General features: G+C 38.1%; 4 protein-coding genes across 9 annotated transcripts in view; 2 read left to right on the top strand and 2 right to left on the bottom strand.

Moving 5' to 3' along the window:
* Positions 1-12,001, bottom strand: part of arhgap9 (Rho GTPase activating protein 9) — a 42,950-nt gene extending 30,949 nt beyond the window's left edge. For all 3 annotated transcript variants that reach the window (XM_089134536.1, XM_089134537.1, XM_089134538.1), the window contains exon 1: positions 11,944-12,001. The gene's annotated coding sequence lies outside the window, so the exon portion shown is untranslated. The remainder of the gene's footprint in view (positions 1-11,943) is intronic.
* A 930-nt stretch (positions 12,002-12,931) lies between these two features.
* On the top strand, positions 12,932-35,891 carry mars1 (methionyl-tRNA synthetase 1). Of its 2 annotated transcripts, XM_039689737.2 has the most exons (22): positions 12,932-13,154; positions 13,637-13,727; positions 14,268-14,346; positions 14,906-15,037; positions 16,478-16,553; positions 16,712-16,866; positions 18,059-18,165; positions 18,237-18,353; positions 19,690-19,893; positions 20,772-20,973; positions 24,113-24,187; positions 24,983-25,153; positions 26,768-26,863; positions 27,260-27,377; positions 27,925-28,138; positions 30,467-30,598; positions 32,706-32,810; positions 33,033-33,228; positions 33,560-33,631; positions 34,308-34,334; positions 34,786-34,890; positions 35,726-35,891. In XM_039689737.2, exons 1-22 carry the CDS (start codon positions 13,052-13,054, stop codon positions 35,873-35,875), a joined length of 2,727 nt encoding a protein of 908 aa, XP_039545671.2. In that variant the 5' UTR covers positions 12,932-13,051; the 3' UTR covers positions 35,876-35,891. The 2 variants fall into 2 exon arrangements, with proteins under 2 accessions (XP_039545671.2, XP_039545672.2); XM_039689738.2 differs by lacking the exon at positions 34,308-34,334 and having other exon boundaries at positions 12,933-13,154.
* Positions 35,892-37,904: 2,013 nt separating this feature from the next.
* On the bottom strand, positions 37,905-40,946 carry ddit3 (DNA damage inducible transcript 3). Of its 3 annotated transcripts, none has more exons than XM_089134534.1 (5): positions 40,807-40,946; positions 39,441-39,507; positions 39,119-39,275; positions 38,863-39,018; positions 37,905-38,787 (listed from the first exon to the last, which is right to left on the bottom strand). In XM_089134534.1, exons 3-5 carry the CDS (start codon positions 39,158-39,160, stop codon positions 38,188-38,190), a joined length of 798 nt encoding a protein of 265 aa, XP_088990660.1. In that variant the 5' UTR covers positions 39,161-39,275; positions 39,441-39,507; positions 40,807-40,946; the 3' UTR covers positions 37,905-38,187. The 3 variants fall into 3 exon arrangements, with proteins under 3 accessions (XP_088990660.1, XP_088990661.1, XP_039545674.2); XM_089134535.1 differs by having other exon boundaries at positions 39,119-39,192; XM_039689740.2 differs by lacking the exon at positions 39,119-39,275 and having other exon boundaries at positions 38,863-39,066.
* A 3,294-nt stretch (positions 40,947-44,240) lies between these two features.
* mbd6 (methyl-CpG binding domain protein 6) lies at positions 44,241-64,135 on the top strand. The gene is made up of 13 exons (XM_039689734.2): positions 44,241-44,655; positions 45,741-45,911; positions 47,235-47,374; positions 49,597-49,699; positions 51,323-51,491; positions 52,859-54,499; positions 55,941-56,701; positions 58,084-58,222; positions 61,004-61,125; positions 61,227-61,838; positions 62,810-62,859; positions 62,943-63,006; positions 63,561-64,135. Exons 3-13 carry the CDS (start codon positions 47,259-47,261, stop codon positions 63,618-63,620), a joined length of 3,837 nt encoding a protein of 1,278 aa, XP_039545668.2. The 5' UTR covers positions 44,241-44,655; positions 45,741-45,911; positions 47,235-47,258; the 3' UTR covers positions 63,621-64,135.
* Positions 64,136-72,089: the final 7,954 nt, after the last annotated feature.

The raw sequence follows: 72,089 nt of genomic DNA, 5'->3' as shown, positions 1-72,089 counted from the left end.
CCATTTAATCCATGTCCCAAACAGACAATTATAATGTTCTCGTAATAATTTTATGTAGCCTATATTGCTCTCAACTTAATAATTACTCATATAAATATTGGAGATTCGCCGATATAAAATTTTTGCCCGATAACCGATAATTTTTTACATTTGAAAGCCGATAACCGATATATATATATATATATATATATACAACTTTAATATATCAGACAAATCTTTATCGGATAACATTAAAAAATAACATTTATCGGCCGATACCGATATGGTGGCCGATATGTTTTGTGCATTCCTATTTTTAACACTTTTTAAATACTGGCGCAATTTCACTTCCTTCCTGCAAACAAAACTTCTACTTCATTAAATAGAGTCTGAAAGAGTGCAAAAATAATAATAATCCTAAAATAAGTGAAAAAATAGAGTGCGCTGTCACTAAAGTTACTTATATAATGGCAATAATCACATGACGTTTATGATTACTTATTTGGCGGGTGCTTTTATTAGAGATGCACCGATATGAAACTTTTGGCCGATAACGATAATTCTTTATATTCAAATGCCGATAACCGATACATAGCGAGATAAATCTAAATCCAATTTTTTTATAATTTTTGAGAGCCTTATTACAAAAACAAAAGTCTCACCATTTAATCCATGTCCCAAACAGACAATTATAATGTTCTTGTAATAATTTTATGTAGCCTATATTGCTCTCAACTTAATAATTACTCATATAAATATTGGAGATTCACCGATATGAAAATTTTGGCCGATAACCGATAATTATTTACATTTGAAAGCCGATAACCGATATATATACAGTTTTAATATATCAGACAAATCTTTATCGGATTACGTTAAAAAATAACATTTATCGGCCGATACCGATATGGTGGCCGATATGTTTTGTGCATTCCTATTTTTAACACTTTTTAAATACTGGCGCAATTTCACTTCCTTCCTGCTTACAAAACTTCTACTTCATTAAATAGAGTCTGAAAGAGTGCAAAAATAATAATAATCCTAAAATAAGTGAAAAAATAGAGTGCGCTGTCACTAAAGTTACTTATAAAATGGCAATAATCACATGATACGTTTATGATTACTTATTTGGCGGGTGCTTCTGCTAAAGTTTTGAAAAGATTTGATTCCAGTGTTACAAAGGTCCTATAATCTGTAATCAGCAAGTATGTATTATTATTATTATTATTATCAGCTTCACCTCAGAACTTCTCAGTCAGTTTCTGTCGAGTGTTCAAACATGACATCACTTCCTTCAGTTTGCAGCACTGACTCTCAACTGTGATATCTGTGGCCTGTGAACTGATCCTCCAGTGAACTTCTCTAGAATAAGACAGTGTGTGTGTGTGTGTGTGTGTGTGAGAGAGATAAACAACACAGAAAGGCTTTTAACACACGTTACACTGGAGGATGATGATGAAATCGTCAGTCTCTGTGTCTCAGAGGAACTGCAGATGGTCATCAGGTTAAAGTGCACCGCAGGACACCACCAGAAAGCAGAACCCCGTGTGTGTGTGTGTGTGTGTGTGTGTGTGTGCAGGTTTACTGATAATCCACATATATTTAACCATGATGCTAAATGAGCTTTAATTCAACATGGGTTTTAAAAGTCTAGTGAAAATACTTCTATTATGGATTTCCTTTCATTTCATATAATTGTTTTTATTACAAATGTCACCGTCACCGTGAGTTGCACTGAAAAAATAGGTTGGAAATGTCTCTGTATTTCATTTATTTTGATGATGACCAATGACACTCATTTACTGACATCTGATTGGTTTCGGTGTTTTATTTCCCGGTTAAATCAGGTTTTTAGTGCATGTTCTGGTGAATCTCGCACACACACACATTACACTGCCATGCGACTGCGAAAGTAAATGTCATTGTGCAGAAAACAGGAAACCACATGTGTGTTATCATCACCAACGTCCAACAGACTCAGAGACGTGGAAAATAACCAGAAAATCTCCTTTTCCTTCATTATCAGATGCTTGAGAGCACACACACACACACACACACACACACACCAGCCTTCAGACACTCCATAGTCTGACACTGAAGGGCTGTGCAAACACACACACACACACTGACGGACAAAAACAGACGTACCCACGTGGACAGAAATAGACATGCACACAAAAACAGACACACACACGGACAAAAACCAACGCGCACACACACACAGAAACGGCCAAAACAGATGTTCACACACACACACACACTCCTCTGTTGAATATGCGTGATTTGTGTGCCATAAATGTAAGTAATTCAGCAAAGTTGACGAGTGGCTACTGCGTAATGCAACTACACACAACATGCACTAGTGGAGCATTTCATATTATTTCACAAGTGAATCAAATAATCAGATCGAGTTCAGTAATAGTTCAGTAGTAGTTCAGTAGTAGTCCAGTAGTAGTTCAGTAGTAGTAGTCCAGTAATAGTTCAGTAGTAGTTCAGTAGTAGTAGTTCAGTAGTAGTCCAGTAATAGTTCAGTAGTAATTCAGTAGTAATTCAGGAATAGTTCAGTAGTAGTCCAGTAATAGTTCAGTAGTAATTCAGTAGTAATTCAGGAATAGTTCAGTAGTAGTTCAGTAATAGTCCAGTAGTAGTTCAGTAATAGTTCGGTGGTAGTTCAGCAGTTCAGTAGTAGTTCAGTAATAGTTTAGTAGTGTGGTTCAGTAGTAGTTCAGTAGTAGTAGTCCAGTAATAGTTCAGTAGTAGTTCAGTAGTAATTCAGGAATAGTTCAATTGTAGTTCAGTAGTAGTTCAGTAATAGTTCAGTAGTGTGGTTCAGTAGTAGTCCAGTAGTAGTTCAGTAGTAGTAGTTCAGTAATAGTTCGGTAGTAGTTCAGTAGTAGTCCAGTAATAGTTCAGTAGTAGTTCAGTAGTAATTCAGGAATAGTTCAGTAGTAGATTAGTAGTAGTTCAGTAGTAGTCCAGTAGTAGTTTAGTAATAGTTCAGTAGTTCAGTAATAGTTCAGTAGTAGTTCAGTAGTAGTTCAGTAATAGTTCAGCAGTTCAGTAGTAGTTCAGTAATAGTCCAGTAGTGTGGTTCAGTAGTAGTTCAGTAGTTCAGTAGTAGTTCAGTAGTGTGGTTCAGTAGTTCAGTAGTAGTTCAGCAGTCCAGTAGTAGTTTAGTAATAGTTCGGTAGTAGTTCAGTAGTAATTCAGGAATAGTTCAGTAGTACATCAGCAGTTCAGTAGTAGTTCAGTAGTAGTTCAGTAATAGTCCAGTAGTAGTTTAGTAATAGTTCAGTAGTTCAGTAATAGTTCAGTAGTAGTTCAGTAGTAGTTCAGTAATAGTTCAGCAGTTCAGTAGTAGTTCAGTAGTGTGGTTCAGTAGTTCAGTAGTAGTTCAGTAATAGTTCAGCAGTTCAGTAGTAGTTCAGTAATAGTCCAGTAGTGTGGTTCAGTAGTAGTTCAGTAGTAGTTCAGTAGTGTGGTTCAGTAGTTCAGTAGTAGTTCAGCAGTCCAGTAGTAGTTTAGTAATAGTTCGGTAGTTCAGTAATAGTTCAGTAGTTCAGTAGTAGTTCAGTAATAGTTCAGCAGTTCAGTAGTAGTTCAGTAATAGTTCAGTAGTTCAGTAGTGTGGTTCAGTAGTAGTTCAGTAGTGTGGTTCAGTAGTCCAGTAGTAGTTCAGTAATAGTTCAGTAGTAGTTCAGTAGTAGTTCAGTAATAGTTCAGTAGTAGTTCAGTAATAGTTCAGTAGTAGTTCAGTAGTTCAGTAGTAGTTCAGTAGTGTGGTTCCGTAGTAGTTCAGTAGTGTGGTTCAGTAGTTCAGCAGTCCAGTAGTAGTTCAGTAATAGTTCAGTAGTAGTTCAGTAGTAGTTCAGTAGTTCAGTAGTAGTTCAGTAATAGTTCAGTAGTAGCCATGCGTATCTGGCGTGCTGTCCAAGGAGAGGCTCTGAGTTCAGTATTTTGGCCTGAATATTTGGGATGTTGAAAACTGTCGAGGAACAAATACAGTCGAGTGTGTGTGTGTGTGTGTGTGTGTGTGTGTGTAGGCCTCCACTCATGGATTGATTGGGTAGACATGTTGATCACTGATTGTTGACAGCTGGTTGTAATGACGTGATGATTGTGTTGTTAACAAAACATAATTTAACATTTGCGTATGAGTGTGTTGAGATGAGTTCTCTCTCTCTCTCTCTCCATCGGAGGTCAGTGTGTGACCTTCACTCTCGGCACAGATGGAGCTCACAGCAGATCCCAGCCTCTCTGGAGAAAATCACTTCTTTCTGACAATGTGTGTGTGTGCACGTCTGTTTTTGTCCACTTCTGTGTGAGTGTGTGTGTTTGTGTGTGTGTGCATCTGTTTTTGTCCGTTTCTCTGTGTGTGTGTGTGTGTGTCAGCGTCTGTTTTTGTCTGTTTCTGTGTGTGCACCTGTTTTTGTCAGTTTGTGTGAGTGTGTGTGTGTGAGAGAGAGTGTATGCGTGTATTTTTTTGTCCGTTTCTGTGTGTGAGAGAGAGAGTGTGTGAGTGTGTGTGTGTTTTTGTCCGTGTCCGTGAAAGATTGTGTGTGTGTGTGCGTGTGTTAGAGTGAGTGTTTGTGTGACAGTGTTGGTGTGTGTGAGAGAGAGCGAGAGTGTGTGTGTTAGAGTGAATGTGTGCGTTTGTGTGTTAGAGTGAATGTGTGCGTGTGTGTGTGTTAGAGTGTGTGTGTTAGAGTGAATGTGTGTGTGTTGTGGAGTTTGGCATTGATCTCCACTATTGCCCTGTTGCCGTGTTGCTCCTGATCTGTTTCTAGTGTCTGATTCCACCAATAGAATTCCGGCTGCATTCTTTCGGTGGCTCTGATTGGTCAGTCGAGGAAGATGATGTTGCTTGATGTGATGCAAAGATTGGGACATTTGTACACTCACTTTCACCGGCTTCATAATGAGAGGGTTTTCTTTGGTGCTCGTCTTCGATGAAGTGATCTCAAATCAGATGGACATTTACGCGCACACACACACACACACACACACACACACACACACACACACACACACACGCGTAACTATAAACAGAAGGGAACATTGTGTCGGTCGCTCGCTGTACAGTGATTCATTATCATCCATTTGACTGGTGGACCGATTGATTAACCTCATTTACAGGCACAAAGTGTACGACTGGATTGCGTGTGTGTGTGTGTGTGAACTCTCCTGTTGTTCAGTGTGCAATTTGTACACACTACACACACTACAGTACACACTACATCTGACTTGTCAATCACTTGTGTTGTGTAGACGAGTTCTGCACGCATCAACGGATAAATCACTCAGGCGACACTGATCAACTCCTCTGTTGTGTGTGTGTGTGTGTGTGTGTGTGTTTGAGGTATGAAGTTGTGGTGCTATAGTGTCATTTACCTCATAAATACATACATGTTTTCCCGACAACCACAAATACAGAAACACACACACACACACACTGTGTCAGAAACCATGTCTAATAATATCAGGCATCAGATGCGGTAAACTGAAGGTTAAACATCCGAGAAAATTCAGCTTTGATCACAGGAATAAATTACACTTTACTGTATGTTCACATAGAAAACAGATGATTTGAATCATAATAATATTTCAAATTTTTTACTGTATTTTGGATCAAATAAAAGAAGCCTTGGTGAGCAGAAGAGACTTTCAAAAACATCTTACAGACCCCAAACTTTTGTGAATGTAGCTCATCTGTAGTATGTGTAGTTTTTGTAAGGACGTTGACATTGATATGTATATCAGCCCTTTATGGATATCAAACATCATAATCATCACATAAAGCACCTCTGAGAGTCACAGGCGTCATTAATGGAGAACGAAGGGCGAATAACATGCAAATACATTACGTCAACCGTGCCAATCGAGACAGTGGAAAAGTGACAGAATTTGCATAGTAAAGATTCTCACATCACTGCAGTGAAACAGTGTTTAATGAGTCACGTTTAACCCTGGGTCGAAGCCACTGGTTAACCCTGGGTCGAAGCCACTGGTTAACTCTAGGGTTAAAGCCACAGGTTAACTCTAGGGTTAAAGCCACTGGTTAACTCTGGGTTAAAGCCACTGGTTAACTCTGGGATAAAGCAACTGGTTAACTCTGGGATAAAGCAACTGGTTAACTCTGGGATAAAGCCACTGGTTAACTCTGGGTTAAAGCCACTGGTTAACTCTGGGATAAAGCCACTGGTTAACTCTGGGTTAAAGCAACTGGTTAACTCTGGGTTAAAGCAACTGGTTAACTCTGGGTTAAAGCCACTGGTTAACTCTGGGATAAAGCCACTGGTTAACTCTGGGATAAACCACTGGTTAACTCTGGGTTAAAGCAACGGGTTAACTCTGGGTTAAAGCAACTGGTTAACTCTGGGATAAAGCCACTGGTTAACTCTGGGATAAAGCCACTGTTTAACTCTGGGTTAAAGCCACTGGTTAACTCTGGGATAAAGCAACTGGTTAACTCTGGGATAAAGCCAATGGTTAACTCTGGGTTAAAGCCACTGGTTAACTCTGGGTTAAAGCAACTGGTTAACTCTGGGATAAAGCAACTGGTTAACTCTGGGATAAAGCCACTGGTTAACTCTGGGTTAAAGCCACTGGTTAACTCTGGGATAAAGCAACTGGTTAACTATGGGATAAAGCCACTGGTTAACTCTGGGTTAAAGCCACTGGTTAACTCTGGGATAAAGCCACTGGTTAACTCTGGGTTAAAGCAACTGGTTAACTCTGGGATAAAGCAACTGGTTAACTCTGGGATAAAGCCACTGGTTAACTCTGGGTTAAAGCAACTGGTTAACTCTGGGTTAAAGCCACTGGTTAACTCTGGGTTAAAGCCACTGGTTAACTCTAGGGTTAAAGCCACAGGTTAACTCTAGGGTTAAAGCCACTGGTTAACTCTGGGTTAAAGCCACTGGTTAACTCTGGGATAAAGCAACTGGTTAACTCTGGGATAAAGCAACTGGTTAACTCTGGGATAAAGCCACTGGTTAACTCTGGGTTAAAGCCACTGGTTAACTCTGGGATAAAGCCACTGGTTAACTCTGGGTTAAAGCAACTGGTTAACTCTGGGTTAAAGCAACTGGTTAACTCTGGGTTAAAGCCACTGGTTAACTCTGGGATAAAGCCACTGGTTAACTCTGGGATAAACCACTGGTTAACTCTGGGTTAAAGCAACGGGTTAACTCTGGGTTAAAGCAACTGGTTAACTCTGGGATAAAGCCACTGGTTAACTCTGGGATAAAGCCACTGTTTAACTCTGGGTTAAAGCCACTGGTTAACTCTGGGATAAAGCAACTGGTTAACTCTGGGATAAAGCCAATGGTTAACTCTGGGTTAAAGCCACTGGTTAACTCTGGGTTAAAGCAACTGGTTAACTCTGGGATAAAGCAACTGGTTAACTCTGGGATAAAGCCACTGGTTAACTCTGGGTTAAAGCCACTGGTTAACTCTGGGATAAAGCAACTGGTTAACTATGGGATAAAGCCACTGGTTAACTCTGGGTTAAAGCCACTGGTTAACTCTGGGATAAAGCCACTGGTTAACTCTGGGTTAAAGCAACTGGTTAACTCTGGGATAAAGCAACTGGTTAACTCTGGGATAAAGCCACTGGTTAACTCTGGGTTAAAGCAACTGGTTAACTCTGGGTTAAAGCAACTGGTTAACTCTGGGTTAAAGCCACTGGTTAACTCTGGGATAAAGCAACTGGTTAACTCTGGGTTAAAGCAACTGGTTAACTCTGGGTTAAAGCCACTGGTTAACTGTTGACTGTTGACTAAAACTATTGTTACGTGAAATTAACCTGAAATATAATAGTCAGATGAAAAAACTAACACCAAAAACAAATCAAAACTAAATAAAAGTGTGAAAAAACAAATAGTGACTGATAAAGCTATTTTAATGGCTGATATTGCAGTGTGTGTGTGTGTGTGTGTGTGTGTGTGTGTGTGTGTGCTGACGTCGAGCTTTAGCTGATAAGCTGCTGAAAACAGAAGCTTCATCAGATACGATGTGTGTTAATTTGGCTTTGGCTTCGGGTTAAATCTGACGAAACTGCCTTCTGTGTGGAAGGAAAAGAAAAAACATAATAGCGATTTTTAATCTCACAGTTCTGACTTTGTTCCTAGCAATTCCAAGAGTGTGTGTGTGAGAGTGTGTGTGTGAGAGTGTGTGTGTTTGAATCAATGTATAAGTCAGTGTGTTTGTTTGTGTGTGTGTGTGTCAGAGAGAGAGAGTGTGAGAGTGCATGTCAGTGTGTGTGTGTGTGTGTACATGTTTTTCAATCCCGGTGGGGACTAAAACTTGAATGCACACACACATGGGGACTCACTGTGTGTGTGTGTGTGTGTGTGTGTGTGTGATGGGTAGGTTTAGGGGTCATGTGTGTGTGTGTGTGTGTGTGTGTGTGTGTGTGATGGGTAGGTTTAGGGGTCATGTTAGTGTGTGTGTGTGTGTGTGTGTGTGTGTGTGTGTGTGTGTGTGTGTGTGATGGGTAGGTTTAGGGGTCATGTTAGTGTGTGTGTGTGTGTGTGTGTGGTCCTGCAGGAAGAGCCCATGGCTGTGAGATTTTTCCATCATGGTCTTTTGAACACAAGCGCTCTCACACACACACACACACACACACACACACACATCGACCACAGGGAGAGACACACTCGTCCTGAACGCTTCACTGCAGAACTCTAGGGTTCTAGACTCAATTTAAACACCCATTGATGCCAGAAAGGCTCTAAACTGCATTCGTTTCTAGTGATAAAGTATGTTCGTGAGATTCATAAATTGTAATCAAAAGAAAACATTATGCACTTTAAAACCTTTGTTTGACCTACTTCATGCCATATTTATTTACTTTCCCATGCATTTTTATCAATGCAAGCAATGACCGTAAAATACACCCAAACCTCAACAATGCGCTGTAATATTTACATAATATTTCGATGCGGTCAATACTTCAGCATCTGCATGTGTTTTCATCCTGTTCCTGCAAGCACTAATACTGAGAGATCCGGCTGTGCATTAATGGATCATAATCTTACTCTTTAAAGTATGGTTTTATCACCTGTTCATCTCACACTCATTTCTGTCGTGATTTTATGAGCTTTGTAGAGTTTCAGCTTTATGAGCTTTAAATCCAGTGTAATGAAGTTTACAAAAGTAGGTCGGCAGTCGAACTGAAGTTTCGAGTTTAGTGGGTAGAAATGTAGTTTTCCTCTTCCTGTTTATACAGGAGCTGTTGAACAGAAGCAGGCGAGTCATGTGTGAGTCATTAGCGATTCATATGTGAGTCATGTGTGAGTCATATGCGATTCATATGCGAGTCATATGCGATTCATGTGCAAGTCATATGTGAGTCATGAGCGATTCATGTGCGATTCATATGCAAGTCATATGCGATTCATATGCAAGTCATGTGCAAGTCATATGTGAGTCATGAGCGATTCATGTGTGTGTCATGTGCGATTCATATGCGATTCATGTGCAAGTCATATGTGAGTCATGAGCGATTCATGCGCGAGTCATGTGCGATTCATTGCCGAGTCATATGCGATTCATGTGCGAGTCATGTGTGATTCATATGCATTTCTCGTGTGAGTCATATGCGATTCATATGCGATTCATGTGCAAGTCATATGTGAGTCATGAGAGATTCATGTGCGAGTCATGTGCAAGTCATATGCGATTCATGTGCGAGTCATGTGCGATTCATATGCGATTCATAGCCGAGTCATATGCGATTCATGTGTGAGTCATGAGCGATTCATGTGCGAGTCATGTGTGAGTCATTAGCGATTCATATGCCAGTCATGTGCGATGCATATGCAATTCATGTGTGAGTCATGTGCGATTCATATGCGAGTCATGTGTGATTCATGTGCGAGTCATGTGTGAGTGATGTGCGAGTCATGTGCGATTCATTTGCGAGTCATGTGCGATTCATATGCGATTCATATGCAAGTAATATGGAATTCATATGTGATTCATATGCGAGTCATATGCGAGTCATGTGCGATTCATGTGCGAGTCATATGCGATTCATATGCGATTCATAAGCGATTCATATGCGATTCATATGTGATTCATATGCGAGTCATATGCGTGAGTGAATCTTTACGCACTTAAAATCACAGGCCATAAAAAATATTCATAAGTATACCATATGAAACAGATCAGCACGTTCTAGTTTCTTAAATGTCACGAAAGAAAGATATTATTATTAAGATGTATTTGCCTGGGTGTGTGTGAGCATGAGTGTGTGTGTGTATTTGTCTGAGTGTGTGCCTTAGAGAGAGAGAGAGTGTGTGTGCGAGTATGTGTGTGTGTGTTTGTTTGTGTGAGAGAGAGTGTTTGTGTGTTTGTGTGTGTGTGTCTGTGCATGTGTGTGTGTGTGTTCGAGTCTGTGTGTGTTTGACGAATGTGTGTATGTGAGTGTGTTTGTGAGAGTGTGTGTGTGTGTCTAAGTTCAGGCACTTCAATCCCAAGTTCTGACCGGTTCTGGTTGCGTGAGCGCCTCGAGAGCGAGCGGATGCAGGACACACTCACTCTGAAACTCGCGCTGAGGAAGCGCTGCACAGATAATCTGCTTCATTCATGGGATTTCCAGAAAGAAATGCATTTCAGCAGCAGAATTATGACGGCATGACTTTCTGTAAAGCGCTTTTGCTTTGTTCTGCAATCGTGCAAAAGATTGTTACGCAATTCCTACGGTTACCGCACTACTCGCTCGGCCAGTCTTATATAAACACACACACACACACACACCGGTCGTGCCGGAACCAGATCGGCCCAAACACTCAGAACTCAGAAATATCTCCATCGTTTCTCCAAGACGACAGGAAATCATCATCTTCACTTCCTGTTTTATCAATGATGTCTTAAACTGTGTGTGTGTGAGCGTGAGAGTGTGTATGTGTGTGTGCTAGATTCATATATTATTTCTCTTAAGTCTCAGCACATGAGAAACACTGGTCATGTTATCAATCTGTGAGTTATGGATCGACTGGTTCTGGCCCGAGGCGGTTCTCACTCGTGTGTGTGTGTGTGTGTGTCAGATAATCTCTCGCACCGGCTGAGTGTGTGTCTCTCAGATGTGAAGTGACAGCGAGAGCGAGTCTCACACACAGAAGCGACAGAACAAGCACAATTTACAATCACTGTTACCAAATATAACCCTAACACTGTATTACACGTTACTATAGTGATAACAGTAACTCATGCATAATTACAATTAACTAACCCAAACTCGTGTAGTTAATTAATATGTACTTATTATTATGAGTATGTAACTACATCACCTTAAAATAAAGGGTTAAAATGTCTGTAATTATACATTTAAATACTGAGTAATTTTTACTAGTGTTAGGATTAGCGTTTGGTTGAGGGTTAGTTGCATGTAATTATGCTTAATTTACAGTTATTACTATAGTAACTACATGTAACAATGACACAAAAATAAAGTGTTACCAAATGATGTGCAATAATCTAAGATTCAACCCCTGCAAAACCAATTGTGCATCTGAACATCGGCACAAACCTCAGACGTGTGTGTGTAAAATGTTAGATATCATCAAAATAAAAGCACATTGTTATGAAACACGTTTCATCCACTCGCACTGCAAATGCCGCACTAAATACTGTACATTACTGAACAATAAACTACCGAATCACCTCATTTAGATCCTGTATTTCTATTTAAATTATATGCACACTTCACAAAAACATTTCTAAACACTGCAAAATGTTACATCACCGAGCGATTAAGTAAATAATAGCTAAATGTTTTGTTTTTCTTTACACGGGACATGCAAATGTGTGTTTTGGTCTATTTATTTGTTCACATGTCAATCAAAAAGTGTTGTACAAGTAATATTCTTGCTCATGCGGTTCAATATTTATTCTCTAAAATAGATATTATTGTGAAAGTGTGTGTTTGTGAGATGTAATAGTGTGCTCGTGGCTTACCGGTGACTGCAGGTGCGTCCGCGCGCGCGTTACTCCAGGTGTCAGTGAACCGGACGGCGCTCGACTCGCTCGAGACTCGAGCTCTCACGAGCAGGGCGGGGCTTTGTGGTATCCGTCACGTGACTGGGAAGAGCCAACCAGAGAGAAGCTCCGTTATTTGCATCTTCTTTGATTTTTTTTTTTATTTGCTTCCTGTTCTATTTTTATTTTCTGACGCTTTGACAATATTGTACATCATGACAGTTAGCCTGAAAAATGTCTCGTTGTCCTATGTTTTTCGTTTTGTTTTTTGTTTTTGTTTCATACAACATGGCAATGTGGAAAAAATATTGATGTGTAGATTTGGCTGTATATGTTGAGACCAGAAATGTACAAATGTTCGACCAGACAGTATGAAAGCACGTTGAAAATATATTTCATTTAACCTAACCCACAAAATAAAACGTTTGGAAGAAAAAAAGGAGGGAAAAGAAATAATATGCTGTAAAACCAGAAGAAATATTTCAGATTCTACTCTATTTGTAAGTTAGGTTTTCTTGGAACATTTTCAGTTTGTTATGCTAATAATAAAACAGATTATAACGAACAACTGCGTATTTATATTATAAAAGTATGCGAAATAGACGTTTTTACTAGTCCTCTCAGATTTTTGGACTAGTGTAAATATAAATATATAACGTTATAGATAATGGTCATAATTTGAAGTAATATTGTTCTAAATACAAATAAAGAAATATATACAATGCTTAAAATTAATAATCGTGCATTGATTTGATGATTTGCCGACGGCATCGACCAATTACATCGAGGCGTTCAGTTTTTAACCAATGAGCATATCGCTATCATGACGGACGTTTACCCCTGCACCGTTCCATTGTGGGCATTGTAGTCTCCCGCGGCATGAGCTCAGCGCAGTTCCGACGGACGAACGATGATTAAAAACTACAATTTTCTCTGACGTGGCTACGTGGTTTGACGCTCAGTTGCATCAGCGTAAATAGTTGATTCACAGACCGGTTGTGATCACTCTTCTCAGTTAAAGCGTTGTGTGTGCCTCACCTGTCGAAGTAGATTCATTCATTAGCGTCCCAAAGTGACAGAGGGTCAAATGAAACTGTATATTTCTGAGGGGAACCCGCACTGTATTAAAGCACTAGCGGTGCTGGAACTCACTGGAGTGAAATGTGACATAGAAGTGATCAGCCACGAGGGTGAGTGACTTTATTATCAATGTCTGTGAGGAACTTTCTGTCGTTCTTATTCCGGCAACTTAGATACAGTAAAGATGCTATTTAGGGTTTGTGACGGACGGTTATGTCGTATTTTTTACATTAGCGCAATGAGCTAAATGTAAATAAACAATACCATGTGTCATGACAACGTATGTTTTTGCTTTGCTTTAACTCAACAAATAATGTTAAATCAATTTCCAACTCTTTTTTATGAGTTAGACAAGATTCAACTCATTTTTAAGTCAGTTTAATGTAACTTAAGTTGAAATGACTTAAACATGCAAGTTGATTGTACTTGAATGTTTACGGCTGCATTATTTATTTATATACAGTATACCATGGTAATACCATGTTTACCAATACAATATACTGTTTTATTACCATGGTACCGTTCCAGGACATGTGTAAGTGTGTTTTTGTTCCTCTTTTAATTGTGTTTCTGTGTGTTTTGTGTCTCCCAGAGAACGTGGTCCCTCACCTTAGCCGTCCGGTGTCGCCTGTCCTGCTGTTACCCAGCGGCCAACATCTCTTCAGTTCCAACAGCATCTGCCAGTGAGTGTGTGTGTGTGTGTGCGTGTTAATCAGTGGTCAACATCTCTTCAACACACCTAAAATAATGATAGCAATCTTGAGGAATTGAGCAGCTTAAAATTTTCAGAAAAATGAAACCAAAAGTTTTTTGACTATTATTTATATTTGATAACTTCAGATTTATTTCCGTTTTACTATGCAGAAATGTTTTACTATGTATTTTATAGTTTTAATAACTTAAGTCAACAACAATAATCATGATCTGAATAAACTACACAATAACAAACACCTGAGGAGAAACATTAGAAGACCAAAAGAGAAAGTAAAAAAATAAACAATGAAGGAAATAAAAACAAAACAACTGTGTGTGTGTGTGTGTGTGTGTGTGTGTGTGTGCATTAACCAGATAAACAGGCTGTTAATCACGCGATTGATTGATTCCTTGATGAAACCAGTTTATAGTTGCTCTCTCCTTATTTTTTCAGTGTTTTGAAATGATTACATGAATGATATACATTACGTGACACTAAATGTCGAGTGTGTGTGTGTGTTTGTCCACAGATACCTGTATGATGTCAGCGGTCAGGCTTCGACTGACGCCACGAACCAGTGGCTGGAATGGGAGGCCACACATTTACAGGTGACGATCTGCAATATCAGATATTAAAGGAATAATTCATATAAAGCCTGAATTCATCAAGTCATCCTGTCGTTCCAAATCCGTGACTCTTCCCAACGAGATGCGGTGTATATAAACATGCAAATACATTTATTTACATATGTATTTACATATAAAATTTCTGTAGCATATTTGTCATTAATCACACACACACTTTCTCTCTCTCTCTTTCTCACACTCTCTCTTTCTCACACACACACACACACACTCATAAGGATTGGATTCAATGCCTGTTCTTCACACAACACAAAATTCAGATTGACTGCATTCCATCGGCGTGGCATGAGTGTGTGTTTCTTTGCTTCGCTATCGTGGCGTGCATCCGAGGGAAACGCCTCTGGAACCAGAACAAATGTGGGCGGGGCTTGATTTAGAATAAACTGCCATATTAAACATAAAAAAACAAGAATTTTGATTCCATAAGGACTTTCTAAAGAAGAAGCTCCTGATTTGTTTAGGTTAATTCTATGCAATTACCTCATTAATATATAGTTGTGTGTGTGTGTGTGTGTGTGTTCAGCCTGCAGTGTTACAGTCTCTCCACATGGTGGCGCTGCAGGGGAAGCGTGTCGAAGCGGCGGCTGTGATGAAGGAGCCGCTGAACTGGCTGGAACAGAGTCTGAGCAAGAGAAGCACAGCGTTCCTCACCGCAGTGAGTCCTCACTCACTCACACACACACACACACACACACACACACACACACACACACACACTCTCTCTCTCTCACTCACTCACTCACACACTCACTCACACACACACACACACACACACACACACTCACTCACTCACTCACTCACTCACTCACACACTCACTCACACACTCACTCACTCACACACACTCACTCACTCTCTCTCACTCACTCACTCACTCACTCACACACTCACTCACTCACTCACTCACACACACACACACACACACACACACACTCACTCACTCTCTCTCACTCACTCACTCACTCACTCACTCACACACACACTCACTCACTCACTCACTCACTCACACACACACACACACACACACACACACTCACTCACTGTCTCTCACTCACTCACTCACTCACTCACACACTCACTCACTCACTCACACACTCACTCTCTCACTCACTCACACACACTCACTCACTCACTCACTCACTCTCTCACTCACACACTCTCTCTCACTCACACACTCACTCACTCACTCACTCACTCACTCACTCACACACTCTCTCTCACTCACTCACTCACTCACTCACTCACTCACACACTCACTCTCTCACTCACTCACTCACTCACTCACTCTCTCACTCACACACTCTCTCTCACTCACTCACTCACTCTCTCTCTCACTCACTCACTCACACTCTGTCTCTCTCTCTCTCACTCACTCACTCACTCACTCTCTCTCTCTCTCACTCTCTCTCACTCACTCACTCTCTCTCTCTCACTCACTCACTCACTCTCTCTCTCTCACTCACTCACACTCTGTCTCTCTCTCACTCACTCTCACACTCTCTCTCACACACACACACACACACACACACTCTCACACACTCACTCAAGCTGTTTGAGCTACAGGAAGACAAATGCAACGAACTCATTAAATGTGTAAGGGATGCCGCTATAATAACGCATACAGTCAGCTGATCGTCATCATAAACCAAAAGAAAAATCATGGAAACAGAGTTGAGCCAAGCGATAATATTAAACAAAATAATAATAATTATTATTAATCTGCAGTCAATATCTCTTGTCCTTTTTTTCTCATCTACTTTGTGCTTCTGTCCATCTGTCAAACACTTTAAAAGAAAGAAAAGACTGAAGGTGTGCGTCAGTACACGTATGAGACACAAGAGGGCAGCCATTCCCTGTGTGTGTGTGTGTGTGTTAATGCTTTTAATAATGTTATTAAAGGTTGAAATGAACATGAAATTAGATTAATTAATGCTGTATTTTTCATGTAAACAAATGAAACCTTGTTACCGCAATTTTAGAGCTTTAAACATATTAGGGTCAACACAAAAGAAACGACTTCTAATAGTTTTAGTGAATAAAAGCAGTGATAACGTGACAGAATTGAGTGTGTAGTCGCTGATGTATTGTGTGTTTCAGGAAGTGATGTCAGTAGCAGATGTTATCCTGTGGGCGGCGCTCTTTCCTCTTCTGTCTGACACGAGTTTTGAAGCTGGTGAGCTGAAGCGCGTGTGTGTGTGAGAGAGAGAGAGCGAGAGAGTGTGTGTGTGTGTGTGTGTGTGTGAGAGGGAGTGTGTGTTAAATCTCTCTCTCTCTCTCTCTCTCTCTCTCTCTCTCTCTCTCTCTCTCTCTCTCTCTCTCTCTCTCCCTCAGGTGAGCTGGTGCGCGGCTGGTTCGGGCGTGTCGACTCTCTCTCCGCGTGTCGGGCGGCCGCTCACAGGATCCTGCAGGGAAACGGTGTCGAAGCGCTGAAGACGTTCCTGCAGAAACACGCGGCTCCGCTTCGAGACGCTCCCGCCACCGCTGACGTACTGCACTTCATTAGCATCTGCTTTACATGATAATTTTAGCTTGTTTTAGTAATTTTGTTAAATGCCTTTTCATTTTTTTGTTTATATGTATATAGAACAAAATGATAGAGTAAAATTATATATATATATAGAGAGAGAGAAATTTTAAATTATAACATTGAATATATATATATATATATATATATATATATATATATATATATTATAAAACATTTTTTCAGCTTTACTTCGATTCATATTTGGAATTATGTTTTTATATTTTCTGTTTTAATTTTACTTTGTCATTTTGTTATGTGGTTTTCTCTCGTTTATTAGTATTTTTTTTTTGTTAATATATTTGGATTTATTTTTATTTCGGATTTAATAATATTAATTGCAGTATTTTAACTTTAACATTTTCATTCAGTTAATTTTTGGTTAACTTTTATTTTTAGTTCATCTATTTTTTTTATTTATTTCAGCTTTACTTCTATTACTATTTTTAATTAGGTTTTATTTTTATATTTCCTGTTTTAATTTTATGTGCTTTTGTCATTTTTATGTTTTGTTTTTTTGTTTTATCATTTCTATATATCTTTATTTATCTTTAACTTTTTTATATATATATATATATATATATATATATTTATTTGTTTTTTATTTTTTATTTTTTTCCAGCTTTATTTCAGTTACTAATTCATGTTTTAGTGAACGCATCCATCTAATTTCTCAAGGAAAAAATTAGAAATTATATTTAGCATAATTTAGCTTAGTTTTGGGGTTCATGAGGATTATAATGCAGCTTATCCCTTTAAATCTAATTTTTTTTAAATCTCAAATCTCACAATTTACAGTAAAATCTAAAGAAATAAATGCATTTTGATCGAAGTTTAATTGTCACGCAAGTGGCCCTAAAATAGGCTTAATTCATTCATGCAAAATATTATTTTTAATGTATGGAAAAAATAACATGTTCTTGACAGATTCATAATGTTTTAATTTTTCAGATAAAAATAAAATGCTTATTTATAATCAAAATAAGGTGATCATGAACTTTAAATATGCTCAATTTTCAATTTGTTTTTGATGTGAAATATGACGGATTTTTATTTTTTTCACAAATCTCATGTTTATGAACGGATTGCGGCTTTATTTTGTGAGATTCAGGCGTTTGGCTGAGTGCTCAGAGTAAGAGTGTGTGTTTCCTCAGGCTGAGGACGAGTGTGTGATGAGCGCGGAAGAGATCGAAGGAGCGGCGCAGGTCTGGGCTGAAGGACTCAAGGCTCGCTCTGCCGCCATCGAGAGGAAACACCCGATGTACGGTTAGGGTCACTGCACATAAACACACACATCAGTCCGGCCTTCATCTTACGCTGTGTGTTCTTCAGTCTCCCTCAGGAAGGAAAGAGAAACGTGCTGATCACGAGCGCTCTGCCTTACGTCAACAACGTGCCTCACCTGGGGAACATCATCGGGTGTGTGCTCAGCGCCGACGTCTTCGCCAGGTAACATAGTCTTGATGATGTGTTTCAGGCTCTCCTAGAACAGGTTTTCCTGCTTGAATGTTGATTATTCTCCTCATATTCTCCATTGTTTCGGCTCCTCTCGTTTACTTCCTGTCTCTATGAAGCCCCTCCTTCTGAAAATCACTCTGTGCTCAGATTGGTCGGCTGGAGCAGTGTGTTGTGATTGGTCGAGCGCTTCGACCATGTATGGAAATGTCCCGCCCCTTTCCATAACCGCCAGTTTCAACCATAGACTGTATAAAAATAAGGACGTAGTGTCCGTGACGTTGATGTTTCTGAAGAGCGTTTTTGAAGCTCCCTTCTGAAGCAAAACCATCCGTTTTTGTCAGAAAAATATGAATATTTTAAACTTACTAGCTTACTTACTAAAAATAACTAGCATCTGGCTGTAAACTAAGGAGGCGTATTGCATTCACTTGAAGAAAAAAAATCTACTCTGTTTTTCTGAATTAACGAGTTAATTTTTCATGAGAAAAAAATATTTTGCTCTGTTTTTCTGAATTAACGAGTTAATTTTTCATGGATTTTTTTTTTTGCTCTGTTTTTCTGAATTAACGAGTTAATTTTTCATGGAATTTTTTTTTTTGCTGTGTTTTTCTGAATTAATGAGTTAATTTTTCATGAGAAAAAAATATTTTGCTCTGTTTTTCTGAATTAACGAGTTAATGTTTCATGGATTTTTTTTTTGCTCTGTTTTTCTGAATTAATGAGTTAATTTTTCATGGAATTTTTTTTTTTGCTCTGTTTTTCTGAATTAACTTTTTTTTCACGAAAAATTAACTCATTAATTCAGAAAAACAGTAAAAAAAAAAAAATCCATGAAAAATTAACTCGTTAATTCAGAAAAACAGAGCAAAAAATGTTTTGTTCATGAAAAAATAACTCATTAATTCCGAAAAACAGAGCAAAAAAATTTTTTCTCATGAAAAATTAACTTTGTTAATTCAGAAAAACAGAGCAATTTTTTTTCTAATGAAAAATTAACTCATTAATTCAGAAAAACAGAGAGAATTTTTTTTCTCATGAAAAATTAACTCGTTAATTCAGAAAAACAGAGTAGATTTTTTTTCTTCAAGTGAATGCAATACGCCTCCGTAGTAAACATTTTTTTTCTGCTGTAAAGTTAGGCATTTTAACATGCGGGTCAATGGGATTGACTCTCTTCTGCAGCCGCCTCTAGTGGCCAGTTGATGAACTGCAGTTCAAGAGAGAGAGACGGGAATGTTGCCGATTGGTTTCAACGCACCACTTACTAACGAACTCAACCAGACCCCGCCCCTTCTCCCGCGTATGATTTGATGCTGTGTTCCTGCAGATATGGGCGTCTGCGCGGCTGGAATCTCCTGTACATCTGCGGTACGGACGAGTACGGGACGGCCACGGAGAACAAGGCTCGCGAGGAGGGACTGACGCCGCAGGAGATCTGCGACAAATACCACACCATCCACGCCTCCATCTACCAGTGGTTCCAGATCGACTTCGACTTCTTCGGCCGCACCACCACTGAGCGCCAGACTGAGTGAGAACGCGCACTTAGCGAAGCCTTGTTTGTTTAATTTTATTTTTGATCAATTTTACATAATAATTTTATATTTTTATACATTTTGAAGAAAATTGACAATGTCAAAATCATTGACATCATTCACTAGTTTTAAATTTAAAAATCTAGAATTTAAAATGTTTATAAATTTAGAATTTATTAGAATTGGCAATATGTCAATATATTTATATGTTAATTCTATATTTCCTTATCAGTGTTTTTAACACACATTTGTTTATAAGTTGTACAATTTTATTTAAATATTTCAACATTTTTTACATTTAGAATTTATTCTAATTGGCAATAATGTCAATGTAATCACTGCATAAATATTTTTTATTTATTTTTTTATTTGCTAATATCAAAAGCATGCATTGATTCCTTTTGTTTATTTTACAAAAGGATTCATTCAAAAAGTGTTTGATACCAAAAACACTGGATTAAATTTTCTTTGGCTCTTAAAATATATTTTCTTTTTATACATGTTAATTTTTTATTAAGTTTAAATATTTTTATTTTATTTTAAATGTTTAAAAATAAGCATGCATTGATTTTTTTATTATTATTATTTTGTTCACAAAGAGTATTTGAAAACTTATTTAATTTTATTGTTTAATTTGTATTTAATTTTATTGTATGCATGAACTTATGCCATAAAACACGCCATAGATTAAATTACTTTGGATCTTACATTACATTTTCAAAATACACTCGAATGCGAAGGCTGTGACGTTGAGTTTTTATTTGCTGGCCGGTTATGCAGTTCGATACGTTGGTTCTCTACTTATGTTATACATGAATACTTTTACACTGGAATACTGTGGCGTTGAATGTTTATTCTGTAAATCTTTCCCCAGAATCGCTCAGGATATTTTCTGGCGTCTCCACGAGAGGGGTTTCCTGCTGGAGGACACGGTCGAGCAGCTTCGCTGTGAAAGCTGTCAGCGATTCCTGGCCGATCGCTTCGTGGAGGGCGTGTGTCCTCACTGCCAATACCCAGAAGCCCGCGGGGACCAGTGTGACAAATGTGGCCGTCTCATCAACGCTGTGGAGCTCAGGGTACGGTTCGAGATCACGCGTTCCTGAACCTCACTTACAAATACATATTTTTATATATAACCTCCTACTATATCTGAAAGAGTCTCTTCTGCTCACCAAGGCTGCATTTATTTCATCAAAAATACATAACATTTTAAAAAATATTATTAGAATTTAAAAATAACTGTTTTCTATGTGAATATAGAGTAAAGTGAATCTGAAATCTGAATTAATTTAATTAAAAATACAGTAAAAATCACAAAATATCATTAGACTTTAAATCAGTTGTTTTCTATGTGAATATAGAGTAAGGTGTAATTTATTCCTGTGATCAAAGCTGAATTTATTTCTTTAAAAATACAGCAAAAATCACAAAATATTATTAGACTTTAAATCAGTTGTTTTCTATGTGAATATAGAGTAAAGTGTAATTTATTCCTGTGATCAAAGCTGAATTTATTTCTTTAAAAATACAGTAAAAATCACAAAATATTATTAGATTTTAAATCAGTTGAAACTGCAAATCCACAATTCTCTGCCAGGATTCGGCAGAATTCTTCAGTCTGTAAAAATATTCCTCAGATTTCTTGTCGAATCGATTTATACAGTCGATCTCAAAGCTCTTTCCCGTTGTAGATATGTTTTGTGTGTTTTCCACAGCATTCACACTGAAAACTAATGCTGCCACTCAGTGTGTGTTAGGGCTGTCACTTTAACGTTCGACCATCGATTGGACCAACCAAACACAAGTATCGAAAACGAAAATAGTGAATCGATTTAAACGCCTGAGATCACTTCATCGAAGACGAGCACCAAAGAAAACCCTCTCATTATGAAGCCGGTGAAAGTGAGTGTACAAATGTCCCAATCTTTGCATCACATCAAGCAACATCATCTTCCTCGACTGACCAATCAGAGCCACCGAAAGAATGCAGCCGGAATTCTATTGGTGGAATCAGACACTAGAAACAGATCAGGAGCAACACGGCAACAGGGCAATAGTGGAGATCAATGCCAAACTCCACAACACACACACACATACACACACTCACTCACTCTAACACACACATACTCTCTCTCACACACACCAACACTGTCACACACACACATTCACTCTAACACACACACACATTCACTCTAACACACACACTCACACATTCACTGTAACACACACACACACATTCACTCTAACACACACGCACACATACACACACACACGCACGCACACTCTCTCTCTCTCACATACACAGACACTCAATCTAACACACACTCTCTCACACACATACTCTCTCTCTCACTCACACATACACACGCACGCACACTCTCTCTCACATACACAAACACTCTAACACACACACACACACTCTCACTCTAACGCTCACACACACTCAGTCATACACTCTCACATACACAAACACTCACTCTAACACAAACACTCACACGCACATAAACACTCACACACACACACACACACACTCTCACGCACAGAAAAACATTCTAACACTCTCACACACAGAAACACTCACTCTAACACACACACACTGATTTGTGTGTGTGTCTCAAGGGTCCTCTTTACGCTCGTTCTAATGCCTGTTAGGTGTCCGTGGATTTGCCTGTATTTGGTGTTCAAAACATTAATGTCACAATTTGATTTTCTCACAAAAGTGACAGCCGTAGTGTAGGGGTTTCATCAACTAGTCGACTAGTCGACTGTCACAACCACTAGTTGGCGCTGTTGGCCTTAGTCGACTAGTCGGAAACAAAATGATGACATGTATATAGATATATTTTTTTTGTTAACTATCCCTTTAAATACAAGCGGCAGTACTATATACTATAAGCACTATAAGGCGCACCTTCAATGACCTATTTTAGAACATTTTTCAAACGTTTGACTGGGTTTGCGTTATGCATCCACTAGATGTGCTAAAGGGAATGCAGCGAGTGCGCGGCGTCGGAGGTAAGGCGTTTATTTAGTAAGCGTGAGCGCGCTGGGGCGGGCACGTAACTTACATTCGCAGCCTGCTGACAGCGGTGTCTGTTCGTGTGTGTGTTAGAGAGAGCGCTCGTGAGCGGGAGATATTTTATACGAGGTTGAACTGGCCGTGTGACAAAGCGGATGGATTATAAAGCTTGAGAAAAGGCCAGATTGAGAAAATTAAAGGCTTTTAAGTGCGCTTTATAGTGCGGAAAATACGAGTACTACTCTCGCTTTTAGACCAGCGCGCGACGTGTTTAATATAGCCGCATATTAGCCTACACCAGATTTTCTCTCAAATGTTTGCTTTCACTTTCTATATGGGGAGGCTGCACTTTAGACATAGCCAATTCTGTTTATGTAAACATTGTGTGTATTTAACAGTATTGGCATAATAAGACTTGAAAGATAACTTAGTCCAGTATTCAGGTGCTGTTCGACAGGCTTCTAATGCCTGTGAGCGTCGGGGATATGCCGCGCGCTCAGGAAAGCGCACGTTAGAACAGCGCGTGAATTAAATGTTTAACCGGCAAGGCTTATGCAAACAATGAACTTTTGTGAATTGCAGTGTCCCGTACCTATTCCTTAACGTGAGATGTTTAGGCTACGTCCCGTTGTACAGTTGAGAGGCGCCAGAACTGATTGAATGCACTGTAACACGATACTACTACCATATTTCTTCAAAAGCAGATCGTGGAGACATTTACTATTCGTGTTGTCGCACACCCCTAGAATAAACCATTTAACGACTAGTCGACTGGTCGTCGACTGTTATGCAAAACTAGTCGACTAGCAAAAATCAGTAGTTGTGAAACCCCTACCGTAGTGTGTGTGTGACCGCAGTCACTCAGCCGACGGTGACGTCACACGCGTGCCCTCTATAAAAGTGTTCATTTCAAGAGTAGTGTTTGTACAATAAGGTTAGTTAACATGAACTAAGAATGAATACTACAGCATTTATTAATCTTGGTTAATTTGAACTTACTAATACATCATTAAACTCAAAGGTTGTGTGTGTTAGCATTAGTTAATGCACCGTGAACAAACATGAACCCCTGGATTTACATTAACAAAGATTAAAAAACACTGTAACAGATGTATTGCTCATTGATAGTTAACACATGTACTAACGGACCTTGTAGTGAAGTGTTGGCGTGTGTGTTTACTCATTGTGTCCGGCAGAATCCGCAGTGTAAAGTGTGCAAGGAAACGCCGGTGATCCGCTCCTCTAAACACCTGTTCCTGGACCTGCCCAAGGTAAAGGAGACGTGAATGTGTGTCGAACTCTTCATCCTCTCGAGTCTTGTCCACACTAACACGTGTTACTTTGAAAACGCATCTTTTCTCTCCATTTTGAGACACATTTTTACTAAACGGGTCATCGGATGCCCGTTCTCCACAGGTTGGTTTGATCAGGTGGCCTGGACGCGAGCCGAGCTTAGCCCCGCCCACAACGTTTGAGGGCAGGAAGTTCGGTCTGGACTAGATCCGTTGAGACGCTCGAACCAAAGCTGTTCGAACCAATCAAATCATCAGGGCGGGCTTTAACGTAATCAACCGTAACGTAATCATCACGTCACCAAAGAGCGCTTGGGTTGAGGTCGTTTACAACAAAGATGGCCGCCGCTGGAGAACTGAGATGTGTAGATTGAGCATCGCGTCTGTTATAGATGTAGACAGCGCATTCGTTTTAAATCAGCGCAGCGTATTCGCAGTAAAGGGGAATTTAGTGTTTTCAGGCATTTTCCAAAGATTTCTGAAACATCGGGAAACGCCTGAAACGCTAGTGTGGAAGGAGAGACTTTTAATGATTTTTCTAATGGACGGAGAGCCAAAACGGAGAGAAAATATGCGTTTTCAAACGAACATGTGTACACGACACTGTTTTCAACATTTCATCTAAATAAAACTTTTTATGCGCTTGGCCGTTCGTTTACACGACACCGGTGTTTTTGGGTGCCTGAAAACACTAAGTTTTGAAAACTTTTTTTTTTTTAGCGAAAATTACGTTTTGAAATGTATCCGGATTGATTTTGTGTGTGTGTGTGATAGCTGGAGGGCGAGCTGGAGGAGTGGCTGGAGAAGTCGATCGGCTCGGGCGATTGGACGCCGAACGCTCGGCACATCACGCGCTCGTGGCTCCGGGACGGCCTGAAGCCGCGGTGCATCACACGAGACCTGCGCTGGGGGACGCCCGTGCCACACGAGGACTTCAAGGAGAAAGTATGAACGCTCAATCCTGAGATGTTGTTTCTAGAGCTGTCAACGTATTGTGTTAGAGGGATAGTTCACCCAAATATGAAAATTAGCCCATGATTCACTCACCCTCAAGTCATCCTAGGTGTACATCACATTCTTCTTTCAGACAAACACAGAGTTATAATGAAAAAATGTCCTGGATCTTCCAAGCTTTATAATGGCAGTGAATGGCTGTTTCTGTTTTGATTGAAGTCCATAAAATTATGCACTTTTATGATGGACAGATGCACTTTTATGATGGATAGATGCACTTTTATGATGGACAGATGCACTTTTATGATGGATGCACTTTTATGATGGATAGATGCACTTTTATGATGGACAGATGCACTTTTATGATGGACAGATGCACTTTTATGATGGACTGATGCACTTTTATGATGGACAGATGCACTTTTATGATGGATGCACTTTTATTATGGATAGATGCACTTTTATGATGGACAGATGCACTTTTATGATGGATGCACTTTTATGATGGACAGATGCACTTTTATGATGGACAGATGCACTTTTATGATGGATAGATGCACTTTTATGATGGACAGATGCACTTTTATGATAGATGCACTTTTATTATGGATAGATGCACTTTTATGATGGACAGATGCACTTTTATGATTGATAGATGGACTTATATGATGGACAGATGCACTTTTATGATAGATGCACTTTTATTATGGATAGATGCACTTTTATGATGGACAGATGCACTTTTATGATGGACAGATGCACTTTTATGATGGACAGATGCACTTTTATGATTGATAGATGCACTTTTATGATGGACAGATGCACTTTTATGATTGATAGATGCACTTTTATGATGGACAGATGCACTTTTATGATGGACAGATGCACTTTTATGATGGACAGATGCACTTTTATGATTGATAGATGCACTTTTATGATGGACAGATGCACTTTTATGATTGATAGATGCACTTTTATGATGGACAGATGCACTTTTATGATGGACAGATGCACTTTTATGATGGACAGATGCACTTTTATGATGGATAGATGCACTTTTATGATGGACAGATGCACTTTTATGATGGACAGATGCACTTTTATGATGGACAGATGCACTTTTATGATGGATAGATGCACTTTTATGATGGATAGATGCATTTTTATCATGATCGATTCACTTTTATGATGGACAGATGCACTTTTATGATGGATAGATGCATTTTTATCATGATCGATTCACTTTTATGATGGACAGATGCACTTTTATGATGGATAGATGCATTTTTATAATGATAGATGCACTTTTATGATGACAGATGCACTTTTATAGACTTCAAAACAGAAACAGCCATTCACTGCCATTATAAAGCTTGGAAGAGCCAGGACATTTTTAATATAACTGTGATTGTTTTCGTCTGAAAGACAAGTGTCATATACACCTAGGATGACTTGAGGGTGAGTAAATCATGGGCTAATTTTAATATATGCAATGAAATCTAGTTTGTTTGTTTTTATTCGATTAATCGACAGCACTAGTTATTTCACTAATATTGTCTGTTAATCCAAATGCACAATGAACAATGTACCCATCTGTCCATGAAGGTGTTCTACGTGTGGTTCGATGCTCCTATTGGCTACCTGTCCATCACGGCAAACTACACCGACCAATGGGAGAAATGGTGGAAGAACCCTCAGCAGGTGCTGATCAACTTTGATATTTCACCTCCTATATATATATATAAATGTATGCTTTTAAACAATAAAACATACACTTTGGAGCCAGGGGAGCACAGAAAACACATAAAAAAATTAAATAAATATCTCACGATTATTAAAACAATAATGAGGATGTGCACCGATAAATTGTTTAAATATTCTATAAAAACAGGAATTGACTTCATGGTGACTTTAAAACATGCAGCTGCAGTCATATCAGCAATTTAGGAAATAAATCTGGTGCATTTGTGTTATTTAATGAGCTCTGTTCACTTTTTGTCAATTTAATGAATACTCTCAGTTCTCCCACCGATTAACACAACCCTGCTGTCCATAACCGGTGTGTTTCAGCGTGTGATTGCCGTGTGTGTCCTATAGGTGGAGCTGTACAACTTCATGGCGAAGGACAACGTTCCCTTCCATAGTGTCGTCTTCCCTTGTTCACTTCTCGGAGCTCAAGACAACTACACACTGGTCAATAACCTCATCGCCACCGGTGAGATGCTTTCTTAAATTCAGATCATTGAAATAACAAAACGATTGCAATCTAATAGAATCAAATATGCATATTTCATGACCATTGCATGAAAAGTTGGAATTTTTTAATGTTTTTGAGTCACCAAAGCTGCATTTATTACTGTAAAAATATTAGAGTGTAAATCATCTGTTCTCTATGTGAATATATAATAAAGTGTTATTTATTTCAGCATCATTACTCCAGTCTTCAGTGTCACATGATCCTTCAGAAATCACTCTAATATGAGGATCTGATGATTTATGATTATTATCAGTGTTAAACTGTTTCATATTGTTGTGGAAAACGTGATGTTTTATTTGTGATGTAACATTATAAATGTCTTTACTGACGCTTTGGATCAACTTAATTTGTCCTCGCTGAATAAACAGTTTTACTGACTCCAAACAGAAGTGTACATACATAATAAAATTCAGAAATCTCTGGAATTTGATATTTCAGATGTTGCAGATTGATATTGTGGCGTGTGATTGGCTGAGACCGTTCATGAATGTGTTCATGTGTCCAGAATACTTGAATTACGAGGACACCAAGTTCTCCAAGAGCCGCGGTGTGGGTGTGTTCGGGGACATGGCGAAGGACACGGGCATCCCGTCTGACGTGTGGCGCTTTTACCTGCTGTTCCTGCGGCCCGAGGCTCAGGACTCCGCCTTCTCATGGGCCGACATGGCCATCAAGAACAACTCTGAGCTGCTCAACAACCTGGGCAACTTCATTAACAGGTGTGTGTGTGTGTGTGTGTGTGTGTGTGTGTGTGTGTGTGTGTTGCTGGATCACTCACTTATACACACTCACTCTCTTATACTCGCTCACTCACTCTTACTCACACACACACACACACACACACACACACTCTCTCTTATACTCACTCACTCACTCACTCTCACTCAATCACACACACACTCACACTTATACACACTCACACTCACTCACACACTCACTCACTCACTCACACACACACACACTCACTCTCACTAACTCACTCATTCACACACACTCACTTACGCTCACTCTCTCTCTCACACACACACACACACACACACACACACACACACACACTTTCAGAACATTTTGTTTCTTTTTTTTTTCTGGTAAATTTACAATGAAATAACCAAAAAAAAATATTATTTTATTTTGTTATTATAGTGAACTGAAACTAAAATTAAAACCATAAAAAAAATTGTTGCTTGAAATAAAATAAACGCTAACTGAAATAAAATATTAAAAAATGATATTGTAGGCTATATATTATTATTTTTATTTTAGCCAAGGCAACATTTCTTATTTTCATTTAATTTAACTTGATTTACTAAAATAACTAAAACTAAAACTGAAATAACTATTAATAAAACTATACAGACATATTTAAAAAAAAAATAATACTACAAAATTACTAATACTTTGACTGAAATTAAAAGGAAACCAGAAACTATACAAAATACTAAGTTCAAAATATTAATACAAACTATAATATGATGCTAAAATACTCAATTATAAAACTACTCAATGATACTAAAATAACACGGACACATACATATTTTTTTTACATAATATTAACAAAATGTACTATTAGTATATATATATAATATATATATATATATATTAACTAAATAATCATAAAAAAAGAAAATCTTTTTTATCGATCTTTTGAAACTCCTCAGAAGTATATAATCAGAATTATAAATTATTCAAAAAAAAACAGTATACCTGTTTATACAATACTGCACATGCATTTTTTTTTACATAATATTAACAAAATTTACATACTAACTGAATACTCATTAACAATTTTTTGTTTAAAGATCTTTAAAACTAGACAGAGAAGTACATAATTTCAAATCATCTTTTAGTGGTTCTTTCTTTTCCACATTGAAACACAAACAGGCCTCTTAAGTTATATCTACCCTCTCTTAACTTAAATCATTTCTGAATACTAGATGGAAGACTTTTATTAAGTGCTCTATACATTATTTCCAATGTTTTTATATATACAATATCTGTAAATTAGGGCTGTGCAACAATTAATTGTGATTAATCGCATCCAAAATAAAAGTCTGTGTTTACATAATATATTTGTGTGTGCTGTATATAATTATTTTATATATATAAATACACACACATGCATGTATATATTTAAGAAAATGTGTTATTCATATATAAAATATTTATATTTATTTAATATAGATTATGTATATATATATAGATATAGATATATACAGAATTTAAGTGCAAATAATTCTTAAATATATACATGCATGTGTGTGTATTTATATATACAAAATAATTATATACAGCACACACAAATATATTATGTAAACACAGACTTTTATTTTGGATGCGATTAATCGCAATTAATTTTTGCACAGCCCTACTGTAAATTTTAAGGTATGACTTTGAATAAAAAGTTTTATTAGTCGGTTCGCGTTATCCTACTTTATTAATAAGTCTGTAACTTAATTAATACAACTATATTTGTTTTATTTCATTTCCCCAGATTTCTGAACAATATGACGAGTAAGGCATTGCTAAGGAGGAATATATAATACTCAAACCTTATTAAATCTTTTGTTTTATACAGTATTCCTACTGATTTTGCTACCTTACTTCTAATGTATTCAATATGCGGTTTCACATTTCTGAACACATCTCATGCGTCTTGATTGAGATTGCTGTTAAATGGTTTTACTTTTCTTTTCTTTTTTACACTTTTGCCACAAATTATTCAGTGATTAAAAACGAATGAATTACAATCTGTAAATCTCCCCTTTTGCATCAGTTTTATTAACTTTTTCTTTCTTTCTTTCTTTATCAGTGATGCTAAGCTTCACATAATGCAATTTGTTGATCAAAATAAATTCCTACATTTCCTGAGAAGTCCTACATTTCAGTCTGGCATGAAATATTAATGAAATCATCCATTTTAAAACGCTAGAGTCCCAGTAGTTTTGCTGTAGTTTTCCTGGCAACACTTGACTATAAGGTTTCACGAAGTAGCATTTATTAATCTTCGCTAACGTTAATCTCAGCATTTGCTGATGATGTTTCCGCAGGGCAGGGATGTTTGTGAGCAAGTTCTTCGACGGCTGTGTTCCTGAGATGCTCCTGAATGAAGACGATAAGCGCCTCATCGCTCAGGTGTGCTGGGAGCTCAAGCAGTACATCTCGCTGCTGGATAAAGTCAGGTCAGGATTACCCACAATTCCTCATCAACATGCCTGAAAATTTGGATTGTTCTTGAATAACAGTCATTAAGCCTTTGTGGAAACTCATAATGTAATACATTAATCTACTCTCTTTAACTAATTGTTTTTTTTTTTAATGTTTTAAAAGCTATTACAATTATGAAAATGTTACATTTTTGGTGAGTTTATAATATAATAGATTTCTCACAATGTAAAAATTATTACATTATGAGCTTAAAGATTTTGAACATTTTATTACTATAATAATATAATACTCATTACATTATGTGCATTTTTATTATGAGTTGCTACAACCTTTGACGAGTGCGATCACGGCGAAGTTTATAGTTGGGATATGTCAGCGGTAGTGATTAAAATAGAGTAAATCACCTTTCGCTTCAAATAAAAAGTGTGTATTACCCCCGTAGATGGCGACAAGTGAGTCTTTGAATCATTCATTCAAGAGATTTGTGTAAAAACGCTGATTCATCCAGTAATGAAACAAGTGAAGTATTTTTGAGTGAGTCATTGAATAATTAATTCTTTCAAGAGATTTGTTCGAAAACACTGATTCACACAGTAATGAAACAAGTGAAGTATTTGTGTGAGTCATTGAATCATGCATTCAAGAGATTCGTTCGCAAACGTGGATTCATCCGGTAATGAAACAAGTGAAGTTTTTATGAGTGAGTCATTCAATCATTCATTCAAGAAATTCGTTCAAAAATGCTGATTCATCTGGTAATGAAACGAGTGAAGTCTTTATAAGTGAGTCATTGAATCATCATTGATTCAAACTGATTTTTTAAATGATGATTCATCTGGTAATGAAACGAGTGAAGTCTTTATAAGTGAGTCATTGAATCATCATTGATTCAAACTGATTTTTTAAATGCTGATTCATCTGGTAATGAAACGAGTGAAGTCTTTATAAGTGAGTCATTGAATCATCATTGATTCAAACTGATTTTTTAAATGCTGATTCATCTGGTAATGAAACGAGTGAAGTCTTTATAAGTGAGTCATTGAATCATCATTGATTCAAACTGATTTTTTAAATGCTGATTCATCTGGTAATGAAACGAGTGAAGTCTTTATAAGTGAGTCATTGAATCATCATTGATTCAAACTGATTTTTTAAATGATGATTCATTTGGTAATGAAACGAGTGAAGTCTTTATAAGTGAGTCATTGATTCAAACTGATTTTTTAAATGCTGATTCATCTGGTAATGAAACGAGTGAAGTCTTTATAAGTGAGTCATTGAATCATCATTGATTCAAACTCATTTTTTAAATGCTGATTCATCTGGTAATGAAACGAGTGAAGTCTTTATAAGTGAGTCATTGAATCATCATTGATTCAAACTGATTTTTTAAATGCTGATTCATTTGGTAATGAAACGAGTGAAGTCTTTATAAGTGAGTCATTGATTCAAACTGATTTTTTAAATGCTGATTCATCTGGTAATGAAACGAGTGAAGTCTTTATAAGTGAGTCATTGATTCAAACTGATTTTTTAAATGCTGATTCATCTGGTAATGAAACGAGTGAAGTCTTTATAAGTGAGTCATTGAATCATCATTGATTCAAACTGATTTTTTAAATGCTGATTCATTTGATAATGAAACAAGTGAAGTCTTTATAAGTGAGTCATTGATTCAAACTGATTTTTTAAATGCTGATTCATCTGGTAATGAAACGAGTGAAGTCTTTATAAGTGAGTCATTGAATCATCATTGATTCAAACTGATTTTTTTTTTTAAGATTCAAATTAATGAAATGTAATTTCGTTTAGTTGTCTATCCAGAATCATGTCAAAGTTATGATTCTATTTTTCATTCTCAAATGAATCCAGAATCGTTGATATCGACCAGGCTGTGATCTCTATAGTATTTCAGCAGCTGGTAGTTCCTCTAGAACTCAGGGTTACCTGGGAATTGAAGGTTTAATTTGTGATTTCCAAATTCACGGAAAATAATTGTATAAAATTATACAAACAAATGATCTGTTAAACTGAAGCTGTGGGAGCATTTATTTCTCTCAATAATGCTTGTTTTGTAATATTGCACGCGCTCCTAACTCTCCTACGACGGGTTTGTTCCAGGATCCGTGACGCTCTGAAGTGCATCCTGAACATCTCTCGTCACGGGAACCAGTACATGCAGGTCAACGAGCCCTGGAAGAAGATTAAAGGAGGAGACCACGACAGGTGAACGAACACTGAACTATACTTCTAAAGCATCTAATTTTGAAGTTTTTTTTTGAAAATCATTTATAAAATTAAAATATATAAGTAACAAATGTATTTATTATTTTGTAGTTAACTTATTTACTAATTAGATCTTCTTGTAAAGTGTTAATTCTAAAGAGAAGTTTTAAAAAATTGTGTTAAAATAAAAATATAAAAGCTAACTCGTTGTGTGTGCTGCAGGGAGCGTGCCGGGACCGTGACGGGGGTGTGTGTGAACGTGGCGTGTCTCCTGTCCGCCGTGCTGGAGCCGTATATGCCGACGGTCAGCCACACCATCCGCGTCCAGCTGCAGGCTCCGCCCACCTGTGCCAGTGCCCAGCTGCAGGGCCCGGGGAGCTTCGTCTGCTCACTGCCGGCCGGACACCGCATCGGCACGGTGAACACTCGCCGCATTACACCACACATCACCATTAGTACTCTAATACAGATCTTTTCTTTTTCATTTACTTTTTTTTTTTTTTTTTTTTTACTTTTGTTACTTATTATTATTTATTATAAAAATGTTTTTTTTTTACTTATTATTTTTATTACCTCTCCTCTTTTTGTATTGTTATACGTATTATTATTTACATTTTTTTTACTTATTTTTTACTCATTATTTACATTTTTTCTATACTTTTTTTACCTATTATTATTATTTATTTATTTATTCACCTCTCCTTTTTTTTCTTTTTACTTTAATAAACCTGTCTTTGGCTCTCCTACAGGTCAGTCCGTTGTTCCAGAAGTTGGAGAACGAACAGATCGAGGCTCTGAGGAAGAGATTTGGAGGTCAACAGGTTCGTCAAACACACTCATGAATTATTGAGCAGATTCTCCTGCAGAAACCGGAGTCGAGATTTAACAAAACCCTCAAAATTCATCAAAAACTCATTGAAATTTTGGATTTAAATGGAAAAAAAATTATATTAAATAATATTATGAATAAAAAAAAAATTAAATGAATATTTCTAAGCTCAGTTGTTCTCCCACTCTCTATCTATTTTATCTATATATGTTAACATTATTATTGTCATATATTTATATACAATTATTAATTTATATTTAAAAAAGAATATCAGCTAGAAATTGCTATTTGTGAGAGTGATCTCTATAAAATGATGTTAAAAAATCTGGAAAAGTTGTGGAAATTAATTTTTGGAGAATTATTCTATATTTAACCGCTCCTATAAAATTAAATTAAAAATGCTATAAATTTAGCTTTAAAATGCAATATAGTCTATTTAAACATCTATGCATTTCTCATGTTTAATTTTCTACTTTGCTACTCTGGAACAGCCATGTATTCTATTTATACTATATATATATATATCTATTGTAAGCGTGTCAATTGGTCAGACAGAAGTGTAATTAAACCCTGATTAATTAAAATCAAGTCATTCCAGCAACATGAGCTGCGGGATCTGATGATGTTCATTATCTACGGTTGTTTGTCTGATTCTCTGCCTCTCTCAGCCAGAAGAGGAGTGTGTTGAAGCGAAGGTAGACACGTGTGTGTGTGTGTGTGACCGCTCACTGTTCTCACGGCTTTGTGTGTGTTTTCACTATGACTGAGTGTGAAATGGATTCAGTGATGTCTATATGTTCTGGATCAAAGCGTGTGTGTGTGTGTGTGTGTGTGTGTCAGTCTCTAACAGCCTCCGGCTGCGACTCAAACACAACAAACCTCGTTTTATATTCTATCTAACGTTATTTTAGAGCATGAGATTTCACAGATGTGTGTGTACTAACAGATATTTCTGCATGTGTTTGTGTGGTTGCTTTTATGAATGATCAAATTATTGTTGCATATAATTATTAAAGATTTGATTTTAATTTGTATAATAATTATTACAAATCTTTATAATTAAAACAAATATAAAGAAACAAATGCATGCGACTCCTTTTTTATTATTATTGTGAAACGTTTGCAATATTGATGTTGTGTCTCTAGAGCCAGAGTTCCAGCAGCGCTGCAGCCGACACCAAACCTGGAGCACCACTCCTGACCCCTGACCCCGAGACAGTCGCACACCTGACCACTCAAGTGGCTGAACAAGTAACAACATACACACACACACTCACTTAGAAAATATTTTATATAATGTTTTTTTTTAAACATTTTAAATATGTGGGGTGAACCGAACACCAAACTTGGTTACTGTAGTTTATCGGAAAAAATTATTTGTAAAAAAAAAAAAAGGAAGTTATTGCTACGAGTTTTATTTAACTATGCAAAAAAATGCAAACATTGACTACAACATAATCAGCTATTAATATTTTGTTCATTCTCTCTGGTTTTGCATGTGTTCATAATATTCTTTGTATGATAACTAAAAAAAACACCAAAAAATTATCTGAAAAAATTGTCGCACAATTCGTCGCATTTTATTGCGTTATCACAAATAAAACTATCGACTCAAGCGCAACTACGCAATATGACTAGACTACAAAATCTTCAACACATTTTTAATAATATTTGAACAAAGAGTGAAAATGTTAATTCTCCAGACTGTGTGTGTATGTATATATATATATATATATGAAGCATTTCATATTGAAAAAATAATGCTGTTTTTTGTGTTTTCAAAATAATGTAATTTCAAGCACGCCTCCATTTTCCTCCAGAAAACATTATGGCGCTTTAGTAACTGCATTTATTGTGTATTGTCGCACACAATTCATAATGTCTCCCTTCATGACACTGTTTTTATTCTTTATTGTGTTAGAATATTGAAAAAATTAAATGAAGACGAAATTTTAAATAATTTTTTAATGTATATTTAACATGTATAAAAATATATTTTATTTACATTTTTTTATTTATCAGATATTTATTTATCTGATATTATTTATCAGTCGATTTATGGTTCTTTGGTGTGCGTTTGTTTCAGGGCGATAAAGTACGAGCTCTGAAAGCTCAGAAAGTGGACAAGTCGGTCATCGGGGAAGAAGTCGCCAAATTACTCGAGCTGAAAAAACGACTCAGTCTCGCGGAGGGCAAGAACACAGAGCCGGCGGCTCAGAAACCCAAGAAGAAATGAACACGAAGAAGAAGAAGAAATAAAAACTTTCTATTTTTTACAATATTTTCCGGGAATTACAGGTGAAACTGGAAAAATGAGAATATGGTGCAAAAGTTCATTTATTTTAGTAATTCAACTTAAAAGGTGAAACTAATATATTATATAGACTCATTACATGCAAAGTGAGATATTTCAAGCCTTTATTTGTTATAATTGTGGATTACAGCTTATGAAAACCTTTCACATTTGGCGTTTTCATCATAATCATCAAAATTATAACAAATAAAGTCTTGAAATATCTCACTTTGCATGTAAAGATTCTATATAATATATTAGTTTCACCTTTAAGTTGCTGTGAACCTTTTAAATTACTGAAATAAATGAACTTTTGCACGATATTCTCCTTTTTCGAATTGCACCTGTATATATAAATATTATCTGGGAACTACATGGGATACTGCACTATTTACCCACTCCTATAAAAATGAAACCAATCTTTTTTAAAAGCAGTGAAATCTGTCAAAAATCCTTTTAAAATGCAATAAAATCAATGTATTACCCATTTAATTCTTCTGATTTGTAACCTGTGGTACAACTATGGATTTCATTCATACACTCAATAAACACTTACACAAAAATCTCAAAGACTCGATTCAGTTCATTTAAAAAAGTTTAATAGCAAAATGTGTGTAGTACAAGTCTAAATAAAATTCAGATAAAAATTTGCTACGCTAATACAGTAATTCGGCATGCACGTTTCTTATCTTAACATTAGGGTGATTACATGTCATGATGATTATGTGATACACGTATAGAAAAATAGGCATGGATCAGAGGCAGAGAGCGTTATAAACTGCTATTATTCTGAAAAAGTTTCATAAGTGAGAGCAAAATCACATTCATGGTCTTCATTTAAACACACACACACACACTCGTGCTTAGAGGCCTCGGGTTGATGGTGAGCGCAGAGAGAAACGGCTCACAATCGATCAGAATAACAGTCCTGAGCTCCTAATCTGGACACACTGAAAGCCCTGTCGTTTACACGTTACGGACACACTCGCGTCGCTGCTTCCTCGACCTGTTTATTGCAGTTCTGCTACGTTCCCCACAGAAACACTCACAGCGTTCACTTCACACACTCAGAAAGTTCATTAACCTTTGGGTGCTTTCATACAATTTGGTGCGTTTTAGTCTCGTTTAACAGATCTCACGAAAACCGGTCAAAAACACCCCAAACCTAGTTGTATTTTGCTTAAATAAGGTGTTTTCTTTAGATTTTTTTGCATTGCGATTTAGTTCATTACAAACTGCATTTTTATTAATGTAAGGCAAAATATCTCTTTAATTAGTGTCTTGTGATAATTTAAGTCTTAAAGTTTGCATTGTATTAGTCTTTTTAATTTAGTGCAAAAACGTAAATTTTTTAATTTTTAAATCTTTGCTTTTGATATCTTATTGCTGTAATGCAATCTTTTTCTTTAATTTATTCGTATTGTCATTGGTTAATTTCTAACATTTAAACATCATAATAGTATTTTTTGCTGATTTAAATGTCTGAAGTAAAGTATTACAGCTCGTTTAATTTACTGCAAAAATTGTAAAACCTCAGTAAAATAGGCTTAATTTTTTTTTTTATTGCTTTTCATTCGTTACATTTAAATAAATGCACATGCCTTTAATTTTTGCTTTAAATGTTTAACGGAATGCATTACTATAATTTTAATTTTCTGTAAAAATTGTGTAACACATTGTGTTAGACATTTAAATCTAGTGCAAAAAACTGGAAAAATGTTTTCGAAGTGTTAAAATTAAAAGATTTTAAAAGAATGCATTAATCATTTTCAATTTGTGTGTGTGTGTGTGTGTAAAATCAGGCTTTATTTTCTCATGATCTAATTTAATATTAACTTTAGTTATTTTTGTTCATAATTTGTGATATTCTTTAAACTGTAACATTTATCATAGTATCATCTTAAATTTGGTTTATTTTTTTCATTCGATGTTTACATTAATGTAATGCAATCTCATTCTTTATTTTATTCAAAGTGTCAAACGTGACTGAATTTAAATTGAACTGAAGACGGCTTTGTGTTCTCTGAGCCCAATCTGAATTGTGTTCGGGGTGAGGTTTGACCGGGGACGTGTTTCTCTCGGTCGCGCTCCACATTCTTTCTTTTCTACGGCTTGATCCGACTTTCTCTTTCTCTCTCGGCAGGAGACGCTCTGCGAACCTCCTTCTCTTTCTCCCCCCGTCCCACGTGTCTTTTATCCCCTTCTAAATGTGCATTTCATGGTCAATTGTTCAACCGCTTCAGCCCTGTTGCTTTTCACCTCCTGGTGTTGACGAGTCTCTCGATGAGCGCGCGCCTCGTCCTCTGCACCTCCTCCCCCAAACGCTCGATCTCGGCTTTGAGGCGCTCGTTCTGATCCGTCAGCTCCTGCACTTTCCTCTCGTTCTCCTGCTCGCGCTCTCTCCTGCTCTTCTTCCCGGGGGACGGAGAGCACAGCGCGTCGGCGCTTCGCTTTCTCTTTCCGGGACGCGAGGAGGCGGGAGGGGACGCGGGCGGGGAGCAGTTTAGGGAAGGCGAACGGGACGCCGACGAGCAGGACGACGTGTCGGGGACGGTCGGGAGTTCCTCCTCGCTGACCGCCGGAGACGAAGGCGGGTTAAGGTGGTACCCGCCGCTAACCATCGTTTCCACCGAGCCAACGCCTCCTTCGCTCAGCAGCTCGAAGAACTCGGGCGGAAGCAAGTCTCCTCCGGACGAGACGTGTTCGGAATCGGCTCTCCGGTCGTCCTGTCGCGGAGGCGTTGGCGTACTCGGCGGGTCGTCGGTGACGCGTTGCACGCCATCTCCCCATACCTGCCCCTCCGTCAGCCAGGTGAGCGAACAGCTCTCCAACACATCCAGAAACTCAGGCTCCTTCTGCATTGAGAAGACAAACCGTTAGAGGGAAACGTGTACGGACGCGACTCTAGCACAGCGTTTGACACTACTGACCTCGGAGCAAGGCGGGGCTCGCGTAAGTTTGGCCCCGCCTCCGTCGGAGCCCAATATATCCTGTAGGTCTTCATACCACGCCTCCAACTCTGCACCACACAGCGGCCCCACACCAGGGGGGTACAGCCACTCCGCAGTCATCGCACCAATCAGTCGCTATCCACAGACACAATACGATATGCTCCCACACCTAGCACACCAGACCTGGCCCACATAAAAATACAGAAACTATCTAAAAGAAGTGCTAAACACAAACCTCTGGATGACGTCGCTGTGGTGTGATGATGAGACGATACATCTAGTGGGAGCTTTAACGCATCAGCAGCACACCTGCGCCGCGGGTTTGGGGAATAGCTGATTTATTTGGGTGACCCGCTATATTATACGGGACATTGAGATTGACTGCTCGGCCACTGGGTGCAACAAGGACACATAGTGGACGAGCAGCGTTACTGCACGATAAATGATCAGCTTTATGGTGTTTCAGATGCATGCATTGACTGAAAAATTATTATTTATTGTAGCCTTGAAATCATTCAAAGTTAGTGAACTTGAAAAAAATATTAAAAGGTGCTCACCTTTAAAAGTCTCTCTTGTCAATCAAGTTTGAATGTGGGTTGGCGGCGATATTTTGTCCCAATAATTCTAGAGAAATAAAAAATGGATCTTGTCAAGCTCACAATACTTGGTGACAAAAATTTTTTTTAAAAGTAAAGACTGTTATCTAAAATATCTATTTTAGCTGTGAAACAAGCTAAATACATTCAAGAACAAAGATGAAGATGCATCATGGAGGGAGGGGCTTGTGAATAATTAAACCATTGAATGCTCGTAAAAAAAATAACCCGTAGCAATTATTGATTCATTAATCTAAAATTAGGTCATTGTGATTTTTTAATGTAAACAAAGGCGCATTGTGTGCTCGAGGGCGCCCTCTGCGTGAGTCTGAGCGCTGACGGTCTGTCAAAACAAGCTCAATGAATCTCGCCTTCAATGCGAAGACATTCAAGTTCAGCTGAAATCACACCTCAGAACTCGTCTGACATGTAAACGCGACAAACACGCTACTTTACATGTCTGTGAGACCATGAAAACGGCCCTAAAATATGCACCCCAAGTGTTTTATTATTTTTATATAAATCCTAATGCAGTGTAACGCGATATAACCAAATAAATACACTTTATATTATCTATTATCATTATGTAATGGCGTTTGTTGTATTCTGGCTTGTTACTTCCAAAGATATGACTAAATCGAATATTTTAAAATTAATAATCAGTCGTAAAATTACACGATAATTAACTTGTTGTGTCGTAAATAGTTTAAATACATTTTCTTTTATAAACTGTCAATCTGGAGCGGGGGGTTTAACGAAGCTGACAGCGAGCCAATGACGTCATGGAATCAAAGTACAGGAGCGAGGAAACAAAGGGCGAACACTTCGCAGTTCGCACCCAAAATAACACTTTAAAAGTACTTTAACGACATAAAAACACAACGAGTTAGCCATCGTGACTACATCCGTTTGATTACTTAAACTGTAAAAAGTTGATGTAGCGCGGTTTCGTTCGCGCAGTGTCACTGGCGATCAATAAACAAAATAACCGTTGAAAATAAAACGTTTGCAAAAAAAGTTCTGAGGCGCGCGTCTAAAATGCCGCGAATGTGACGAAATGACAGCTGTCATTGCGTTGTTTTGTAAGCAAGTAACTAATAAAGTAAAATAAACCAGGAAATGAGAGCGCAACGATTGCGTTAAATTAAGAAAATAACGGACGGAGAATCCTGTGAAATTTGAGTTGAGCAACTGTATTCCAAAAACAGCCTGGGATAGTCGCCAAAGCATGCGCATTCCTGTATATCCCAAAAGGAAAAGCTTGACAAACAGGAAAAGTACGTTACAACAGATAACAATAAAGAATAGATAAATAGATGACACTCACCCTTTTCTTTTTATTATTTCTTTTCCTCGGTTGTTTCGGATTCAGGGTCTGTGTGTGTTTTTGTAGAGATTGGTGATAGCTCATGTTAACCATTGTTCAGTTGAAGTCACCGAGTGTGGATTTCGGAAACTCCCGGGGACATTTATAGAGTGACTCCAACCGAACTCTGGGGGAAGGATCTCAAGGTGCAACCTAACCGGGATGGCGAGGAACTGACAGGAGATGGTCGGCCGTGTGAGCCAATCAAGCGAGGCGGTCGAAATTCTTCTGCTTAGAGACATCCAATGAGCGGGCGCGCTGGGCGGGAGGGGCGGGACTTATTGACTTTGCTGGTTGTCTCGCTCGGTGCGAGTTTGTGTGAGCGGGAAGATGTGATGCAGTCATAAGACGGCCAGGACGAATTTGGGGCGTAAGGGAGTCACATGAAAGGAATGATGCAATCGTTGGCAACCGGTTTCTAGTTGGAGATAAGACTAGCAGAACCCGAGCATGTTTTATTAAACAACCTTTAGTTAAAAAGAAAAAAGGAAAAAACCTGACAAACTACCCTATAAGGATGTAGGAAAATGTGTCCATTTTTTTTGCTTGCGTTCGCATATGAACATATAAAAAAATAGGCAGCGTTAATATCCGTCGTCGTCGTCGTCGTGTGATATTATACCCATTTATTCGCTCTTTTTCCATCTTTAATAATTCCACTCTAGTGACCTGAGGCGATTCTTTCATGTTTCCAAATGCAGTTCAGCACTATATGGAACTGGGATATTCCATAGGAGTTTGAACAATCCCACCCCACCCACTGCGTTCCTCAGCTCAGACATTTCACTCAACATAAGATAGCCTACACAATCGGCAATTCGACACAATAAAGTATAGATTCTGCATTCGAAAAAAAAAAACAAATAACAACATAAAAGAACTTGAGTTGTTTAGGCATGTTACTGTTCAACACACCTGTTTAGAATCGCTAAATGAGCCCATAAAGTGACGTTGAAATGGTAAAGGTCATTATCTAGTTCACAGGTAAGATCTTCCAGTGTAAATCAGAATAAGATTAGGTTTTAATCTGTGTCCTTCACCCTAAATGTATAGCACATTTTCCAGCATATAGGACACTAAAATTGTGGATGTTTCAAAACGTTTTTCTAAATTTCAGAATGCTGTCATTTGGTCATCCCAAATAATTTACAGACTCTAAGTGTTTTCAGGGAGTATAAAAATAAAGGTTATTGGCATTGGTTGTTCCATAAAGAACCTTTAACATCCATTGGACAAAAAGTTATTTATAGTAGAAAAATATTCATTAGATTATTAAAATGTTTTTGACACTAAGAAGAACTGTTAGTGAATACCTGCACAACGTTTTTAAATGATATACTTCAGTTACTCGTTCAGGGTATGATCTGAACACTTAAACCCAAGTATTGTGTCAACATGGGTAAAGTATAGTTAACCCAACAGTTTTGTCGTAATTTACTACGCGTATATCAAAATAAGATTTTTTGAAGAGTGTTGGTAGCCATTGACTTCCATAGTATTTTTCCGGTTACCGACATTCTTCAAAATATCTTCTTTTGTGCTCAACAGAGGAAACTCATGCTTGGAACAACTTGAGGGTGAGTTAATGTCAAATGATGACAGAATTTTAAAATATGATATTCTGAGGGATGTTACGAACCAGACAGTTGACGGTCGGTAGCCATCGAGTTTTTCCCTCTACTTTTCTTGGTTTACCAACATTCTTCAAAATATCTTCTTTTGTGTTCAGCAGAACAAAGAAACTCATACATGTTTGGAACAACTTGAGGGTAAATTATGACAGATTGTTTAATTATTGGGTGAACTGTCCCTTTAAGACTGTTGCTGTGGCACTGGGAATAACTATAACAACGTACTTTTTCGTGTGTCTGACACATGTTGACGGTTGACCGATACTCAACGCGCCAAGTCAAAAATTCAAACGTAACTGATCGAGATGATGTCACAGCCTTGTTTAAAAGCACCCCTAATGTGTTGTCCTGTAATATGATCCTTCAAATAAAATGACGGTAATTAGTTTAGAATGGTTTTTAATTAACAGGTGTACACCCCCCGTTTTAATCGCCTGACCTGTCACTCTTGGCCAACTGATGTCACCGGGGACTCATCTCGTTAGTATTCTGAAACTATTCCAAACACAAGAGTTAAGTAGTTAAAACTTGCATGGTGCAAAGCGTGCAATGTATTGCCTAGCAACAGCGCAAGTGGGATGCGCGTAAGGTTAGCGAATAGAAACCTCAAATACTGTTTCCAGGAGCAGGGCAGCGCTCGCGTGGAGACGTCACGATCGGTTGGCTGTTGCTGTGTAGTGTGTATTATTCTCCCCACTGCCTAATGGTTATCACCTCCGAGCGTGTAATTCTATTGGCAGGTTACTCCTTTATTCCCTAAAGTTGTGTTTACTCAACATTTCTTTGAAGTTTTAACAGGTTTAACTCTCAATAACTCGCTGTGTTTGGAAAACTTTGTCGAGTTACCTGCCTTCAACACAGTAGGAGGTTGATCTGATTTATATTTCTAACTCGCACCCAAGACTCACACCCAAAATGTTCTTATTGTGCCAGCGAATCACATTTCTGCTCAAGAGAATAACACATTTTACAACACCATATGCTGAAATATCTCTGATTTCCTACATCTGAATTCCTCCACACTAAATAGGTTTTATCTGCGATTTCCCTCAGTAATTATAAAGTACTTACGGGCGAACCATTTTTTGTTTCCTCAGCTAACTGACACAATAAGGCCAATAAAGGTATGCGTGTGTGTAGAATCATTTTATAGAAGACGAACAGAAAAATCTTTCTCTCAGGATATTCTCGCCTCCTGCTCAATTCAATGAAACCACATTTCCAGAAGTTCACGAGCATCTAAGGTTACCAGACCCGCTTGAATTTAATTTTAATGACATTTTTCGAGTAGTTTGAGGCTGATCATAAATTCGGCGGAAAACATTTGTAGCCTAGTTGTTTTCTTCTTTAACACAGAAAAACATAAAAGACAATTTTTTTCGTGCTTTATTTTATATAAAGCATGGTTATTGAGTACAAACAGTTATCAAAACAACTTAAAATATGTAAATGCATATTATTGATAACATTTCTTAATTTAGAATTTAACATCTTAAGATAAATCATCCATTGTAGTGACAAAAAACAGCTTAAAATACGCCAGATTTTTATTTACTTAGTTGTTTTGCAATATCCAAAGTTAAAAAGCGTGTAATTTTAGAACAATCCCTTCAAACCTACAGAAGTGTGTCTATTTATTTTTGTACCAGGGCGCGTTTTGCTCCTCACGAGTGGCTCTCTCGCGCCTCCTAGTGGCTTAGAAATGATACGGAATTCCCAACCCCGACAGCAGCTACTGCGCATGCGTGGAAGAAAACTCCATGATTTTTTTTGGCACGGGATCCTAAGGAAAAATAGGAACTTGGAGACGAAGATAAACTAAAAGCACCACCACACAGCCACAATCCACCCCTCGCTCGCATATGCACACAGTAAAGACGCATAGGAGAGTTCTGAACCTTTGAATGAAGCGATCGCACGCTCCGCGGCCGAGCAGGATTCACGCGAAATTGGACGACAATGCACGGGGCGCAATAAAACCAAGCGTTATTGCTCTTTGTTTTTAAGCAGGACGGCTCGGATGGATGAAGACGCGGGGAAGTGCCTAAAAATCACACGGCGTTAATAACAGCTCAAGAAACGGCGACATTTGCAACTCGAGTCCATCGAGACGCTTGTTCTGTCTTTCGCCTGTGTTGTGCAGCGCGCCGAAGAAGCAGGAAACTTCGTAAACAGAGAGGTACGTAGCCCGCGAGCTAACCAAGGCTAACAGCGCGTCTACGCTGTACGCGACGCGTCAAACTCGAACGCTTCCGTTTTAATGTAACGAAGAACGCTTTATTGGTTAAAATCGGAATGTTATCGCACGTCCCGTAAGCTTACTATATAAATGGGAGGTTTAGGAATGGGCCAGCTAGCCGTCAATACGCGACATTTGTTTATTCTTCGGGACGTACAATCTTCAAAAGTACCAGTGTTATACGTAGGCGTAAGTATTACTGTTTACTTTAGCTAAATATTTACGTCCTCCTTTCTCCGAAACTTTGCGCACTTTTTATTTGTGGTGTTAGCTCGCTGCTCCACTAGTCAAATCCCGTCAAAGCCTGAGCATTAGCCGCTTCACAGTCATCCGCCTTAATATGCCAGAATAAAAAACCGTTAAAAATACACGGATTTAGGCTGTGACATCATCTCGATCACTTGCATTTGAATTTTTGACTTGGCGCGTTGAGTACCATTTTCAACTGTCACTTTTCACTCTACTGTCAACCATATGTCAGAACTGTACATTAACAAAAAAGTACCGTGTTTTGGGACTTGTACCCTAGTACCACCATGGTATTCAGAGCCAGAAATGAATATGGTGATATAAACAGTACTTTGTTGTATATAAATATAATCTAATCAAATATAAATGTGAACAATTTTTCCAGTGGTTATATTGAAAAACATTACATAACAGTTTATATTACTCAAACAATGCCAATCCCACCTGATATGTATTTTTCGGTAGATAACACTTGTATTAGTTAACATTGGTTCGTGTATATACAAATTTGAACTAACAATGTTCAATACATTTATTACAGATTTTTAATTTTAATTTGTTAATAAAAATAGCCTACAGCTGCTCATTTTAGTTCACAGTGCTTTAACTAATGTTAACAAATACAACCTTTGTTTTAAATTATGTATTAGAAAATGTTGACATGAGTATTAATAAATGCTGGAAATGTATTGTTCATTCTTAGTTCATGTTAACTAAGGTAGTTATTGAATGCTAACTAATGAACAAAAGTGTTACCATTTTTTCCTTGTTTTCAGGTTGTCCGCTTGTGGAAGGTTCCATAAGAGCATCCCAGTCCATTTAAGAGGACGTCAGAGGATTGTGTCCAGACGGATTTGTTGTTCTGTGCTTCGTTAATGCTGCGTATATGTCCTCCAAAGGGTGTATTTCACGAATGGTGCTGACCAAGGCTGTATAAAAATGAAAAGGTACAAAACAAAAGTGCTAAGTTGCAGATATCGTACACACACTGCAATGTTGATCTGCACTACAACTGCCTTTATTACATTTTGTTTGCATGATTGTGTGTGTTGAAAACAAAAACCTACGAGGATTAACAAAGTGATTACCATAATTTAATGCTCAGAAGAGGACTGACAATATTTATATTCCAACTTAAATAAGTCTAAACTGTGAATTAGAGCCCGACCGATAAAGGAATTTGAAGGCCGATACAAATATTTGTTTGTTTTAAAATCCGATATATCGGCCGATATTTTTATTTCAGAAACGCGCAACAAAACATTAACAGATTTCCCTAACATTAGTTATTTGTAGTTATTTATGAGTTTTAACTAAAATAATATGATAATTTATTTTAAAAAGAAACTTGTTTATTTTATTGTCCCAACAGAACAGACTGATGATAGTGGCATTAGCTAGCTTTGTGGTTTAGCAATTTAGCAATGCATAATATCATACTGCAAATTGTAAAATATACATTTTCAATATAACAGGCCAAGGAGAGATTATTCGTCTCATTGCTATAACTGTCACGGACAGTCAGTCAACTACACTGTAACAGCGTAACGCAACTATTACTAGCTAATTCCGGCAAAACACTCATGACATGGTTGAAGCGTGTTTCGTCTGTTTTTATTTTATTTTTGAAATATTCATTTATCGGCCATCATAACTGCCGATACCGATAGTTTGCAAAATGCCTAATATCGGCCGATAATATCGGCCTGCCGATATATCGGTCTGGCTCTACTGTGAATCGATCTTCATCAAATCTAATTTGAAGCTGGTGTCTGTCTCTTCACGTATTATAAATGTAGTCGTCCCTACAGGATGACATTTGTACCTACGCTTTATAAATGTCTACTGAATCCAAAATAGTCGATCTTTATCAAATCTAGTTTGAATCCGATTTGAAGCTGGTTTACACTGATTTATTGTAAACGTAGTTGCCACTGCAGGATGACACCTGTACCTACACTTTATGGTTGGCTACTGAATCCAGAATAGTCCGAATAAATGCTCAGAAGTGGAGTGACAACCATATTTAGATTCAGTGTGAACACGTTCCTATCTGTCAAATCTAGATCTGATTTGAAGCTGGTTTCTGCAACTACACTGGTTTCTTGTCACTACATGTACCTAAACTTTATGAATTGCAACTGAATCAAGAGAATTCAGATTAAATGCTCAGAAGCGATGTGACAACCATATTCAGTGTGAACACAACTCAAACTGAAAATAAGTCTAATCTAATTTGGCTCTGAATTGAAACTGGTTTCTGTCTATAGGAGCTGGATGTGTGTGAGCAGAAAATGACGGGGGGCAGTGAGAGTGCAGCAGGGGAAAAAGATGGAGGTACGGCGCTCATCGCTCAGATCCCGGTTGGCTGGCAGAGGAAAGTGGGAGATGGGCTTGTGTCTTACATCAGGTACGTCTGCACTGTCACGTGTTTGCTGTTCTTCTCAAATGTGAACAGTGTTTCTATTAAAAGGTACATGGGGAACATTTTTCACCAAGCCTGACAATGATGATTACACACAGATGTGTGTGAATCACCCGAGCAAACACATGCAAGTGCGTTTAGCTTTCATGCTAGGGTTTCTGGTGCGGAGTATGTTTGACATTAGGGCATTATTTTGTATGTTGACAGATGGAGTCATCTGAAGTCCTGATATGCAAGATTACAGTTTATACTACAGGGCTGATGAATGCTTGAATCTGATTGGTTGAAGAACGTGTGCAATTATTTTCAGGGAAACGCACAGATAAAGATCATTACAGATCCATAAAAAATCAAACAGAGGAATAAAAAATCATCTTTTGGATATTGATCTTAATGCCTTAATTAAAAAAAATAGGAAAAATCAAACATTTTAAGGACACCAATTTTCTTTGTGAATGAATAATGTCTCATAAATAAATAAATGTTTTTCCTTAAAATACAGGGTGCATAAGTCAGGACTATGTTAAATTCCCATAGAGTCAGGCAGATTTTTATTTTTAAAAGCCAGTTATTTCATGGATCCAGGATAATATGCATCCTGATAAAGTTCCCTTGGCCTTTGGGATTAAAATATCCCCACATCATCATCACACACCATTCACCACACCTAGAGATTGGCATGGTTTTACTTCAGTTAGCCTAATAGCTGGTTTGATTTGCATTGAAAAATGATCTTATGGAAAGTACCTCATGCCAATCTGTAGGTGTGGTGAATGGTGTGTGATGATCTGGGGATATTTTAATATATATTAAAAATATATTATCCTGGATCCATGAAATAACTGGCTTTTAAAATAAAAATCTGCCTGACTCTATGGGAATTTAACATAGGGGTGTCCTGACTTATGCACCCTGTATTTTAAGGAAAAACATCTATTTATTTATTTATTTATTTATTTATTTTTATTATTATTTTTTTTATTAAGGAATCAATATAAAAAAAGAGTACAAGTAAATAAACATAACAGTAAGATAAAAACAAACAAACAAACAAAATAATAATACAAAAGGAGAAAAGTGAGCCAACGTATACAAATATACAATCAAAATCGACAGATGGCAATACAGATGCATCTATATCTCTCTTACCTACACGTATAAACCCATACACGTGCATACATATTCATACACACATATCTGCATGTATACACACATACCCATATATCCATACATATATACATACATATACATAGACATACATTCATATATATATATACATACATGCATCCACATACACAAATATATACATACATACCTACATATACACATACACATACCCTCATACACACGTACACAAAAAATAAAAAAAAATAAAAAAAATAAGGTGGAATAAAAAAAAAAATTCAAAATAAAAAAATAAAATAAGGTACAAAGATTATACAAACAAAACCAAAAACAAAGGGGAAGAAAAATAGAAATTAAAAATAGGGAGGATGAATTTATTTATTTATGATACATTATTCATTCACAAAGAAAATTGGTGTCCTTAAAGGTTGGAGTTTTCCTCATTTTTCTAATTAAGGCATTAAGATCAATATCCAAAAGATGATTTTTTATTCCTCTTTTTAGGCAACTTTAGCATGGGTGTCCAAACTTATTCACATCACTGTAGTAAACAATAGGATAAAAATTTTTTTTTTTTTTTTTTTTTTTTTTTACCAGAAATTAAGTTTTATTATGTACTTATACGGACACTCGTAAATGGGGACATTTAATATTCAACAATATTAATGGTCTGTGTTGTATTATTTTCATGTTATCACTGTGAAGCTGCTTTGATACAATCTGTATTGTAAAAAGCGCTATATAAATAAATGTGACTTGACTCATACAGAACAGACACATAATTACATTTTGGAATAAGCAATGAAGGTGTGTGATGAAATTAGTCCTACACACAGGAGCTTTTTTATGGATAAAAAACTGACAAATGTCTTGAAATACAATGTGATTCTGAACAATGGGTTGAGGTGTAGTAACTGTAGTAAAAGCGTAAGACATTACTCTGGTCCGTTCAATTATTAGAAAATTTTAAAGCGGTGTGGCCACGTTACCACCTCAGGTGTGCATTATTTTCTAAAAGTTATAAAATTTGCCATTGTTACTTGTCAGATCTGTTAAACTATGTCATATCAATCTTTCCCCAGCCCGAGTGGTACAGTCCTTCGATCTGTGGATGAGGTGAGGGTGTATCTGCGGACAGACGGCACATGTAAGTGTGGTCTCGAGTGCCCGCTTGTCCCAAATAAGGTGAGGTCAATATTCAGCCTCCTCATTTATGATGTTTCCAGTGCAAACTTGATTTGCAAATTATGTTTTTCAGTCCTTCCAGATTGTTGCAGGAAAAAATCCTTGATTATGCGGCCCGTTTTATTAAATGCGATGGAATATGTAGGATGTTTATGCTATTAAATTGCGTTACCTTAAAGGGTTAGTTCACCCAAAAATGAAAATGATGTCATTAATGACTCTCCCTCGTATCGTTCCAAGCCCGTCATCCAAGTTGTCCATGTCTTTCTTTCTTCAGTCGAAAAGAAATTAAGGTTTTTGATGAAAACCTTCCAAGTTTTTTTTTTCCATATAATGGACTTCAATGGGGTCCAAGCGGTTCACAGTCCAAAAGAGAGTTTCAGTACGTCTTTAATCGACACCAGACGATGAATAAGGGTCTTATCAAGTGAAATGAACAAATCTTTTTCCACGTCAATTCGTTCATTTCGCTCATTAAATGAACCAAATGACTCGGAAAAAGATTTGTTCATTTTGATTTTGATGAATGAGTTCGAACAGGAGAGTCACGAACGCGCATCACAGAACAGAGCAAGGCGAGCATTTGAGCTTATAAAACTTAAACTTTTCTATTTATTTATTAAATGAGCGATCGTTTCGCATGATAAGACCCTTATTCATCGTCTGGAATCGTTTAAAGTCCTTTGAAGCTGCACTGAAACTCTCATTTGGACCTTGAACTGTTTGGACCCCATTGAAGTCCATTATATGGAGAAAATCCTGGAATGTTTTCATCAAAAACCTTAATTTCTTTTCGACTGAAGAAAGAAAGACATGGACATCTTGGATGACATGGGGGCGAGTAAATTATCAGCAAAAGTTTTTTTTAAAAGTGAACTACTCCTTTAACTTCTCATCTTGTGTTATTTCAGACCTCAATAAACACATCAAACTTACAAAACATTGAGTCAAACAAGTTCTGTAGCTTTACAAAATGAATATGCTACAACTTCTGTAAAAAATTAATGAATAAAAAATAAATAAATAAAGTGTGCTCCTGTTCGATGATGTTCACAGTGTGTAATTACATCACTTCATAACGTTCCCATGGAAACAGGGGGAAACGGCTGCTTTTGTGTGACGCGAACGCAACATTTTCAACTTTCTGCTAAGATTTATATGACTTTTTTGCAACAAAAATGCGAGGATTATGAAATCATGCAAGCCTCGCATATTTTGCCTGGAAATCGGCAATTAATGCGGCTGAAATTGCTGCGTATTTGGAAAATTCGAACCCTGCATAAATGTGTGGACTGATTATGCACTGAATCATGCGATCGCATAATCATTTTTTTTCCTGGAGGGACTGGTTTTAATGATTGCAGTTATGTTCGTAATGCAATGCTGGCGTACTGAGTTATGAAACTGATTTGTAAAACCATAAACTATGTTGTTTCAGTGTCCGCTCATTATCATCTTATAAATAAACTTGTAGGTCATCCAGCTATTCCATGCATACGGAAAGTTTGCTTACTGTGTGCATTAGAAATATGTCGGAAATAATAAGAGTGGGCATGCAATTCTGAACAGAGTCTGCAACTTTATTTCATGCATTGAAATTAATGTCATTTTAAATCAACACAGGTCTTTAATTTCGACCCTGCTGCGATGGTCCAAGTTCCTGGTCATCATTCGAGTAAAGTAGAGGAAGACATGACCAAACTCTGTAACCATCGCAGGAAAGTTGATGCCATGGCAGCATTATGCCAAAGCAGGCAACCCTCCCAACCCCTCCCGCCGGCTCAAGCCACAGGTACTGTGTCTTAATACACACACTATTCCAACACACTTACTTTTTAGAAGGAATTTTACAGTAATTGATGTGATTTCTCATATTTTGGTTTGTTCTTACAAATTGAGGGGCGAGTTGAGCTGATCATCTGATTGATTCACTTTTTATTCACTTTTATTTTATTGAACTTTTTATTGAATGAATTTTTATTCAAAATGAATCTAGCTGATATTCAACAATATTATTGATTAGGGCTGGGTAATAAATATCGATTTCTCGATATTAATCGATTCTCATTTTTATATATATCGATATCGATTCTTAAATCTCAAGAATCGATTAGTCATCCTGTTTCATTTGATTGAATGGATCATTGCGCATCCAAAAAAATCTCAATAATCTTTGTCCTTTGTTACTATTGATATGAAACAAAGTCTCAATTTTCAAATTACGTCCATTTTCTTTAGAAATTCAAAAACATAAATAGCATTTTGTCGCTGTGGCTCAAGAGAAGCAGCAGCGCTGATCTCTCTTCCGGCTTAATAATACCAGTCACAGCGCCAAATAAACATGAATGAGCATCTGAAAGTGTGTTAAAGATAGAGTACAACTTATCCAAATCCGTATCATGTCACATTGATTCGCTCAATCAGCGTTTCAACCGTGGAAAGACGTCAGTTAAACAGCTTGTAATCAATGTATCGTCATATTTACCTCAGAAAACCCACATAAACTCGTTAGTCAGCTAGAAAAAATAACTCTAGAGAGGAGCATTTTGCTAAATATATACACCATATTCCATATGCATTATAATCTTAATGTTCTTCAATAATTAATGCATATTTGAATTAATCTGGCAAGTTTTTATGACGGCCACCATTTAAATGTTTATATTTCACATAATCTTCTTATTATAAAAATAAATAAAAGTGTAATTTAAGTGTTTGTATAGCTACAAAACACTTCATATTAGGCTAACAAAGCCTATAGGCTACAACTAGACTCCCATAGTTTACAGCATTAGTTAAGAGATTTGATTCCCTTGAGAAAATTTGCCATTGTAACTGATATCCAAAATAATCAACATTGAAACAAATCGGAATCGAATTGTGAAATTTGTGTCAAAACCCAGCCCTATTATTGACCTGCTGCATTGACACCAATAAATGAGAACTGAGCTGGCTATATATAAAAATTAACTAAATTAATAACGTTTTTACAACAAAATTGAAACTTCACTGAAAGTTAACCTGGAATGTGATGCTATTTTCTTCTGGAAACAAACTTTGTTGCATTGTTTTCATCTCTGTAAAGCTTCTTTGAAACACTCTATATATCACAATATGACAAAACGGTTACGTCTCTAACAGTGTGCCTGTTTGTTTAAGGAGGTGTTGTGTGTTCAGCGGACGGCAGAGAGCCGAGAGGATCGATTGTGGCTCATGGAGACGGCGCCCACTGCACTTACCCTCCTCCAAGACACAACCAGCCCATATCCAACATTGGCTTTCCTCTGTCCTCTCCTCGCTCTGTTCTGCAGCAAAACGGTTCCCCTATCTCACGGACCCCAGAACAGGGTTCCCCTTTAAAGAAGCCCCAAACTCCATTGGCATATACGAAACAGCCGTGGAGTCCATCGATCTCCCAAAACATCCCTCAGAGGACAGTGCATAACCCCGCTTCTCCAAGCCACGTAAAGCCAAGTGTGCATCCTCCAGACCCTTCAAACTCCTTTTCCTTATCGCCCTCTTCATCCGTAGCTCTCACTGGGCGACATTCACAAGGAGCGAGCGCTCTGTCGCCCTCACGTACCCTAGACACCTTCTCACCCCACCAGCGCTCCCGCCACTCCTCGACGTCTTCGCTCTCAGATCACGGGACCCTCAAACCGTTGAAAGCCACCATGCCGTGCTCCTCTCCCAAGCTCCCTCTCGCGCCTTCCAGTCCGTGTAGTCGCTTGGAGGGAATTCTTCAGCACTACAAAGACTGTAGCACGCCCAATGCTAACCAAAGCAACCATCTGTCGTTGGTGCATCCCAACGTTGGCGACAAGAGGAACGGGATGAGTTCCTCTCAAGGTCAAGAATTGCTTGGCGTTCCTTTAGGACAGATTCTCAACCAACAGAAGAACTCTTTCCCGGCTAGCAGCCTTCTTTCCGCCGCCGCTAAAGCTCAGGTGGCCAACCAGAAAACGCCCGACGCGCTCGCCACACTCCCTCTTGCTAGTCTGGACAAGGAGCAACACTCAAAGGTATTGATTAGCACTTTAAACAGTAGCGTCCACCCAACACCCGCCAGAACGCAATCCCTCACCGCTTTGTTGCTCCCGGCTTCGCCCGCTGAGAAAAACCTGCGGCGCAAACGGCAAAGGCATTCGCCCTCACATTTGGGTCGGAGTCCGCCGATGCTCATCTCCCCAACGTCTCCTCCCGTACCTCTCTCAGACAACCACCGGGTTTCCGCCGCTCCTCCGAACGCCTCCTTCTCGAACAGTTCTCTTAGGTCGCAGGATTCGGAGGAAGGAAGGAAACCCGGACTTGGTAATTCAATCCCACTTTCCTCTCCGTCTCCATCCCAGCCACTTTCCGCTCTACTTCAGCTTCTTAGCATGCAAAGCGCCACCCAGCAAACCATTCCTGGACACCGCCACACTTCACCCAGACCCATCACGCCACAGACGCCCCATTGCGAAGGACGAGTACCCAACCCGCAACCTCAACCCCAAAGCACAGTGCCCATTCCCGAAACTCCATCCCAGCTGCCCCAGTCCCAACCCTTTACCTTAATGGGTGACGAAACAACCTTGAACCTCAAAACCGCCTCCAGCAACTCCTTCCTGAACTTGAGCCAGCCCCACGCGGGCACCACGCCGGACCTCAACAGTTCGATTCTGAGCATGATGAACCAGATGTCCTCGACCTCCTGCTTCCCGGAGAAGAGTCATGAGTCCAAAACGACGGAGGCTTGCCCTGACCACAATACCTACCAAATTAGCCAGTCTAATCACAACCAAGCTGTGGAAAGTAAAGGTAAGACTTCTTATCTAAAATGTATTTAATGTACTAGGATGTACATAATCTAATAATCAAAACTCTCATGAGGACAAAACAAAGTTAAAGGAGAAAGGAGGAAATACTCAGCAATGCTGTCCACTTATTAACTTACACATGTGTTTATCTCAAGTTAAGAATAATGTTATGCTTTAAAGGGTACATATCATGCTTTTAAATCATTCATTTTTACATATAAATCATACCGTTGTGGTCTATATAAAGCATAACTGCAATGCTTGGGTCTGAATTCCTCATTATTAAAGCTCCACAGGCCCCTTTTCGGATGTGCGTCTGTGAGCGACCCGTTTCAAAGCGGCCCCTTTAAATAAAAAGGAGATGCGTCACACCCCGCCCGCTCTCCAGGTCGATGAGTTCACGGTCGGTTAAACTCCGCGCGTTCGGCCATTATTGTAGTTTGATTAGAGATATACGATTATATACGATACCTTCAAAGAACATTTTTATACACATGTCAGCAACAGAAGACTTGTCCATCAAGCCTTACATATTCGAGCCAGAGCGAGCGAGTCGATAAAGACGACGACGAACCTGCAGAACAACATCTTCATCATATGGATGTATTGGTATGTGAGTTAACTGTTTTGTGTTATTAGTGAAAGTCGACTATTTCTCTTGTTAAAACAAGCACACTGACAAGATAAATGACTACGGTCTAATCTTACCACTAAAAATCTGTATTGATAATATGATGCGTTTAGAAAAGCATCAGAAAACAACGCAGCTAAATGGCCATTGATGAAACTCAAGAACAATAATACTGCAGACGTGTAACGTTACTTCAAAACAAAAACAAAGAAAGACAAAGGTACTACTAAACCATGACCACCATGTGTTTTAAGAAAGTAAAGTACTTTATTTTTATTAACGATATTTACAGCTTATCGAAACGCTCTGTTCGTCGTCTCCAAAGATAGAAGGAATTTACCCCTCATTCAATCGGCAAACCCTTCTGTATAACGTTACTGGCGGAGGTTGTTGAAGTGGGAATCCTTGAAGTGCTTCAGGTCACTAACGTACATCCAACAACCGAACATTTTGACTTGCCCTCTCGTAACTTCTGCATCATTGAGCTCGGACTACAAAATCGGAGCGAGAAATAATAATGGCGGATTGCTCGAAGTGTTGGACCGGTAGTCGATGTCCTTATTTGTCAGTTCCGCTGCAAATACGGTGACGTGATGCGTCATAGAGAACAGAAAAATCTGAACAGGTTGAATAATATATACGAATATAAACGAAGCACCTGAAGAGAATAATTTCATCTTTTCTGTACTTATAAACACTCCAAATATACAACAAAATCCAAGTGGATTTTGCATGATATGTGCCCTTTAAGAACGTTTTCGAAGAGCTTTTGTTTGGGCTTGTCCGTCTCACCCTTGTGTTTTCTTGGCAGGTCCCGTAGAGACGATGGATCACTCGGACACAAGATTGCTGGGTGGTTGCGATCCCGACCACAGCCTCTCCCTATCCGGCTCCTCGTCTTCCGAGCTTTCCAACCCCGGTGTTTCCCTACCGCTAGCGGAGGCTTTTCCCTTCATGACCCAAGAACAGCTCCTCCAGCTTCTGTCCTCCAACGCCGGTCTACCTTCCCTTCTTCCACCCTTCCTCGGATCCCTACCTTTAGGACTCTGGACGGGCGGCACCCAATCCCAGCATCCCCATCCAACCAGTGGCATCCTAAACCAGGGCGCTCATCTCAACGTCATTAACCAGGGCGATCTTCCTCTCAACCTCGTGAGCCTTTTGAACCCCCCGGGTTCGGCTCCGGCTCCTCCTCCTGTTGCAGGGATTGAAGGTGGTGAGAAACCCCCAGGGCTTCAAGCCCTCCTCATGGCTTCTTTGCTTCTCGGGCAGAATCCAGCCGCCATGTTGCCCTTGCCCGCGCTCAACCTCGAGCTTCCCACGCCTCAACAGCAGGTCTTTCCGGATGGAGTATCTCTGGAGAAAACACCGACTCTTCTGGACTCAGTTTTGATGGGGCCGGGGCTCCTGGAGGCTCTTCAGACTCTTCAAGCAGACGGCCAGTCGCTTCTTCTTTCCGCACCTCTCACTCCTCCCGCCTTCTTGTCCCTCAATCCCGCTCTTCTGGCCGCGGCTCTCGCCCAGACCGAACCCCTTCCCAACCACACGCCTTCCCCCCCGCCTCATTCTCAGGTATACACACAGGCCGACACAAATTGCATGCTTCGCTACACGTGCACATACAGTCCGCATGCCTCTGAATGCTGTGTTGTCGGCTACGGCAGGGTTTCCCAACCCTAGTGGTAGACAGTGGAACTGCATGTAAATCCCCCTGTAGTCAATAAATGCATCCCTTAAAACTCATCAAAATGACATATTTAAACGCATTAAAATAGCTTCAATGTAACTCGACACCCTTGCCTCATTTAGTATACGAATATGCAAATGAGCCCCGCCCCCACTCACTCACTCAGAGATCCACTGGTTGTCGATCACACGTTGATCTGATTGGTTACAAGGTCGTTTGTGACGTCAGCGTGTTTTTGAGAACCGTGTTCAGTTTTAAGGAGGAAATACTCAGCAATGCTGTCCACTCATGAACTTACACATGGTGTGTGTTAAAGCAGATTAAAAACACCACACACACACATAAACAACATTTAAACGTTGGATTTACACCACAGGGGGACTTTTATCTAATTGTTTAATTATTTTTAACCTCAAAAATCAACAGGGAAAAAATAGAAATTTATATTCTTCGCATTCATGACACTTATGCACATTTTAACTCCAAACTTCCACATTGTCAGCCGCCTATTATAGTAATGCAAAACAAATAATGATGCATTATTTTAATTGTAATTTGAAAAACTTGTATCTGATTGGCATTAATTACAAACAACCCTTTTTATAAAAATAGCCTTCATTTTTGATGTAGTCTAGTGTGCTTGTGCATTTAGAGTGTGATTTAGTCTGTTAAAATGCATTTATTATGACCTCAATATTTAAGATAAGGGGGCAACAATACCTATGTATGTCTTTTAGATTAAATCATTTAATATAGTTAATCAATATCACACAAAGTGCTGTTTAGTTTTTTCTCCAAATTTCAGCACGATTAAAAATGTGATCTTGATTTTATACAACAGTTAATTAAATAAATATGAAGAATATTAATTAAATATTTCTATTTACTCTGTCCACGGCAGTCCTAAACATGCCAACACAAATTTTTAATAGTCTAAAAATCCCCCAAAATAATGCAATATCATATTTTTTTATCATTTTTATCAACTTTTGTTTTATAAGTTGTGTCAGAAATATACATCACAGATTCAATGAACTATATACAAACAGATATCATGTTTTGTCGATGACCTCTATTTTAGTGACATTTTCTCACCCAGAATGCTAAATTATAGGGGTCAAATATCAGGAAAGCCCAGCTTGCAATGTTTGAGAATCCCTGTCCACTATGGGGTTGTTGATTTTTCTCATGGTATTTTCATATGGAATATAGTACATGCATCTTGTGCAATACATTTATGAATGTGTGTGTGTGTGTGTGGCTTTAGGAGAGTCTGTCCAGCTCTGCTCTAGTTTCTACCTCGGTGTCCTGCGGCCCAGAAGTGTGTGACCCGCTGGACGAGCAGGACAAGAACAACACCCAGACACCTCATTTTCTGCCGCATCTACTCGCCCCTGGGGTTCTGGGTATGTGGATCAGGCTTTAATCCAAATACTAAATTAACACACATTCTTGTACTAATACAGCATTACAATCAAAAACATATCAGTGCACTGTGAAATAACATGAACAATTGTATTTTTATTAACCCTCAAACCGTATTCACTTTATAGCCCTTAATCCTGTAATTGTGGACAAATGTGGGCACAGAGGACTTTATTTATTATAAATGTTATATCACTGTCTTTGATAAAGTTTTGTCTATCCATTTATGGTGTTTTTTTTATTTTGGGGGGTAATTTTGAATTTATTTACTTCAAAAAGTACCATATTTTCTATGTAAATTATGCTTTTCATTTATTTATTTTTTTTTACATTTTTTTTAACTACATTAAAATATCATTCCAATAAGTTCTTAGAGCTCAAACCTAAAGATGAAGTGACTTTGCTGTCACCTGGTGTCTTATTTTGGCTAAATTACAGTTTTTCCCATTCATTTCTATGGATGCCCATTTTTGACCCAAATACAAGATTTATTGTTAACATTGTAGAATTGAGTCAAAAAAACATTGTGTGCGTTCAGGAGGCAAACTTAGGAAAAGTAGCCAAGTCTTGTACCGCTCAGATCAAGGGAAGTATTTTTAAAAAATAAAACAAAACTATTTTTCCCACATTTGTCCAGAATACGGTTTTAATAGGAAATATATTTTTACCGCATTTTTGAATCTTTGTTAATGTTAACTTTATTTATATAGCGCTTTATGCTGTACAGATTGTTTCACAGTGATAACAGGAAATGATGCATTTCGTCTGAAGTCCGTTCAGTTGATTCAGTTCTGTTGTAAAGTGCATCAACTATCAAATTGGCTCATTTCATCTATAAAGCAGTGATGTCATCGTCCATCTCAGTTCAGTTCTCATACAGAAGCGTTCGCTCAGTCAGATCAATAATACTGTTGAATATGAATTTACACACGGTGTAATACATAAACAATAACATACATAAACATACATAAACAACATTAAACGCTGGATTTACACCACGGGGAGACTTTAATTGTCCAGGAACCCAAACTCCATCTGGTGACAGAATGGAGAAAAACCCAGTTCAACGAACGAACAAACACGGGTTCGTTATGAATCAGGCTGCTTCACAACTCATTAGCATTCAGATATTTATCCAGTTCCTTTTACTTGAAGATGGATTCATCAGGCTGGTTTGGAGCTGAAGCTGGTCATAGGGTCTGTGTGAAGGACCGGTCTGGTTCTTGTGTCTGTTGTGGTCGTGTCTAGATGCAGGTCCACATCTGATCTGGATACGGGCCGGATCTGGCTGACTACGGTAACCTCGGGATAAGGATGAGCGTACAGGCTAACATCGCGTGTTATAGGAACAGCCTAGAATCATTTAACTGATTTGAATAGTAGAAATTGATAATGCCCTATGTGTGTGTCAGGTTAAAGAGATGTGCGTTTAGTCTAGACTTGAACTGACGGAGTGTGTGTGCTTATCGAACAATGCTAGGAAGACTGTTCCAGAGTTATGGTGCTAAATAGGAAAAGGATCAGTTGTTGATTTTGATATTCTGACTGAAATGCGTTAAGAGCTCGCTCAAATACTGCGGAGCTAAAACATTTAATGCAAAAAAACATTTAAATAGTATACTAGGGTATAACATTTAAATAGTATACTCTAACCCTATACAGTGTTTAATAGGAAGCCAATGCGGTGTTGACTGAACTGTTAACTTTTAATAAATTGTCATGATTTAAATTAATTAGATATGCTTTTTAATTACTAATTTTTAATTTAACCATTAAATCGAGTCCAGAATTTTTTTTTTAATTAATTTTGAAACCAAGAACGATGCTTTATTTAATAAATTTCACCTTTTATTTCAATTTTATTTTTTCAGTAATTTACGTGTTTTTTTCACATTTCTTTTAGCTTTGTTTTAGAAATTATGTGCTTTTGTCATTTTTCTTTTTTTTCTCCATAATTTTGTTGTTTTTGTTAATTTTTTAATTAATTTAATTAAATTTTTTTAAATGCTTTTTTTTTACGTTTATTTTTTTTGTAATTTGGCGTGTTTTAAAAAAACAAAAAACACATTTTTAGTTTTCATTTTGTTTGTTATTTTGAGATTTTGTCATTTTTTGACACGTTTTTGTTTTTAAATTTCAGTTAAAGTAATTGTTCAAATTAAATAAATTTTTTGTTTGTTTTTGTGTTATACGATGCTTTATTTAATAGCTTTTTGAATGTCACCTTTTTATTTCAATTTTAGTTTTTCAGTCATTTACGTGGTGTTTTTTCACATTTTTTTAACTTCAATTTTGTTTCAGAAATTGTGCTTTAGTCATTTTTCAGTTTTTTTCATAATCTTGTTGTTTTTGAATTTATTTATTTTTTATTAAGTACAAAATGTCATAACTTTTTTTATTTATTATTTTATTATTATTTTTTACTCTTAATGAATGAATCTCAATGAATCAGACATGCTTTTTTATTACTAACATTTAATTAAACCATTAAATCTGAGTCCATAAAAATGAAAACGGAATCCAGTAAAAAGCGGAATGGAATAAACGGAGTTGATAAGCCTCTATAAGCAGTCTGTCGTCACAGGATGTTTGGTGAGGTACTGATGGATTAATGCTTGTCGTCTTCAACATCTCGATTTGCTTCAGCTAAGATCTTCAGAACGCGTGTGTGTGTGTGTGTGTGTGTGTGTGTGTGTGTGTGTGTGTGTGTGTGTGTGTGTGTGTGTTTGAGCTGCTAATGATGGTGTTTCTCTTGCTCTCAGGCGACCTCACAGCTCTGGGAAACATCAACAGTCTTCATAGTTTACTGGGAGCAGGACCTCTGTTGCTGCCGCAGGGCCCGCCTCTGAACCAAACGCCCCTCAACCCGCTCACCTGCCTACAGGTACACACACACACACACACTGCTAGTCTCTGAACCAAATACCCCTTCAAATTTCTTTCTTTAGTATTGTCAAAATTTGAATAATGTGTTCTCGCTGTCAGCTGACGATGACCCCGGCGCTCATGGGAGAGAAGCCAGTGAGTCTCCACCACACGCCGCCTCCGTCACAAGACGAGCTTCCAGCGGCTCAGATATCCCAGAATGCCTTGCTCCACACCGCCGGTCAGCAGAGAGAGGGTTCTGGTTCTGGACTGTTCGACCCGTACGGTTCCTTCATGGACACCATCTACACCTCGTTCCTGCAGGTCAGCGAGCGCGACTCGGACTCCACGCCGCTGTCGTACCCGGAGCTGCCGCCGGCCCTCAGTCCCCGCCGGGCCTGTTCGGTCCACAACCCGGACCTGACCCGCCTCGGCATGGACTCGGCCCAGTCTCCGGCCCGTGGCACGCCGAAGCTCAGCGAGGAGCCCTCCACGGCGCCGCCCTGCAGGCCGCTGGGGGCCGACGCTCTGTCCGACATCATGGAGGAGGCCAAGACCGACGGGTCCACGGTGTGTTACAGCAACGGGATCGGGTCGGGAGCGGGCGGAAGAGCAGACCGGGACGAGGAGGAGGACGAGGCAGACGAGGATGAGGAGGAGGGACGAAGAACGCAGGGCTGTTTGAGTCCGCCCGTCGATGACATCAGCAGCAGAGAGGCGGAGCAAGTGAGGGTGAGCCTGGTTTTGTTATTTATGTGCTATTATAGTGTTTTTTATTAAAAAAAAATTGTTATGTGCTTTTGTCATTTTTTATGGTTTTTTTTTACGTTTTTAAATTTCAAAATAATTGTTCAAATTAAATAAAATTTTTGTTTGTTTTTCGTGTCACATTATGCTTTATTTAATAGGTTTTAAATGTCACTTTTTATTTCAATTTTAGTTTTTCAGTAATGTACGTGTTTTGTCACATATTTTTCCAGAAATTATGTGCTTTTGTCATTTGTCTGTTTTTTTCTCCATTATTTTGTTGTTTGTCAATTTTTTAATGCTTTTTTTTTTACTTTTTTTTTTTTGTAATTTGGCATGTCACATTTTTAGGTTTAATTTTGTTTCATTTATTTTGTGATTTTTGTCATTTTTTGACACGTTTTTGATATGTTTTTAAATTTCAGTTAAAGTAATTTTTCAAATTAGATAAAATTTTGTTTGTTTTTGTTATACGATGCTTTATTTAATAGCTTTTTGAATGTCACCTTTTTATTTCAATTTTAGTTTTTCAGTCATTTACGTGGTTTTTTTTTTTTTTAATTTTGTTTCAGAAATTGTGCTTTTGTCATTTTTTTTTATAATCTTGTTGTTTTTGAATTTATGATTTTTTTAAAACTTTTTTACATTTAATTATTTTTGGTTATTTGGTGTTAAAAAACAAACAAACATTTTTCCCCACTTTTAACTTTAATTTATTTCAGTAATTTTGTGATTTTTGTCATTTGTTTTTTTTTTTTTTTTTTTTAAAGTAAGAAATTTTTCAAATTGAACTTTTTCCATTTAACTTTGTCTAATTTTTGTTTGTTTTTCTTGTTGTACTTTGCTTTATTTCTACAACTGAAAGGTTAAACGCTTCTAATAGTAAAAGATGATGTAATGTTGCAGACTGACCAATAGCAGTGACCGATCTTAATTTAGTTGGTGTTGTTTGACAGACTGAAGACTTGCACGCAGGAGCCAGAAGGGGGCGCAAGAGGAAGCAGACGTGAGTGCATCTGGAGCTCGGCATGTTCCTTCACTTGTGTTGCAGTGTGTGTGTGTGTGTGTTTACTCTCTCCTCTTCCTCAGACTGCAGAGAAGTCCAGACCTGCCGGGCGGCATCGACAGCATCATCGAGGAGCCCGCCGCCACGGTGAGACACACACACTCACAAACCTTACACTGTTTGAATGCACATGTACATTAATCAGTCTCAAGTCTTAAAAAATATTATATTCAGTTGTATCAAATTTAAGGGCATAAAAAGTCTTAAATAGTAGCATTACATACTTAAATGGTAAAAGTATTTTTTCCATTAGCTTTTGGTGAGGTTTTTTTTTTTTTTTTTTCGGAAGTTTTTTTTTTTTTCATGAGGTCTTAGAATTCTTAAATTTAAGAGGTTTTTACATTTCAAGAGTTTTTTATTTTTTGTTTTTAAATTTCTAGAATTCCTAAACTTGTGGTTTTAAAATTTCGAGTTATTAATCTTAAGTGTTATTTTATATTTTATCATGTCTTTTTTTTTTTTATTTAAAAACTTAAATTTAATATGTTTTTAAATGTTGATTTCAAGATGTTTTTAAATTTAAGAGGTTTTTATATTTCAAGAGGTCTTAATTTTGAGAAAGGAAAAGCAGGAATGTCCACATGGCGTAATGATGACGCTCAAGAACGCACTAAAGCCAAGTCGTGTGTGTTGTGTTGCAGATCCCGTCGTCGAGGCCGGCCCGCTCCACCCGAGGGAAGAGACGCCGCGTGGTCCGATAGATCCGACTGTACGGTACCACCAACACCAGCACTGTTGCCACGGCAACGCCGTCACTGTTGCCACGGCTACACCATCACAGCGTTTGACTGAGCCACACTGTGAAGAAGAGTCTCCCATGATCTCGCTCCTCCGTCGTGTGTGTGTGTGTGTGTGTTCGTCCAATGACTTCTGTTACCATTCTCGACCATTGTTACATGAACGCGTTCTTTTACCATCAGAGGGGTTTTACTAACGAGAACTATTGTTAAATTGTCGCACGAATGCATCAGTTTAGGAATAGCTGTTTGTTTACCAGTTCTTTATAATTATTATCTTTCTACATTTGCTTCTCTTTGATGATTGTGATTGACAGCTCTGCCTGGACATTCACTCCCATCAGTCTTTAGATGCACACGAGTCCATGTTGTCGTCATCAACAAATGACTGCTCGTGTTCCAGAGCCGGAAAACCCCGATCATTTTACCCATCATGCACCTCATGAACCACTTTTTAGCATCAAATGCAATTTTGTCACCGCAAAAAAAAAAAAAAAAAATCTTATTTGGGAATTTTATCTGGTTTTTCAATACAAATATCTAAACATTCTCAGATCAAGATGCATATACTGGAAAAGCTAAATCTATTATAGACATTAAATATATACATATTTCATATATTGAGAGAAACATTTATCAAAATGAAGCATTTACTATACAGGTGAAACTGGAAAAATGAGAATATGGTGCAAAGTTCATTTATTTCAGTAATTCAACTTAAAAGGTGAATATTTAAAACTAAAATATTACATGCAAAGTGAGATATTTCAAGCCTTTATTTGTTATAATTTTGATGATTATGACGTATAGCTTGTGAAAACCCTAAATTCAAAATTAGAATATTGTGAGAAGGTTTTCATATCTGTATCTGCCATAATCATCAAAATTATAACAAATAAAGGCTTGAAATATCTCACTTTGCATGTAATGAGTCTATATAATATATTAGTTTCACCTTTTAAGTTGAATTGCTGAAATAAATTAACTTTTGTGCGATATTTACATTTTTTGAGTCTCAAGTGCAAATAAACATGACATTTCCTTGACGTCAGAAATAATCATGTTTGAAGCAAGAAAAAATATTTGCCAATAAATTTGAACGTATTTGGCAAAAACTCATTTTCCAGTAATCAAGACTCGAGTCTTTTTGCATCTTCAGTAAATGTACCTTGATTTAATAATGTTTAGAAAAATAAGACCGAAATACTGAAGAACATGATTTCTGCAGTGTTTAATGCGGCCCTGCGGAGACACTGAAGCCGTAAACACCCGGTGTCACTCATAACTCATAACGCTTGTCTTTGCTGGGCCGTATATATCAATATCTATATTTTGTAAGTGTGTGTGTGTTCCAGGAGGGCGTGAGTTTAGTGTATTTCTAGGTTTGTAGGGGCTTTAGTCGTGGATGGTGTCGCACAGGACTGTGTTTCCCAGAGCTCATCAACACAGGCACAAGATTATTACTGAATATTTAAAATAATGATTTAATAATGTGGCTGATTATGCAATTTTACTATTGAATTTATGTATATATGTACAGTTTTAGTATTTTATTTTGTACACCTTTTTTTAGGAAAAAATGATCAATTTGTAAAATATTTCTCCCGCAGAGAAACTTTCCTTTCTCATATTCATGTTTGATTTGTAAAGAAAATACTTTGAGAATTGTGAACAAGTAGCATTTCCTTTTTTCTTTTTTTATTGGGAGTTCTTTTTTTTATTTAACAAATTAAAAGGTTTTAAATGATGAAATGTTCTCTTCTGATTATTTCTTGTCCGATAGAGTTTCCGAGTTGGATATTCCTAGTCGGAAATAGGACCTAAATGGCCTCGCATATTTTCTCAAATACAGCCTCTCCGAATATTTATTACAATTTAATGAATTCATTACATGTAATGCTGCCTTCACATATCATAAATACAAGTTTCCTAGTCAGAAATTTCTAGTCGAAAGTTGGAAATTCCTAGTCAGAAATTGTCCCAGTAACCAGTAAAAAAGTCATACTCAACAAAAATTTGACCATAATATAGATTTTGGAGGGAAAAAAAAACAACTCTTGCCATGAACTAAACTAAGCTGGAGAACAAACTAATGTCCATATGAAAATAATAATGAATTAAAGCAATGCATTTAACTCAAGTGATTAATATATCAGCATCAGGAAAATAGATTTCTAACCCTGAAAAAGTTCTGCAAAACATTCTCACAAAAACTTTATACACACATGAACATTCAACAAACAAAAACGTAGTATTAAAATCTCTGGATAATAGCATGCTTCCAGAAAATGGAGTCTCTAGACCCTTCCAGAGCTGAGATATTGAGATCCCACGAACCCACTATTTTTATAATGGGATAAATGCTACGTGGGATCGCAATATCTCAGCTCTGGAAGGGTCTAGAGACTCCATTTTTGCACTCAGGTCAAAGTCTATCTGGCCCTCTATCAGAATCCAGAGTTTCAAGAAGATCAGAGAAACTCAAAATTTCAACCCCTCCCCAAAAAAACCAAAGGGGTACCACTGTCGTTTTTTTTTTTGGGTCGAATTTTTGAGTTTCGATATCTCAGCTCTGGAAGGGTCTAGAGCCTCCATTTTTGCACTCAGGTTTAAGTCTCATGGCCCTCTATCAGAATCCAAAGTTTTGAGAAGATTGGAGAAACTTCATTTTTCGCCGAAAGGGGTACCACTGTCGTTTTTTTTTTCGGGTCGAAATTTTGAGTTTCGATATCTCAGCTCTGGAAGGGTCTAGAGCCTCCATTTTTGCACTCAGGTTTAAGTCTCATGCCCGTCTATCAGAATCCAGAGTTTTGAGAAGATTGGAGAAACTTCATGTTTCGCCCGAAAAAAAAAAACGAAAGGGGTACCACTGTCGTTTTTTTTTTCGGGTCGAAATTTTGAGTTTCAATATCTCAGCTCTGGAAGGGTCTAGAGCCTCCATTTTTGCACTCAGGTTTAAGTCTCACAGCCCTCTATCAGAATCCAGAGTTTTGAGAAGATTGGAGAAACTTCATTTTTCGCCCGAAAAAAAAACGAAAGGGGTACCACTGTCGTTTTTTTTTTTTTGGGTCGAATTTTTGAGTTTCGATATCTCAGCTCTGGAAGGGTCTAGAGCCTCCATTTTTGCACTCAGGTTTAAGTCTCATGCCCGTCTATCAGAATCCAGAGTTTTGAGAAGATTGGAGAAACTTCATGTTTCGCCCGAAAAAAAAAACGAAAGGGGTACCACTGTCGTTTTTTTTTTCGGGTCGAAATTTTGAGTTTCAATATCTCAGCTCTGGAAGGGTCTAGAGCCTCCATTTTTGCACTCAGGTTTAAGTCTCACAGCCCTCTATCAGAATCCAGAGTTTTGAGAAGATTGGAGAAACTTCATTTTTCGCCCGAAAAAAAAAACCGAAAGGGGTACCACTGTCGTTTTTTTTTTTCAGGTCGAAATTTTGAGTTTCGATATCTCAGCTCTGGAAGGGTCTAGAGCCTCCATTTTTGCACTCAGGTTTAAGTCTCATGGCCCTCTATCAGAATCCAGAGTTTTGAGAAGATTGGAGAAACTTCATTTTTCGCCCGAAAAAAAAACCGAAAGGGGTACCACTGTCGTTTTTTTTTTCAGGTCGAAATTTTGAGTTTCGATATCTCAGCTCTGGAAGGGTCTAGAGCCTCCATTTTTGCACTCAGGTTTAAGTCTCATGGCCCTCTATCAGAATCCAGAGTTTTGAGAAGATTGGAGAAACTTCATTTTTCGCCCGAAAAAAAAAAACGAAAGGGGTACCACTGTCGTTTTTTTTTTCGGGTCGAAATTTTGAGTTTCGATATCTCAGCTCTGGAAGGGTCTAGAGCCTCCATTTTTGCACTCAGGTTTAAGTCTCATGGTCGTCTATCAGAATCCAGAGTTTTGAGAAGAGTGGAGAAACTTAATTTTTCGCCCGAAAAAAAAAACGTAAGGGGTACCACTGTCGTTTTTTTTTTGGGTCGAATTTTTGAGTTTCGATATCTCAGGTCTGGAAGGGTCTAGAGCCTCCATTTTTGCACTTAGGTTTAAGTCTCATGGCCCTTTATCAGAATCCAGAGTTTTGAGAAGATTGGAGAAACTTCATTTTTCGCCCGAAAAAAAAAACGAAAGGGGTACCACTGTTGTTTTTTTTCGGGTCGAATTTTTGAGTTTCGATATCTCAGCTCTGGAAGGGTCTTGAGCCTCCATTTTTGCACTCAGGTTTAAGTCTCATGGCCCTCTATCAGAATCCAGAGTTTTGAGAAGATTGGAGAAACTTCTTTTTTCGCCCGAAAAAAAACCGAAAGGGGTACCACTGTCGTTTTTTTTTTGGGTCGAATTTTTGAGTTTCGATATCTCAGCTCTGGAAGGGTCTAGAGCCTCCATTTTTGCACTCAGGTTTAAGTCTCCTGGCCCTCTATCAGAATCCAGAGTTTTGAGAAGATTGGAGAAACTTCATTTTTCGCCCGAAAAAAAAACGAAAGGGGTACCACTGTCGTTTTTTTTTTTTGGGTCGAATTTTTGAGTTTCGATATCTCAGCTCTGGAAGGGTCTAGAGCCTCCATTTTTGCACTCAGGTTTAAGTCTCATGGCCCTCTATCAGAATCCAGAGTTTTGAGAAGATTGGAGAAACTTCATTTTTCGCCCGAAAAAAAAACGAAAGGGGTACCACTGTCGTTTTTTTTTTTTTGGGTCGAATTTTTGAGTTTCGATATCTCAGCTCTGGAAGGGTCTAGAGCCTCCATTTTTGCACTCAGGTTTAAGTCTCATGCCCGTCTATCAGAATCCAGAGTTTTGAGAAGATTGGAGAAACTTCATGTTTCGCCCGAAAAAAAAAACGAAAGGGGTACCACTGTCGTTTTTTTTTTCAGGTCGAAATTTTGAGTTTCGATATCTCCGCTCTGGAAGGGTCTAGAGCCTCCATTTTTGCACTCAGGTTTAAGTCTCATGCCCGTCTATCAGAATCCAGAGTTTTGAGAAGATTGGAGAAACTTCATTTTTCGCCCGAAAAAAAAAACTGAAAGGGGTACCACTGTCGTTTTTTTTTTCAGGTCGAAATTTTGAGTTTCGATATCTCCGCTCTGGAAGGGTCTAGAGCCTCCATTTTTGCACTCAGGTTTAAGTCTCATGGCCCTCTATCAGAATCCAGAGTTTTGAGAAGATTGGAGAAACTTCATTTTTCGCCCGAAAAAAAACCCGAAAGGGGTACCACTGTCGTTTTTTTTTTCAGGTCGAAATTTTGAGTTTCGATATCTCAGCTCTGGAAGGGTCTAGAGCCTCCATTTTTGCACTCAGGTTTAAGTCTCATGGCCCTCTATCAGAATCCAGAGTTTTGAGAAGATTGGAGAAACTTCATTTTTCGCCCGAAAAAAAAAAACGAAAGGGGTACCACTGTCGTTTTTTTTTTCGGGTCGAAATTTTGAGTTTCGATATCTCAGCTCTGGAAGGGTCTAGAGCCTCCATTTTTGCACTCAGGTTTAAGTCTCGTGGCCGTCTATCAGAATCCAGAGTTTTGAGAAGATTGGAGAAACTTAATTTTTCGCCCGAAAAAAAAAACGTAAGGGGTACCACTGTCGTTTTTTTTTTGGGTCGAATTTTTGAGTTTCGATATCTCAGGTCTGGAAGGGTCTAGAGCCTCCATTTTTGCACTTAGGTTTAAGTCTCATGGCCCTTTATCAGAATCCAGAGTTTTGAGAAGATTGGAGAAACTTCATTTTTCGCCCGAAAAAAAAAAACGAAAGGGGTACCACTGTTGTTTTTTTTCGGGTCGAATTTTTGAGTTTCGATATCTCAGCTCTGGAAGGGTCTTGAGCCTCCATTTTTGCACTCAGGTTTAAGTCTCATGGCCCTCTATCAGAATCCAGAGTTTTGAGAAGATTGGAGAAACTTCATTTTTCGCCCGAAAAAAAACCGAAAGGGGTACCACTGTCGTTTTTTTTTTTGGGTCGAATTTTTGAGTTTCGATATCTCAGCTCTGGAAGGGTCTAGAGCCTCCATTTTTGCACTCAGGTTTAAGTCTCCTGGCCCTCTATCAGAATCCAGAGTTTTGAGAAGATTGGAGAAACTTCATTTTTCGCCCGAAAAAAAAACGAAAGGGGTACCACTGTCGTTTTTTTTTTTTGGGTCGAATTTTTGAGTTTCGATATCTCAGCTCTGGAAGGGTCTAGAGCCTCCATTTTTGCAATCAGGTTTAAGTCTCATGGCCCTCTATCAGAATCCAGAGTTTTGAGAAGATTGGAGAAACTTCATTTTTCGCCCGAAAAAAACCCCCAAAGGGGTACCACTGTCGTTTTTTTTTTGGGTCGAATTTTTGAGTTTCGATATCTCAGGTCTGGAAGGGTCTAGAGCCTCCATTTTTGCACTTAGGTTTAAGTCTCACAGCCCTTTATCAGAATCCAGAGTTTTGAGAAGATTGGAGAAACTTCATTTTTCGCCCGAAAAACAAAAACGAAAGGGGTAACACTGTCGTTTTTTTTTTCGGGTCGAAATTTTGAGTTTCGATATCTCAGCTCTGGAAGGGTCTAGAGCCTCCATTTTTGCACTCAGGTTTAAGTCTCATGGCCCTTTATCAGAATCCAGAGTTTTGAGAAGATTGGAGAAACTTCATTTTTCGCCCGAAAAAAACAAACGAAAGGGGTACCACTGTCGTTTTTTTTTTTCGGGTCGAATTTTTGAGTTTCGATATCTCAGCTCTGGAAGGGTCTAGAGCCTCCATTTTTGCACTCAGGTTTAAGTCTCATGGCCGTCTATCAGAATCCAGAGTTTTGAGAAGATTGGAGAAACTTCATTTTTCGCCCGGAAAAAAAAAACGAAAGGGGTACCACTGTCGTTTTTTTTCGGGTCGAATTTTTGAGTTTCGATATCTCAGCTCTGGAAGGGTCTTGAGCCTCCATTTTTGCACTCAGGTTTAAGTCTCATGGCCCTCTATCAGAATCCAGAGTTTTGAGAAGATTGGAGAAACTTCATTTTTCGCCCGAAAAAAAACCGAAAGGGGTACCACTGTCGTTTTTTTTTTTGGGTCGAATTTTTGAGTTTCGATATCTCAGCTCTGGAAGGGTCTAGAGCCTCCATTTTTGCACTCAGGTTTAAGTCTCATGGCCCTCTATCAGAATCCAGAGTTTTGAGAAGATTGGAGAAACTTCATTTTTCGCCCGAAAAAAAACCCGAAGGGGTACCACTGTCATTTTTTTTTTCGGGTCGAAATTTTGAGTTTCGATATCTCAGCTCTGGAAGGGTCTAGAGCCTCCATTTTTGCACTCAGGTTTAAGTCTCATGGCCCTCTATCAGAATCCAGAGTTTTGAGAAGATTGGAGAAACTTCATTTTTCGCCCGAAAAAAACAAACGAAAGGGGTACCACTGTCGTTTTTTTTTTTCGGGTCGAATTTTTGAGTTTCGATATCTCAGCTCTGGAAGGGTCTAGAGCCTCCATTTTTGCACTCAGGTTTAAGTCTCATGGCCGTCTATCAGAATCCAGAGTTTTGAGAAGATTGGAGAAACTTAATTTTTCGCCCGAAAAAAACAAAACGAAAGGGGTACCACTGTCGTTTTTTTTTTGGGTCGAATTTTTGAGTTTCGATATCTCAGCTCTGGAAGGGTCTAGAGCCTCCATTTTTGCACTCAGGTTTAAGTCTCATGGCCCTCTATCAGAATCCGGAGTTTTGAGAAGATTGGAGAAACTTCATTTTTCGCCCGAAAAAAAAAAACGAAAGGGGTACCACTGTCGTTTTTTTTTTCGGGTCGAATTTTTGAGTTTCGATATCTCAGCTCTGGAAGGGTCTAGAGCCTCCATTTTTGCACTTAGGTTTAAGTCTCATGGCCCTTTATCAGAATCCAGAGTTTTGAGAAGATTGGAGAAACTTCATTTTTCGCCCGAAAAAAAAAAAACGAAAGTACCACTGTCGTTTTTTTTTCGGGTCGAATTTTAGAGTTTCGATATCTCAGCTCTGGAAGGGTCTAGAGCCTCCATTTTTGCACTCAGGTTTAAGTCTCATGGCCCTCTATCAGAATCCAGAGTTTTGAGAAGATTGGAGAAACTTCATTTTTCGCCCGAAAAAAAAACCGAAAGGGGTAACAGTGTCGTTTTTTTTTTTTGGGTCGAATTTTTGAGTTTCGATATCTCAGCTCTGGAAGGGTCTAGAGCCTCCATTTTTGCACTCAGGTTTAAGTCTCATGGCCCTCTATCAGAATCCAGAGTTTTGAGAAGATTGGAGAAACTTCATTTTTCGCCCGAAAAAAAAAACGAAAGGGGTACCACTGTCGTTTTTTTTTTCGGGTCGAATTTTTGAGTTTCGATATCTCAGCTCTGGAAGGGTCTAGAGCCTCCATTTTTGCACTCAGGTTTAAGTCTCATGGTCCTCTATCAGAATCCAGAGTTTTGAGAAGATTGGAGAAAATTCATTTTTCGCCCGAAAAAAAACCCGAAAGGGGTACCACTGTCGTTTTTTTT

Source organism: Pimephales promelas, chromosome 8 (genome assembly GCF_988280905.1).
Source record: "Pimephales promelas chromosome 8, fPimPro1.hap1.1, whole genome shotgun sequence".
Classification (NCBI taxonomy): Eukaryota; Metazoa; Chordata; class Actinopteri; order Cypriniformes; family Leuciscidae; genus Pimephales; species Pimephales promelas.
Note: the sequence above shows the minus strand (reverse complement) of the source record. Positions and strands in the feature narration are given on the sequence as shown.

What these genes read in the sequence shown, in the direction of transcription:
- ddit3 (XM_089134534.1), bottom strand. Translation starts at nt 39,160, where the DNA reads ATGTATCGTCTCATCATCACACCACAGCGACGTCATCCAGAG. An exon ending in CACAGCGACGTCATCCAGAG is followed by an intron (nt 39,019 to 39,118) that starts GTTTGTGTTTAG and finishes GTCTGTGGATAG; the next exon opens with CGACTGATTGGTGCGATGAC. An exon ending in GAGCCCCGCCTTGCTCCGAG is followed by an intron (nt 38,788 to 38,862) that starts GTCAGTAGTGTC and finishes TTCTCAATGCAG; the next exon opens with AAGGAGCCTGAGTTTCTGGA.
- mbd6 (XM_039689734.2), top strand. Translation starts at nt 47,259, where the DNA reads ATGACGGGGGGCAGTGAGAGTGCAGCAGGGGAAAAAGATGGAGGTACG. An exon ending in CCAAGCTGTGGAAAGTAAAG is followed by an intron (nt 54,500 to 55,940) that starts GTAAGACTTCTT and finishes TTTTCTTGGCAG; the next exon opens with GTCCCGTAGAGACGATGGAT. An exon ending in CCCCCCCGCCTCATTCTCAG is followed by an intron (nt 56,702 to 58,083) that starts GTATACACACAG and finishes GTGTGGCTTTAG; the next exon opens with GAGAGTCTGTCCAGCTCTGC.
- mars1 (XM_039689737.2), top strand. Translation starts at nt 13,052, where the DNA reads ATGAAACTGTATATTTCTGAGGGGAACCCGCACTGTATTAAAGCACTA. An exon ending in GGTGGAAGAACCCTCAGCAG is followed by an intron (nt 26,864 to 27,259) that starts GTGCTGATCAAC and finishes TGTGTCCTATAG; the next exon opens with GTGGAGCTGTACAACTTCAT. An exon ending in CCGGACACCGCATCGGCACG is followed by an intron (nt 33,229 to 33,559) that starts GTGAACACTCGC and finishes GCTCTCCTACAG; the next exon opens with GTCAGTCCGTTGTTCCAGAA.